A 72089-nucleotide genomic window follows, 5' to 3' on the forward strand; every position below is an offset into this window, starting at 1 on the left:
CCTACGGGAGCCGGACTTCACCTTTGATTTTAATTGCAGGAAGACTCCGCCCGGATCCCTACGGGAGTCGGGCTCCGTCCTCGACTCCAACGGCTGCAGACAGACTTCGTCCGGACTCCTACGGGAGCCGGACTCCACCCACGACTTTGACCGCAAGTAGACTCCGCCCGGACTCCTACGGGAGCGAGGCTCCGTCGCCAACTTCAACTGCCGGTAAGCCTTGTCCGGACTCCTACGGGAGCCAGACTTCGCCTTTGATTTTAATTGCAGGAAGACTCCGCCCGGAATCCTACGGGAGTCAGGCTCCGTCTTCGACTCCAACGGCTGCAGACAGACTTCGTCCGGACTCCTACGGGAGCCAGACTCCGTCCACGACTCCGACCGCAAGTAGACTCCACCCGGACTCCTACGGGAGCCGGGCTCCGTCCTCAACTTCAACTGCTAGTAAGCCTTGTCCGGACTCCTACAGGAGCCGGACTTCGCCTTTGTTTTTAAGGAAGACTCCGTCCAGACTCCTACGGGAGCCGGACTCCGCCCACGACCCCAACTGCAAGTAGACTTCGTCTGGACTCCTACGGAAGCCAGACTCCGTCTTCTATTCCGACTGCGGGAAGACCTCGCCCAAACTCCTACGGGTACCGGACCTCGCTACCGACTCCAACCGAACTTCAGCCGACAAGTCTGGACCCCCTGGCGGGCCACAGTAACGGCCACAACACTGCTCCACTCCCTGCGGCGGACCCTACGCAGCTCCATCACTCTCTGACAGGCCGTATTAACGGCCATGATTTTACTCCACTCCCTGTGGCAGATCCTGTGCGATTCCACCACTCCCTGACGAGTCACGACTGCGGATGCCGCTCCACTCCCCGTAACTAATTCCACGTGGCGAGCCACGGCGATAGCCACGATCCCACTCCACTACCCTCCGCAATAAATTCCTCCTGACTCTAGGCGGCCCACTACCAGACGGTTACAGGCGTCGCTATCAATTTGTTGCCCCCTCCGTCTATAAAAGGGGAACCCCAGATACATTATTCTATAAGCTCTTGTCTTTACCTAAAAACTCTGCTAAAATTTTCGTTCGAGCACTCCATTCTTGTTGAGGCAGAGAACTGACTTGAGCGTCGGAGGGTCTTGCCGGAGCAACCCCACCTCCGATTTATACTTCTTTTGCAGGTCTCGACGGCGACCGCAACTCCCTCGACTCCAGCTTCTCCGGCGCAAGCGAATTTTTGCACCAATAGGATTGGCGCTAGAGGAAGGGTGCTGTGTCTTCACAGCATCCTTGTTCTTAAAGGAACACTCAACGGAGCCGCCTCTGGTCATCTTCTCTGGCACCCACTCCTCCTTTCCCCCACTGGATCCTTGCCTGATCCCTTCTCGCGAAGCATCCGCGCAGCTACCCATGGCCTCTGCAGCCATATCTCGGACCCCGGTCTCGCCTCTGGTTTCCCAGGCCTCGCGCCCTCTGACTATGGTCGCCGGCATGGAGTGGCCGGGCGATCGGCCTCCGACGGATTCCGCCAACACCATCTTGGGAGGATCCCGACAGAAAATGACCAACATACCGGCTGTATCCCCCAAGCGGCAAAAGACTGAAGAGCCCATAACCTTTACCGAAGAAGACACTCAGGGAGTCCAATTCCCTCATAACGATGCGGTCGTAGTTTCCTTGAATATAGCAAATTACGACGTCCGTCGCATTCTCGTCGACAATGAAAGTTCGGCCGACATCTTGTTCTACGACGCCTTTTCAAGAATGTCCATCCTTGACAGCCATCTGAGGCCGATTAGCTCCCCTTTGGTAGGATTTACCGGCGACGCCGTTCCGACGGAAGGAATAATAACTTTGACCGTGGTCGCAGGTCAATACCCAAGACAATCCAGGGCCCTGGTGAATTTCTTGATGGTGAAGGCGTCATCAGCCTACAATGAAATTCTCGGCCGACTTGGCCTCAACGCTCTCCGAGCCGTCGTATCGACCTACCATTTGAAGTTGAAGTTCCCCACCAACCAGGGGATCGGAGAGGTCCGGGGAGACCTAGCCCTGGCCAGACACTGCTACAATATAGCCTTCCAAAGAAGCGATCAATCCGACCCCTGTCCCGTCGATGGACTGGATGCTCGCGATGATCTCGCCGAAGAAAGGGGCGCCCCAATCGAAGATCTGGTACCAATCCCTTTGAATGACGGAAACGCGGAGCATGTAGCGATGATCGGCTCCAACCTAGGGGAGGAGGTGCAGACGCGTCTCATTGATTTTCTACGAAGGAATGCTGACATTTTCGCTTGGGTTCCAGCAGACATACCAGGGATTGACACGGAGGTCATGAAGCATCATCTAGCCGTCGATCCAAAGCATCGACCGATGAAAGAAAAAATCCGGAGTCACCCTCCGGAGAGGCAGAAGGCGATAGCCGAGGAAGTGGATAAGCTCCTTAAAGCCGGATTCATTAAGGAAGTCAATTATCCTGATTGGATTTCCAACGTTGTCTTGGTCAAAAAAGCAAACGGCAAGTGGAGGATGTGCATAGACTTCAAAAAGCTGAATAAGGCCTATCCGAAGGACAGCTACCCCCTTCTCAGAATCGATCAACTGGTGGACGCGACCTCGGGCCACGAGCTCCTCACCTTCATGGATGCGTTCTCCGGCTATAATCAAATTAGAATGGTGCCGGAAGACGAAGAAAAGACAGCCTTCATCACTAATCGTGGCCTTTACTGTTACAGGGTCATGCCTTTCGGCCTCAAGAATGCGGGCGCAACCTACCAACGGTTGGTGAACAAAATCTTCAAGGAGCAGATCGGCCGCAACATGGAGGTCTACGTGGACGATATGCTCGTAAAAAGCAAGTCTTCCAGAGATCATGTCGCCGACCTCGAGGAGACCTTCGACGCTCTTCGAAAATATAGAATGAAGCTGAACCCAACTAAATGCGCTTTCGGAGTAACCTCAGAAAAGTTCCTAGGTTTCATGGTATCAAGCCGCGTGATCGAGGCCAATCTAGAAAAAATTTGCGCCATCCAGGAGATGGCCGCCCCAAAGTCGATAAAAGAGGTTCAGCGCCTCACGGGGAGGATAGCGGCCCTTAATCACTTCGTCGCAAGGTCGGCCGAACGGTGCTTGCCCTTCTTTCAAACCCTCAAGCAGCCGAAGAACTTCTATTGGACCTCCGAGTGCCAACAGGCATTCGAAGAATTGAGGAGCTACCTTGGCTCACCCCCGCTGTTAGCAAAGCCTGAGCCTGGGGAGCAGCTATTTTTATACCTGGCGGTCTCTCCCATGGCCCTCGCAGCCGTTCTTATCAAAGAGGAAGCGAAAGTCCAGCGGCCAATCTACTACGTTAGCCGCGCGTTGAGGGACGCCGAGATCAGGTACACCAAATTAGAAAAACTGACTTACGCCTTATTGATTGCAGCCCGGAGGCTCTGACCCTACTTTCAAGGGCATACCGTGACGCTACTCACCAATCAACCAATCAAGGCAGTTTTGCACCAGGCAGACACCTCCGGGAGGATGGCAAAATGGACGATCGAGCTCACGGAATTTGACATCAACTATCGACCCAGGCCAGCGGTGAAGGCCCAAATACTGACAGATTTCATAGTAGAGTGTACCATCCCAGAGGAAGCTGAACCTGAACAAAGCAAAGTTGACGACCTGAAGTCCCAACCGAACTCCCCCGAAGAAGAGGCCGATCCCTCTGATCGCTTTTGGGCCCTCTATGTGGATGGATCTTCCAACATGTCGGGCGCAGGTGCAGGCATGATCTTGGTCAGTCTGGAGGGAGTCATCGCAGAATACGCTCTGCGTTTCGAGTTTCCCGCAACAAACAATGGAGCGGAGTACGAAACTCTGATCGCAGGACTAAGGATCGCCAAAGAGCTGGGAATAGGTCAGCTCTGGGTGCACAACGACTCTCAACTAGTGGTGGGACAAGTCAGCGGGAGTTACGAAGCGCGGGAGGACAATATGGCCAAATACCTTGAGAAGGTAAAGGAGCTCACTCCCGCCTTTAGCAGCTTCAACATTAGACAGATTTCAAGGTTGAAAAATACCAAGGCTGACCTTCTCTCCAAGCTGGCGACGTCGGCTCCGGCCGAATTGCCCCAAGGCGTTCTCTTTGAAGTTCTAAAGCATCCGAGTACAGAAGAATCACGGCCCGTGATGGAGATTGACCACGAGCCCAGCTGGGTCGACCCACTGATAATCTATCTCAGAGATGGAGTTCTCCCCCAGGATGCGAAAGAAGCTCGGAAGCTCCGAAATCAGGCCTCCCGGTACATCCTTTATGAGGACAAGTTGTATAAGAGATCATACTCCTTGCCCCTCTTAAAATGTCTCCGGGCCTCGAAAGCTGACTACGCCTTGTGGGAAGTACATGAAAGAATTTGCGGAAACTATTTGGGGGCTAGATCTTTATCCCACAAGTTGCTCCGCCAGGGATATTACTGGCCAACAATGCATCATGATTCAATTGAATATGTCAAAAAGTGTGATCGATGCCAGAGATACGCCAACGTCCAGAGACAGCCCGCCACCGAGCTCACACCCTTGAGTGCCCCATGGCCTTTTGCACAATGGGGGATGGACATTCTCGGCCCCTTTCTCCTGACGTCTGGGCAAAAGAAGTTCCTCCTTGTAGCGATCGACTACTTCACCAAATGGATTGAAGCCGAACTACTAGCGAAAATCACAGAAGCAAAAGTGCAAGATTTCGTCTGGAAGTCGATCGTGTGTAGGTTCGGTCTGCCAAGAACCCTAATCACTGATAATGGACGGCAATTCGCGGGAGCAAAATTCATCGAATTCTGTGAAGATCTGAACATCTCCCACAACTTCATATCAGTAGCCCATCTCCAGGCGAATGGCGAAGCTGAGGTGACTAATCGAACCCTTTTGCAGGGGATTAAGACAAGGCTCAAAAAAGCGAAGGGAACTTGGGCGGATGAACTTTATCATGTGTTGTGGGCGTATCGAACTACCCAGAGGCTACCTACGGGGGAGACTCCCTTTGCTTTAGCCTTCGGTACGGAAGCCGTCATCCCAATCGAGCTTAAACTCCCGTCGGCACGAGTCGTGGCATTCGACGAACATCAAAACTCGCAAAGCCTTAGAGCCAATCTCGACCTGCTGGAAGAAAGACGGGAGATAGCTCAGGTTCGAATGGCAGCCTACAGACAGAAAGTCGCTCGATATTACAATACCCGGGTCAAGAACAAAACCTTTAGAGCAGGAGATCTAGTGCTTCGACGAGCCACCGTCTCGCAACCTCAGGATCGGGGGAAACTCGCCCCAAATTGGGAAGGACCGTATGAAGTCAAAGAAGTAGTCCGTCCCGGAGCTTATTATCTTAAGGAACTCAGAGGAGCCGACCTCCCGCGACCATGGAGCTCGAAAAACTTACGAATGTACTACCAATAATTTCATTTTAATCGAAAGTTGCATACCTGTATGTCTTTGGACAATTCAAACAAACTGTATCAGAAACTAAAGGGAAACCTCGTCCCGACAAAGTCGAAGGTCTGGTTCCATTTAGATCGGATGGGGGGAGAGGCCCTACAACGTCCATATGCGCCCCCACAGCCCTGTTAGGGACAGGAGGAAAACCTCGTCCTAACTTGAGCAAAGTCGAAGGTCCGGTTCCATTTAGACCAGATGGGGGGAGAGGCCCTGCAACGCCCATATGCGCCCCCACAGCCCTGTTAGGGACAGGAGGAAAACCTCGCCCTAACTTGAGCAAAGTCGAAGGTCCGGTTCCATTTAGACCGGATGGGGGGAGAGGCCCTGCAACGCACACATGCGCCCCAACAGCCCTGCTAAGGACGGGAGAAAAACCTCGCCCTAGCTTGAGCAAAATCGAAGGCCCGGACTCCTATGGGAGCCGGGCTCCGTCCGCGACTTCTACCGCAAGGAGGACTCCGCCCGGACTCCCACGGGAGCCGGGCTCCATCACTAACTTCAATCGATGGTAAGTTCCGCCTGGACTCCTACGAGAGCCGAGCTCCGTCACCAACTTCAACTGCCGGTAAGCCCCGTCCGGACTCCTATGGGAGCCAGACTTCGCACCTAACTTTAATTGCAGGAAGACTCCGCCTGGACTCCTACGGGAGCCGGGCTCCGTTCACGACGCCAAGGAAGACTCCGTCCGGACTCCTACGGGAGCCGGGCTCCATCCACGACGCCAAGGAAGACTCCGCCCGGACTCCTACGGGAGCCGGGCTCCATCCACGACTCCAAAGGGGGACTCCGCCCGAACTCCTACGGGAGCCGAGCTCCACCCACGACTTCAACCACAAGGAGGACTCTGCCCGGACTCCTACGGGAGCCGAGCTCCATCGCCAACTTCGACTAATGATAAACCCCATCCGGACTCCTACGGGAGCCAGACTTCGCACCTTACTTTAATTGCAGGAAGACGCCGCCCAGACTCCTACGGGAGCCGGGCTCCGTTCGCAACTCCAATCACAGGGAGGACTCCACTCTGCCCAGACCCCTACGGGAGCCGGGCTCCGTCACCAACTTCAACGGCTGGTAATCTTCGTCCGGACTCCCATGGGAGCCGAACTTCGCCCCGACTTCGCCTACGGGAACCGAACTCCTGTAGCCTCGCTGAGAGCGGAGGAAAAATTCCAGGCGAAAAAGAAAAAGGAAGGCGATGGGCCACATCAGCGACGATTGGAAAACAAACAGCGTCTAAGGTGCGGAGAACCCTGTCGCGGCAAGGATTGGGGCCCTCATCGGGAATCCCAGCTTTCAAGAAAGCTTTCTACGCAAAGCCAAGGTAGGACAACTTCCTCAGAGTGACAGAAGCTCAGACCTCCGAGCTCAAGCCCTGAGGGGGGACACCAAGCCCGAGTGGCCCCCAGGCGAGTCTGCGGCCACTGGCGGAAAGGATGGGTCGATATGATGGCAACCGAGTATCTTCGAGCGACGCAAAAACCGAAAAAGAGCTCGGCAAACGACAATTCAACACAAATAAAAGAGCCACCGATGACCTAAGGACGACGTCAAAAAAAAAAAAAAGAAAGAAAAGAGAAGAAAAGGAGAGAAGAAAGAAGAAGAAAGGATGAGAAAGGGAAGGAAGTTCGGCAGACAACAATTCACGAGGTAACAAAATCTCCTTCTCATTTTTTAACTAACAAGATGTACGTTACAAGACTTGGAGGGCTAGAAAAGAATACATTATTACAAGGCTCGAAACACGGCTTGGAAAGGATACACCGGAGGCCGCTTCAAGCTACAAACTTCTCTTCCCGTTCCTATCCTTCCCAGCTGCGTTTTCCAGCACGTGTGGCAGACCTATCGGCTCTCGCCCCGCCTTGTTTCGCTCCACCTCCGAAATCGCAACCCCAGGGGGAAAAGGATGGGATAGATTCTGGAGGGCAGTCAGGGCAACGGCAGCGGCAACGAAGACCTGTTTCAAGAAGAATCGGAGTCACTCCGGAGGCAGCGGCGGCGCCAGAGATATGCGCTATCACCAAACGCTCTGCGACAACCACCGTCCAAAGTATTCCGGCAAGGTCGGCATGCGCTACTTCCACCATCCCCGCAATAAGTTTTACTGCCCCATCGTCGACGCCGACCGCTTCTGGTCCCTCGGCTCCGACGACATCAAGGATCCCGTCGCAGCTTGCGACGACGGCTCTGCCCTCCTGACCGGTGTCACCCCGTCTTGCTACTCCAAAATTCTCAGGCAGAACGCCTTCACCGGCGGTCTCCGTCATTAAACCCCTGTTGTTGAAGGAATTCTTCCTCAAACCCCCTTTGAAGCGACGGAGACCTTCAGCGACCGCTCGATGACCGGAGAACTCGCAGACCGCTGTTCTCCTTCTTGCCTTCCTCCAAGCCCTTGGCATCCTCTTGAGGATGGCCTCTGGGCGGGGAAGCCCCTTAAAGAGGAATCGGGGGGCTGAGGATGGCAGAGAGACGGCAAAGACCGGCGCGGAGGACGCTCGGAGTTGGCAGGGGCACCGAGGGAGTGGCTGAGTAGCTAGGCTCTCGGACGAAAGAAAGGTGCCGTCTTTTAGGCGGAGTAAAGCCCCGAAGGAAGGGTAGGGGGTTTAAATAGGTAGCGGATCTTAGCGCAATTATGGTGGCGGGTATCCCTAGACCAACCGGTGCTTCCCACATGTCCCGCGTGTCCCACTCGCCGCTATCGAGGATTGACTGTTCGCAAATTTTCACGATGCGATGCTTGAGATCGCATCTCGGTGGGAGTTCCGAAAAGACTCTTCGAATCACCCTAATCGGAAAAAGGGCTCTAGCATACGCGCATTAAATGCCGACATATCCGAGGGCGGTTGCGCTGGGACGTCAGGGAGGGAACTTCGGCTGCGACAACCTCTATGTACTTCCTTCATTCGAAATTCAAACTCGAAAGTAGGGGGACTGATGTTGGGTATAAAATACCCACGGCCGAAGTTCTCAGCGGGATTGACCCTTGCGGGCTCTGTCCACGGCGTCAAGGAAGACTTCGTCCGGACTCCTACGGGAGCCGGACTCCGCCCACGACTTCGACCGCAAGTAGACTCCACCCGGACTCCTACGGGAGCGGGGCTCCGTCGCCAACTTCAACTGCCTGTAAGCCTTGTCCGGACTCCTACGGAAGCCGGACTTCGCCTTTGATTTTAATTGTAGGAAGACTCCGCCCGGATCCCTACGGGAGCCGGGCTCCGTCCTCGACTCCAACAGCTGCAGACAGACTTCGTTCGGACTCCTACGGGAGCCGGACTCCGCCCACGACTTCGACCGCAAGTAGACTCCGCCCGAACTCCTACGGGAGCGGGGCTCCGTCGCCAACTTCAACTGCCGGTAAGCCTTGTCCGGACTCCTACGGGAGCCGGACTTCGCCTTTGATTTTAATTACAGGAAGACTTCGCCCGGATCCCTACGGGAGCCGGGCTCCGTCCTCGACTCCAACGGCTGCAGACAAACTTCGTCCGGACTCCTACGGGAGCCAGACTCCGCCCACGACTTCGACCGCAAGTAGACTCCGCCCGGACTCCTACGGAAGCGGGGCTCCGTCGCCAACTTCAACTGCCGGTAAGCCTTGTCCGGACTCCTATGGGAGCCGGACTTCGCCTTTGATTTTAATTGCAGGAAGACTCCGCCCGGATCCCTACGGGAGCCGGGCTCCGTCCTCGACTCCAACGGCTGCAGACAGACTTCGTCCGGACTCCTACGGGAGCCGGACTCCGTCCACGACTCCGACCGCAAGTAGACTCCGCCCGGACTCCTACGGGAGCCGGGCTCCGTCCTCAACTTCAACTGCTAGTAAGCCTTGTCCGGACTTCTACGGGAGCCGGACTTCGCCTTTGTTTTTAAGGAAGACTCCGTCTGGACTCCTACGGAAGCCGGACTCCGCCCACGACCCCAACTGCAAGTAGACTTCGTCCGGACTCCTACGGAAGCCAGACTCCGTTTTCTATTCCGACTGCGGGAAGACCTCGCCCAAACTCCTACGGGTACCGGACCTCGCTACCGACTCCAACCGAACTTCGGCCGACAAGTCTGGACCCCCTGGCGGGCCACAGTAACGGCCACAACACTGCTCCACTCCCTGCGGCGGACCCTACGCAGCTCCATCACTCCCTGACAGGCCGTATTAACGGCCACGATTTTACTCCACTCCCTGCGGCGGATCCTGTGCGATTCCACCACTCCCTGACGAGTCACGACAGCGGACGCCGCTCCACTCCTCATAACTGATTCCACGTGGCGAGCCACGGCGATAGCCACAATCCCACTCCACTACCCTCCGCAATAAATTCCTCCTGACTCTGGGCGGCCCACTACCAGACGGTTACAGGCGTCGCTATCAATTTGTTGCCCCCTCCGTCTATAAAAGGGGAACCCCAGATACGTTATTCTATAAGCTCTCGTCTTTACCTAAAAACTCTGCTAAAATTTTCGTTCGGGCACTCCATTCTTGTTGAGGCAGAGAACTGACTTGAGCGTCAGAGGGTCTTGCCGGAGCAACTCCACCTCCGGTTTAGACTTCTTTTGCAGGTCCCGACGGCGACCGCAACTCCCTCGACTCCAGCTTCTCCGACGCAAGCGGATTTTTGCACCAACAATATATATATATATATATATATATATATATATATATATATATATATATATATATATATATATATATATTTATATATATATATATTTATTTATTTATTTATATATATTTACGTATGCTTATGTATAAATATATACATACATACATACGGTCATAAACAAACGGACGGACAGAGCATTTTCTATCATCTGCTCATCGAAAGTAGTTTATAATCGAAAGGCGCATGGCACTCCATCGGTCAGCTCGAACCCTAGTTGGCGACGGCTCAGAATGCCTCACACTTAAAGTGAGCCAAGCCCTCCCTCCTCTCATCCGTTCCGCATTCTCGTCTCTTATTGTAAAACGCTTCGACCCGGTTGGAGGAAATTCCCGGATCCTTCTCTTGTTTCATCCTTTCCACACACCATGCTTCTTCGCCTTGTCCGCACTAAACTAGCCTGCCACGTTACTACCATTAGAATCCCAACCACAGCCGCAGCCGCAGCCGCCAGCCCTCCCAGTCTCCTCCATCTCCCATTCCACCGCCCCATCTCCTCCATCAACCCAAACGATTCATCATCCCTAACGGTCCATTTCCTGCAGAAGTCATGCGGCCTCTCCTCCGAAGCCGCCCTCTCCGCCGCCAACAAAATCCATCTAAAAACCACCAAAAACCCCCGCTCTGTTCTCACCCTCCTCGAACGCTTCGGCTTCTCCAAACCCGACATCACCCGCATCGTCTCCAGGCGTCCCCAGCTCCTCGTCGCCAGCCCCGACCGCACCCTCCAGCCCAAACTGGACTTCTACGAGGGCATCGGCCTCTCGGGCGCCAACCTCGCAAGGCTTCTATCAAGAGTTCCCGGACTGCTGCTTTGGAGCTTGGAGAAACGGCTGCTCCCAAACTTCAGTCTCCTCAAGGCCATACTCCACACCAATGAGAACGTCATCTTAGCTTGCAAGAAATGCCCTCGTCTGCTTACCTCCGACCTCTCCAACGTGTTGCTTCCCAAGTTAGAAAGCTTGCGAGACTACGGCGTGCCGGCGTCCGTAATCTTCACCCTGCTCATCACCCACCCGAAACCTCTGATCGAAACAGCGGATCAGTTCGAGAAGACTTTTAACGCGATCAAGGGGATGGGCATCAGTCCTTCGACTTCCATGTTCGCCCATGCACTAGGGGTGTTCGCTCAATTGCACAAAACAACAATAGAAAGGAAGTTGGAGAATTACCTGAGCTTGGGCTGGACGCAGGAGCAAGTCCTCGAGGCATTTGCGAAGCATCCCTACTGCATGACGGCGTCCGATGAGAAGGTGAGGAGAAACATGGAGTTCTTCGTGGAGAAGCTCAAGTGGGAGCCGGCCTACGTGTCGGCGAATCCAGTGGTTCTGTCGCTTAGCTTCGAGAAGAGGATTGTTCCGAGGTGTTCGGTTTTGGAAATGCTAGCGTCCAAGGACTTGGTAAAGGGCGATGTGAAAGCGCGGCACCTGATGATGGGGGAGAAGAATTTCATTAAGAATTATGTGATCAAGTACAAGGGTGAAGTTCCGGAAGTAGTTGATGCTATGGGAGGTAACAAGTTGGGACTTGTAGTTTGAAGCCTGGGAGATGATGGGAATGAGCAATTGGATTGAGCTTAATGGCAATGGCTGATACTCTTGTCCTTCATTAATGTCTTTTGAATGGACTGCAACAGCACAAAGAGATTGTTTCCTGCTTTGCTTCACCCAAAGCTTGCTTTGTGATTCTTGGACTTGCTTTATTTTCAGTCAACTTGGACTGGATAAAAAGTCAGATTTAATTGTTTTGTTTCTTCATTAAAATGTTTGGGCAGGGGAATAGAAAGTTGGGAGTTGGCATGCCTTCTCAAATTCAGAGACAACTTCACTTTTATTACCCAAGTGAAAACGGTGTCATGCTCTTCGGTATTCTTTTTGATGGAATTGTGCCATATTCTTTATAGCTGCTTTGGATTCTTGTCCTCCATCCAATTAAATTACATGGACATCAGAATCTCTACTCAAATTCTCTATACAGGTGCTTGGCCATGGGAGGTAATGTTCTACTTGAGCTAATTTAAATTTGGATTTTCTTTTTTTTTTTTTTTTTCAATGTGATTGAGCTTAGCTCAAAATAAGCTCAAATCAAGCTTGATTTGAACTTAATTTGAATCAAGCTTGAACATGGTTTATAAGCATGAAATAAGTTTCAAGGCAAGCCTGAAAACAACCCAGCTTGATCCAGCTTGGCTGCATAAGGCTCAAAATACCTAAAGTATATATCAGTATATGCTAATTAGCATGTAATCATATATTAGGATTTAATCTAATGGCTAACCTTTGGTTCACACTACTCATATGGGCCACTGTATCAAGCATGAGTTAAGCTTGAACAAAGCTTCTTGAATAGAGCTCAATTCAAGTTCATTCAAGCTTGATATAAATTTGCATTGACTTGAACTTGATAAATATTATCAAGCCACTGAAAATGTACTCAAGTTCAACTAGTTCGAAATTACACTCAAATTGAATAATAAATAAACCAACCCTGATCTTGATTTACAAATCTGAAATTGTTATTTTTTTAAAGCTATATGTTGTTAGTGTCCCAAAACCAACATTTGAATCTAGGCCTTGCTCAAGGGTAAATGCAAACCTTTAAAGGGAGAGAGAGGTGCCAATTAGCTGACCAAAACCTATTGTCAAGCCAAGATTGATTAAGTCTAAGTTTGATCAGCTTGACTGCAAACCTATGCTCCATCAAGAAATGGTGCCTTAGTCAAGCCATAAATATGGGTCAATAAACATGTTCTGGAATTCCCTAGAGCCATCTTAAAGGAATGTAATACAAAATCTCCACTACTGAATGCTGACAACAGACCAGCTTACTTAGGAATGACTGTGACTGGTTTCGCGAAGCATTAATGTCTTCCAAATCCACTTTGAGTGTGCTAATTGCTAGCTGAAAATCACCTTCTAGATAGATTGCCTTTTTTTTTTTTTTTTTTTTTTTTGCGAGAGTGAAGTTATTTCTCAAACTCTTACATTTTATGTCCAAATCATTTCTCTTTAAGACACTGTCTCGAGTGCCATATTTCAGGCTTCTTGGTAACTTCACTGCATACCAGTTCAGCCTAAAAGACCTTGATTTCTTGACTTGAGAAATCTTGTATCAGAAATCGAATAACCCTTAGCAGGCTGTCCATGCAACAGACTTCCTCACAAACACTTAACAACAACGACGACAACAATAATAGTGATAGTAATAATAGCACAATCAGATAGATACGGACAGTGTGAGAAATTCCAGTTTTCTAGAGAGAACTTTCAGACCTCAATGAAAGATTTGATGGAAGAAGTTTTGGAGGAAGTCCGTCCAGTTAGTTTCACCATTCTTTTTGTAGATGTCAGGATAGGGAGTTTGATGGATGGATTAAGGTCCGAAATAAAAGGGAGAAGAAGTGGGATGGAAAGATCTTGACGCCATCCGATGGGTGGTAATCAAATCCCTTGTTCCTCGAGGAGCGAGAAGGGTTCCCTTTCCTCTTCTTCCTCCTCTAAGACAGACCTCTCTGCTTCAGAAAGCTAGTTTGAAGGTGAAGTGTGGAGAGAAGGGACATAATAACTGCAGAGATGCAATGGAGGAGAGGAAATGGAAGCTAGGATCAAATCTGCTGAGGTATGTATTCCTATTTGTAAGCATATCAACAATAGGATTCTTAAAGCTTGTAATTTAATTACCGCTTTAGCCTTCTAAGAAAACAGCTGAGAAGTAAATAGCTACACTCTTTCTTTGTTAAAGCTGTAGATGATGTGGGGACATGTGGTCCATTTTTCTTCCAGAAATAAGTTATGGAAGAGCCATAAGATGAAACGGATCTGTTTATCTAGCCTTGGAAGCAAGGCTAATAGAACCAGCATGTTCTGCTTCATACCAAGTATACTATATCATATCAAAATCAAGCCAATATTCAATGCAGGAGGTGTATTGCATATCATAATACCGAAACAATCTTGTTCTGGGTATACAAATGCTATACCAACTTGATACCCAGACAGACCCGATGCCAGGATGGTAAATCGCTCTTGGAAGATTGAGGTAAGAGAAATTGCTCATGAAAATAACTGTAGATTTTGGATATAGTAATATCTTTTGTTGCTAATTGTAGTTTTTGAAGAAATCCGTGTTTCAAAGAGGAATATAAAATCCTTTAGGGCCTGTTTGGATGGTTGCACCTAAAATCCTATGAGATTCGTAGTCCAACCGTAAAAAATATTGGATTGTAAGTCAGGTCCTATATTTATAAGTATTTAGGATCATTTTTGAGTGAACTGGTCTGGATCCTATAGGAAGAAAAATGATTGTAGATACTTGCAAACAAATGGTCTGATCTGTTTATGGTCCATTATTTTTTATGCTTAAGCAGCAGGTCATTTTTTTCTCCTTATGAAATTCGGAGCAGCTCATTCAAAAAATGATTGTAGATACTTATAAACAAATGGCCTGATCTGCTTATATTCCATTATTTTTTATGCTTGGGCCACGAATCCCATAAAATTTTGAGTTCAATCATTCAAAGAGACTCTTGTACCATTCCTTATTACGATTTGCAAAGCATTACTGAGATTTTGAAGCTAAAGTTGGCTACCATACATATTCTGCGGTGGTGGAGACTGAAGGTTCGTTTGAGTACGAGATCACATTTATCTCAAACCTCCAACCGATTCAGATGAAGATTGGAATAGGCGGTATGAGAAGGAATACGAAGCATACAAGAAAAGAAGTAATATTTGTTCTATTAATTCTTCGGGGAACATTTTTGGTAACTGCTTAAATTCCTAGACCATAGAGGTTCCCTGTTAAATCGATTGGGTGGCTTGGAAAATATCTTATTTTCTAAGATTGCAGTGAATATTTATGACAATCTTAGTAATTGGACTCTGTAAACCAGGATCGAGGCAAGGAGACCTTCTCATCCCCTGGTTCTTCGTTCTTGCTGTTAAGGCAATAAGCAAAATGCAAGGCTTCTTTGTTCAAGATTTTTAAAGACATGAGTAAACCCGGGATCTACAATGGCACTAAGATTTTTCCATTTGTAGATGATATGATGTTTTCACCTATCCCATGATAGATTACGTTACTATTCAGAAGTTAATCTTTGCAATTTTGAATTGATTACCGAGCTAGCCAAAAAACTACGAAGAGTTTGGTTGCAATAATTGGAAATTCCTCCATTGAGATGAGAAAAAGTGCCACCATCAAAATGAAAAGACGTGCCATTAAGACCATAAATAGGTTGAGTTGGCCGATTATCCGATCCGACCCAATTCATTTAGATATGATCCAATTCATTGTTATAGCCCAAAACCCAATTCAGTCCACCAAAACCCAAAAAAAAAAAAAGAAAAAAAAAAACTGGGAAGAAGACTCCCATCTCCGGTGAGACCCAAGCGAGATCGGAGTCCTAGGACCCCTCGGAGTCCTAGGATCCCCTATAAGAAGACCTCCTCCTTCCTAGAAACCCAACATCGGCTCTTTTCTCCTCTTTTCCTCTCCGATTTTTCCGAAGTAGAGCCACGATCCCTTGCCTTGTTCTCGCCGTGACTGCTCTCCGACGAGGCCACCGGAAGTCAAGGTAAGTTTTCCTCTTTTTCCTCTCTTCCTTCCCCTTCCTTCCGTACTCTTGTGCGCGGCTGCCGGCGACGAGAGTCGCCGATTTTCAGTCAGAGAAAAGGACCTCTGTTTTGGTCTCTTTTCCGTGAATTTTTCGGCACCGGCGATCGCAACTGATCGCCGGCCATGCTCCTCCGTGATCGGGGGAGTGGCCCCCCTCTGCCGCTGGCCTCCGCCGCGGCGGTCGTGGCCCGAACGGTTGGTCAAGGCCGGAGGACCGCCGTCCCCTGTTCGGCCTGGAAGGAACCAAGAAAAAGAAGAAAAAGAAAAAGAAGAAAAAGAAAAGAGAAAGAAGAAAAAAGAAAAGGAAAGAAAAAGAAGAAAAAGAGAAAAAGAAAAAGAAAAGAAAAGAAAAGAAAATAATAATAATAATAATAATAATAATAATAATAATAATAATAATAAATATATATATATATATATATTTATTTATTTATATATATATAAGTAAATAAATAAATAAATAAATAAATAAATAAAAATAAAATAAAAAAATGATGAGAGAGAGAGTTTCTCTCTCTTCTTTCAGTCTGAACCTTGACTTTCTCTCTCTGGAATTGGACTTTTTCTCTCTACTTTCTCTCTCTAGAATTTTCTCTCTCTAGGTTGTTTCTCTCTCTTGATGGATTTCTCCCTCTCTAAAGTTATTCTTCTAGGAATAGCATAGTGGAAGGCTTCATCTGATGATTTTGATCGAGTTTAGGGAAGAGTCTGATTTTAAGTGAGATTTTGATTTTGGGATTTGTTAAATTTAATTTTGAATTAAAATTAATATAAAAATATAATTTTGGATAATAGGCACGGAAGAATCTCCTAGAAGTTAGTCGATCTATTCATTCAGTGCTCCGTGAAAGGTAAGTAATGAATCATCTTCTCGAGATATTCCATATTTATTCTGAAAATAAATAATTATTCTCTGAAATTATGCATGATTTATGAAATTATGTTTTGAAAGAAAAGTACTTTTGAAATGTTATGGTATATCGATTTATGCACAAGTTCAGTGAAAAATTATGATATATTATGATACAAAGTGTTTTGATACAAATCGGATTTATGCTCTCAGCCTAACTATGTTTCAGTGGGTCCCGCCAATGGGGATTATACGTTGGTACTCAGTGGACCCTGCCAGTGGGGGTTGTGCGCTGGTGTTTGTGGACCCTGCCAGTGGGAGTTGTGCGCTGGTATTTGTGGACCCTGTCAGTGGGGGTTGTGCGTTGGTATTCTGTGGACCCCGCCAATGGGGGTTAAACGTTGGTCATAGTCAAGACTGTTGAGTTACGAGTGTTTTTGAATCGAATCGGATTTATGATTATATTATATGTGAATATTTAAAAATATTTGATTTGTATTAAATCAGCATGAAATATACTCTTATGTTTATTTGCAGTATTATTCTTGAAAATTATATAATATCTGAATTATCTAGTTGAGATATTTGTTACTTACTGGGCTGTCTAGCTCATTACCTTTCTTTCTATTTTTCAGATTCAGATAATTAATTTCGAGTGTGGGACGAAATATTGGGACAGAGCTTTTAGAAGCGAGATTAGCATTGTCAACTTCATTGAACTTAGATCTATTGTTTTTATTTTTTTAGCAAAAATTTTATTGGATGTAAGACATTTGATTTAATTACTTGAATTACAGTTGAATAATAATTATTTGAATTTATTCCGCTGTGATGCATTGATATCGTGATGAGATGCCTTGCATGCTTATGGAGAGAGTTCTTCATGAGTATGCGGCGGTTGCCGCGACCCTCAATTCACAATCTCGAGTCAGGGGCATGACAATTAATATGGTATCAGAGCATAAGTGGATAAATTATGACACATAGAATTTGACATAGTATGAGTGTAGGTGGGTAAACATTAGGAATATTGGGATATTAGAATATGAGCATCATAATAAACCCATCATAACAAATAGATAAATGAATCTAATAAGGTTTTACTACTACAAGGTTATCATGCCTCCCCGTAGAATGACAAGAATTACTCAAGGAATTGCAAGAGAGACATCACAACCATGGGATGGTAACACTCCCCATCCGACCAGTGGCACCCCTCAGGAGGAGGGAGTCGTAGATCCTAATGGGAGTACTTCGAGAGCACGTCAAGAACCAGATATGGCTCAGTTAATGCAGACCCTAATCAGGATGGTACAAGCGCAACAACAAATATAGCAGCAAATGTTTGAACAACAACAGATACAATGAGATACACAACAACATCAACATCCACCACCACAACATGGAGAGCAACCAGTACAACGGAACAACATTTCAGAATTTAAAAAGCTTACTCCTCCAGCTTTCAAGGGAACTACTGAACCTTTGGAGGCTGATAACTGGATAATGGAGATGGAGAAGGCCTTCACTGTCCAAGAGTGTCTTGATGAAGAAAAGATTCGATATGCAGCTTATTTACTACAAGGAGAAGCATACAACTGGTGTCAGCGACTACAGCGCAAGCATGAACAAGACGGTGAAATACTTACCTGGAAAAGATTTCGGATTGCATTCTACGATCAGTATTTTCCTCGGAGTATAAGGATCCAGAAAGAGTAAGAGTTTATTTATTTGAAGCAAAAGGGTATGAGTGTGACTGAATATGAAGCAAAATTTACATAGTTAGCAAAATTTGCTCCGAGATTAGTGGATGGTGAGCAAGAACGTGTTCACAAGTTCGAGATGGGACTGAGAACTGAAATTCGAAAACAAGTGGTTCCATATGAATTGACAACTTATGCTGATGTGGTAAATAAAGCACTGATAATTGATAGAGAAGTCAATGAAGAACGCATGGAAAGAGAAAGAAAGCAAAGAAAGAGAGCAAAATCAAATGACACACAAGGGCAGAATAATAAAAATATTAAAAGATCAGCTAAGGGAGCAATAGATAATAAGACTCAACAGATTGATGGTGAGCAGTGCTCCAGATGTGGCAAAAATCATGCAGACAAGAATTGCTATTGGAATACAGGTGCTTGTTTCAAATGTGGTCAGATAGATCATAAAATTGCTAGCTGCCTGCTAAATACTGAAAATCAAGTTGGCCAAAAAACTTATGAAGGACAACATAAGGGTGATGGACAGATTTCTAAAACCCAGGGAAGAGTTTATGCGCTTACTCAACAGAATGCACAGGCTTCCAATACAATGGTGGCAGGTATGAAAAATTTCGAGGACGAAATTTCTTTTTAGGGGTGAAGAATGTTATAGCCCAAAACCCAATTCAGCCAACCAAAGCCCAAAAAAAAAAAAAAAGAAAAAATCGGGAAGAAGACTCCCGATAGGAGTCTTCTTCTCCGGCGAGACCCAGGCGAGATCGGAGTCCTAGGACCCCTCAGAGTCCTAGGATCCCCTATAAGAAGACCTCCTCCTTCCTAGAAACCCAACATCGGCTCTTTTCTCCTCTTTTCCTCTCCGATTTTTCCGAAGTAGAGCCGCGATCCCTTGCCTTGTTCTCACCGTGACTGCTCTCCGACGAGGCCACCGGAAGTCAAGGTAAGTTTTCCTCCTTTTCCTCTCTTCCTTCCCCTTCCTTCCGTGCTCTTGTGCGCGACTGCCGGTGACGAGAGTCGCCGATTTCCGGTCGGAGAAAGGGACCTCTGTTTTGGTCTCTTTCCCGTGAATTTTTTGGCACCGGCGATCGCAACTGATCGCCGGCCATGCTCCTCCATGATCGGGGGAGTGGCCCCCCTCTGCCGCTGGCCTCCACCGTGGCGGCCGTGGCCCGAACGGCCGATCAAGGCCGGAGGACCGCCGTCCCCTGTTTGGCCCGGAAGGAACCAAGAAAAAGAAGAAAAAGAAAAAGAAGAAAAAGAAAAGAGAAAGAAGAAAAAAAGAAAAGGAAAGAAAAAGAAGAAAAAGAAGAAAAAGAGAAAAAAAAAAGAAAAGAAAAGAAAATAATAATAATAATAATAATAAATATATATATATATATATTTATTTATATATAAATAAATAAATAAATAAATAAATAAATAAAAATAAAAAAAATGATCAGAGAGAGTTTCTCTCTCTTCTTTCAGTCTGAATCCTGACTTTCTCTCTCTGGAATTGGACTTTCTCTCTCTACTTTCTCTCTCTAGAATTTTCTCTCTCTAGATTGTTTCTCTCTCTTGATGGATTTCTCCCTCTCTAAAGTTATTCTTCTAGGAATAGCGTAGTGGAAGGCTTCATCTGATGATTTTGATCGAGTTTAGGGAAGAGTCTGATTTTAAGTGAGATTTTGATTTTGGGATTTATTAAATTTAATTTTGAATTAAAATTAATATAAAAATATAATTTTAGATAATAGGCACGGAAGAATCTTCTAGAAGTTAGTCGATCTATTTATTCAGTGCTCCGTGAAAGGTAAGTAATGAATCATCTTCTCGAGATATTCCATATTTATTCTGAAAATAAATAATTATTCTCTGAAATTATGCATGATTTATGAAATTATGTTTTGAAAGAAAAGTGCTTTTGAAATGTTATGGTATATCGATTTATGCATAAGTTCAGTGAAAAATTATGATATATTATGATACAAAGTATTTTGATACAAATCGGATTTATGCTCTCAGCCTAACTATGTTTCAGTGGGCCCCGCCAATGGGGATTATACGTTGGTACTCAGTGGATCCTGCCAGTGGGGGTTGTGCGCTGGTGTTTGTGGACCCTGCCAGTGGGGGTTGTGCACTGGTATTTGTAGACCCTGCCAGTGGGGGTTGTGCACTGGTATTCTGTGGATCCCGCCAGTGGGGATTAAACATTGGTCATAGTAAAGGCTGTTGAGTTACGAGTGTTTTTGAATCGAATCGGATTTATGATTATATTATATGTGAATATTTGAAAATATTTGATGTATATTAAATCAGCATGAAATATACTCTTATGTTTATTTGCAGCATTATTCTTGAAAATTATATAATATCTGAATTATCTAGTTGAGATATTTGTTACTTACTGGGCTGTCTAGCTCATTACCTTTCTTTCTATTTTTCAGATTCAGATAATTAATTTCGAGTGTGGGATGAAATATTGGGACAGAGCTTTTAGAAGCGAGATTAGCATTGTCAACTTCATTGAACTTAGATCTATTATTTTTATTTTTTTAGCAAAAATTTTATTGGATGTAAGACATTTGATTTAATTACTTGAATTATAGTTGAATAATAATTATTTGAATTTATTCCACTGTGATGCATTGATATCGTGATGAGATGCCTTGAATGCTTATGGAGAGAATTCTTCATGAGTATGCGGCGGTTGCCGCGACCCTCGATTCACAATCTCGGGTCGGGGGCGTGACATTCATATTAAAGAATCAATGGAGCTTGATCAGGTCCTATAAAATTAAATTTTTTTTATTTTTCGAGTCAGAATTGAATTTATTGAATTCGGATCAAATTTAATCCACTTACTTTTATGAATTGTTTTGGATCTTATATTCAATGACCCGACCCATTGGATCCGAACTCAATATCTTGCATATTCCTATATTGATAAAAATCAAGTTTCTTTATCCCTGCTTTGTCAAGCAATAGATTCATTTTCTTGGATGCTATTTGAGCTTCTCCATGGGGAACACAAAGCAGAGAGCCATCCATTTTCAGTTGTTTTTTACTCAGCTGTTGTTGACATAGTTTCTATATATTCCTATGTTTTGTTTCTGTCACGCCTCATGTAATAGTCTCCTGTACCCATATATATATATATATATATATATATAATGGACCTTTTTGTTTTGCACTCCTCCAGCTTTTATATAGCGTTTGGATTTGTTGTCTTTTTTTTTTTTTTATCTTTTATCCTCTCTTCATATATACAGACTCTTTTCTTTAATATAGCGTCCGACTCCCTTACAAAAAAAAAAAAAAAATCAAAACTTATAAGCTCTGTAGAAGAGGCCTCTAGAGCATGTTTTGGAATTATAGATTCAGATCCGAACCAAATCCAAATAAAAAAATCTTTGTGCATCGCATACAGTGCAATAAAACTAATGTGGAGCGCATCATCAATCACATTGGAGCACGTAACCATACTTTCCAACATATATTTAATAGTATATTTAATGCATGCAGTTCTACTTTTTCGTTTAAAATTTTGAATGACAAAAATATCTCTTCTGTTTTGAAAAAATTATGACATCCTGTGGCTACATTATGACACCTTTTTTTTCAGAAGTCATAAAGAGCAAAAGATATTTTCGTCATTAAAAATTTATGAAATTTTAAAATGACAAAAATATTCCTCCCTTTTTTATGACATCTTATAGCCAAATTATGAATAAGAAGTCATAATTAGGCCGCAGAATATCATAATATGGTCACAGAATGTTATAATTTTTCAGAAGAGAAGATATTTTTTTTTATCATTCAAAATTTCAAACGAAAAAGCAGAACTACAGATATTAAATGTATATTGGAAAGCAATGGCTACGTGGTCCAATCAGATAGGATGGTGTATTTTTTCTATACAGCATGCGGTGTACAAAGAATTACTCAATCTAAATTTTTTGGATTGGGGCCATCTTATATATGGATCCAACCTAATTCGAATAACCCATTGGAGCAAATTTTTTGCCTATAGACCCAACCCAACCTGATCTATTGGATTAAGTCTAGATTCAATATTAAAATCCAGCCAAGTAATTGGGTTAGGTCAGGGTCATTCATGATCAAGTCGAGGTCATTCATAATCCGGTTCGACTTGACCCATTTGCATCCCTATGCCACTTGACTAAAATGTAAATTAACCTCTTTTCTTTTTACTTATGTAGGCCGGCCAATCTTTGAAGGTAGGTAATCTATCTAGATTGGATTGGATGCCTGTGATCCAAGGAGTTGAATCAAGGCAGTCTTTTTGGAAGACTAAATTTCTCTCTTTTGAAGTAGGTGTTAGATATGTGCCCTAGATGCCAGATTGGCTGACATATTTCTGTACAAATCTAAGGATAAATTTATAATTTTGATTATGAATTAATAAATGGGTTATTCTTCTATCACATAATGTACATTGTGTCTATGATACATCCTTTGAATTAGTAAGAATGTCAATTCATATTTTCAAGAGTTGAAAATTTAAGACATGAATTTACATAACTAACTCATAAACAGCTCCTGACCATAGGATCATCATGAGGATGGTGATCGATCCGGAAGGTTGGTGTACGATCACTTCCTTAGGATAGATGTGTCTTGAGTCTACGGTATGGAGACACCGGAGCGAGAGTACAGGTATTCATTGAAAATGAGAGTACTGAGCGTGATCATATCGAGCAGTCATAAGGAAGTCTACCTTCTCATCGATGACAAAGCTCGATGCTGCAGTTGTGTGTCTAGTTCTTTGACTTGAGGTGCATCGACAGTTCACCTTGAGTATGTTATAGTTTGACTACACCATAACTCGGTCTCCTAGCCATTCGAAACCCTAAGGTATATGTTGGCTGTAATATTTCATTGTAGAAACTGGGTCGCATCAAGATGGGATCTATCAACCTCGATAGATGAGAGGAGTAGTCCTATGATAATCGAAAGATCGAGTCCTTAAGCCCATGGCCATGGCAGAGTGAAATAATGGAAAAGGAGTTTTCCATTGGGGTTTCATATTGGACTCGGATCGATCGATTAATTCATATGACCAATATTGGGTTTGACGAGTTCACCTTAACCCTAATTCAGTCGGGACTCATGATAGAGGAACTCAATCACACAGGTAGCTGCACCGAGAGGTTCGTCTTCAGTTCTGATGGATTGCCACCACATACTGCTAGGTGTCACTGGTAGATTTTAAGAGTAATTAGAATGATATTGATAATCGATCATTTTAATTGTCTGAATCATAAGAGTTCTGGTCTATCGAAAGAAGTTTTGATGATGTCGATGATGAGATCACGACATGTCTCATTACTATACAGAATTGAACCTAACTGGGTCACACAAATAAGGGTTAGGATCTGGATATCATCAATTGGGCTAATCCAATTGATTTGGATAAGATCCAATTAGGTTCAAAAAAATCGTGCTAGCACATGATTGAGCCTAACTTTCTCCTCGTGTAATCTTTTCTGTCTCTACTGAGCCAAATGTGATTTGACTCATCCAGAGAATCTTAAAAAAGTTTCTCTCAGTCTAAATGAAGCTTGTCCAGCTCAGAAAAAGCTTGTCTTAATTCATGAGATAAATTTAATACAAGCACCTGCTAATTCCTGTCACCTGCCAATTTTATTTTAGGACATCTATCAAATATTGACATATGGGTCTTAAACTGAAGAGAGCTCATTGGAGAATTTTTGTGGAGTGTCCACATGCTAAAACTACATTGAATTAGGCACCATAATTAGATTATGGTGTGAGCCCAATTGGATTAAAGTGGGTACCCCAAATGGATAAGGATGAAAGAGTCCTGATAAACATGGACTCTTTGGCGCCACCTTACTTGTGCTTATCCAAAGTTGGTGCCAACATAGGAGAGAGGGTGGGGGTTCTTATCTGATGTGATCAGATGACATCACTCCATCAATCAAAATTTTTTCAAAATTTATTAAAATTTTTTGATTGGTCGAATGATGTGGCACTGCGCAGCATACAGGGTCTATAAAATCTCTGTCTGTGCCTAGGGTTTAAAAAGTTTCTACTCAATACCCAGCCAAAACGAGAATCCTCTCCTCTTCTCCACATCCTCCCTGCTCTCCTCTCTCCCCTCTTCACGTCCAAGGAGTTGGACATCCATCTGGCAAAGGTCCAAGGCGTGGTGATGCCTGGAACAGGAAGGCTGTAGGACATCTTCGACAGGCTGCTGCTCCAACTTCAGAAGGAGTTCTGAAGCACTTCCAAATCAAATAGAGATCTAATTTTTGGAGCGTAGATTCATGAGGAGAAGATGTTCCAGGTCCTACCCGAGTGGATACCAGTAGAGGCCAGGTGCTTGCGTGGCTACATCAGAACCTCGGGCTGTGCTGAAATCATCTACAAGGTAATCAAATTACCCTTAAGGTATGTCTATATTTTTCATACTTTTAGATTTAATTTTAGATTTTAAATATCAGATAATAAAATTAGATCTAACAGATATTAGATCTGAAATAGCATAGGATAAAATTTTTAAATTATTCCATCCCAGATTTGATGAAATCTGGAAGATTCTACAAAGAAAAAAGATGATTTTTCCTTCAACTAGTATCAGAGCCAGGTTGATGGCTCAATTTCAGATCTAATTTATATCTGATTTTAATTTTAATTTATTTGATATTAAAAGATTTCAAATATCATATCAGATGTGACAGGATCTAAAATTAAAATATTTAAAATTAAATCTAAGAAGATCTAACATGCATGAGATGCATGACTAGACTAGGATTAGTGGAATCCATGAACAGTCTTAAGTTTTATGTTTTAATGAGATTAAAATATAAATTAAATCTAATTTATTCTCTATTTTTTTGATGTTATAAATATTATAATTAGATCAAAAAATAGAAAATAAAATTTTAATTTTTTCATAAAATTGATCTGTTGCATGCCTAGACTAGTTGTAGAATTGTTCCAGTAATTTGTCTAGAATAGATTTAATTTTGAATAGTTCAATTTAAATCTTATTTTTAGATATTACATGTGATGTATCAGATCTGAAAGTATGTTAATTAGATCGATTTTTGATACATGAGATGTATGCAAAGCATATATTAGTTAGATCTTAAATTGTATATGAGATATGTAAATTTAGATCTAACTAGTTTTGTAGTGAAATTTATATTTCTGATTAAGGTATTCCTCATGGCCGTCCGGTCATAAGAATAAAGTAGGGTTTAAAGGCCCTCTCCTCCCATTCAATGGGGTGTTCTTATAATGTGTAGGGGTGCTGCGCGTTCATCTTTAATCAGAAATCAAAACTTACTTTTCTGCGAAACTTTAGATCCTTAAATCCTAAGATTTATTTTACATATTTTATTTATGAACCCAAGACTTAATTAATGAATTAAGCTTATGAAATTAAGTTAGATCTAAAATTGAGAATTTCAGATCTAAGATATTTTCATAAAATTGGGTTTGGACTTGGGTAGCTCAATTAGGTCTAGCGGTTGATCAAACCGAATCAATAGTTGGTTAGGTGGGATCATGAAAGCTAATAATTGACCAGCCTAATAGGATTAAGTCTGGATCAAGGTCGAATCACATTTAGATATGACTCAATCAAGTTAAGACCTAATTTGGCTTAATGGTTAGAGCCTGGATTGTAGGCTAACCCAATTAGTTCTGGTTCGACAATTTGGTGTCTAAGGTAAGTTGGGCAGATGCGACCGACTGATTTTTAATTGAGAGCTACTCGACTCGAATACGTTCTTATCGAGTTAATGGCATATCCCTCCCACCGGTCTCACTTATCTGGCCATATGTGTCGACTCAGTTCTGATTAGAGGTGGCTAACAATTCGAGCTAACCCATGCCACTAGGTTAGTCATAATTGTTATGACTATGTCAAGTCAAGTTTAATGAGACCTAAATCAAATCTCTCTAAGAAAATATTAAGTCTAGATCTTCCACCATTGTGGATGTGCGGGTCCTTCTCGGGGTGATTGTTCTTGGTTGGTTACAGTGGCTCAGTTGCATCGGAAAGACGCAACCATATCCATTAGGCATTGGATGCTACGGATTAGAAGATGGGTTGGGCTCAATATTCTGGATACGGTGAGGGACCCAATCAGAAATCTAGTTCGTGCAAATGGTGGGTTTGGCTTAACTAAGGATTGGAGCAATATTCCGGATACGGTGAGCTTCATGAATTAGAGATCAAGTTTTGGGTGCACCATGATTAGAGAATCATTGGACAAGAGTTGTCCACTCATTGGTTGACCCATCACTAATAACTGTTAAGTGAGGTGATGAGCTAGTCGGTGAGACCGCACCATTCACTAAAAATCACTGATTACAGAGATTTTCACATCTCTATCAAGGGAGTGTAGGGATCTGAGAAAATAGTGAGAGCCTAATTTGTTTAAAAATAAAATCCCTAAATAAATTGGTTAAGTCTGATTACAAAATCTAACTAGAAACTTTCGACTCTCTACAGGAAACATATCTGCCTCCAACTCTCTGATCAAAATACTAAACACCCACAGATTGACTGGATCCAATTTCAAGGACTGATTGAGGAACTACAGAATTATTCTGAATTTTAAAAAATTGACTCATGTCTTGGATCAGGACCCACCTGTCATGCCAGCACGTCCGACTGCTGAACAGAGAGCGTCTCTGAAAAAGTGGACGGATGATGATAACAAAGCAAGGTACTACATGTTGGGTGCAATGTCGATGACTTGCAGTGCTAACATGAGAACATTTTAACTACCCATCAAATGTTGGCTCACCTACAAGAGTTGTTTGGTGAACAGAGTCGCGCGGCCAGGTATCAAGTCTGTCAAAGACTTTTTAAGGCCAAGATGCGTGATGGGCAGTCAGTCCAAGATCATTGTTTGATAATGATCAAGGACCTTGAGGAGTTTGAGAAGCTCGGTATCATCTTAGACAAGGATTTTCAGATTGATGTGATCCTTCAATCTTTGTCCGATGCATATGGTCAGTTCATCATGAACTTCCATATGCATAAGATGCAGTGTATCTTGGTCGAGTTAATGAACATGCTGGTTACGGCTGAGCTCTCTATGAAGGGTTCAAAAGGCTCAGTTCTTACTGTGGAGTGAATTTCTTCCAAGAGAAAGTCTTTTGAAAAGAAAAAGAAGTCTGCGAAGAAGCAGAAGGTGGATGACAAGAAGAAGAAGAAAGAACCGAAGAAGAAGGCTGCTGATAAGGAAAAATATTTCCACTGTCAATCAGACAGCCATTGGAAGCGAAACTATCCTCAGTACCTAGCCACCATAAAGAACAAGAAGGATGGTTCTTCTGGAGATATGTTCATTTTAGAATCTAACCTTACGATTTCTTCTGCATCCAGTTGGGTGCTTGACTCTGGTTCTAGTGCTCATTTGTGCACTTCTATGCAGGATCTTGAGGAGAGCAAGAGACTGAGGGATGGGGAGATGATCCTACACGTCGGGAACGGAGCAAGAGTTGCTGCTGTGGCCATGGAAACCTACCCTCTACGATTACCATTAGGATTAGATTTAGTTTTAAGAGACTGTTATTATGTGCCTGCAGCAAGCAGGAATTTGATTTCTGTTTCATGTTTAGCACAAAAAGGCTATGTGATTAGCTTTCATAAGGACTATTATAATATTTTTTATGAAAATAATAAAATTATAAATGATTTTATCATTAACGGTCTCTATCAGTTACATGTTGATGTATCTGTATTTAATATCGAGCAAAATGTGAATGCCATAGGAATTAAAAGGCCTAGAGATAGTCTAAATGATAGGTATCTGTGGCACCTAAGGCTAGGTCATATAGCGGAAGATAGGGTTAACAAATTAGAGAAATCTGGGCTGTTGAGTCCGTTGACTTTCGAGTCATATCCAGTTTGTGAATCATGCTTTCAAGGCAAAATGACCAAGCTTCTTTTTGTGGGACATGGGGAAAGGGCCACAGACCTACTTGCCCTAGTACATACGGATGTGTGCGGCCCATTTGATGTGCCAGCTAGAGGCAACTACGTTTACTTTATTACCTTTACCGATGATATGTCTAGGTATAGATATATGTTTCTAATGAAACACAAGTCTGAAGCTTTTGAAAGGTTCAAAGAATTCAGACATGAGGTAGAAAAATAAACAGAAAAGCCCATTAAGATTCTTCAATCAAATCGAGGAGGTGAATAACTTAGTCGAGAGTTCCTAGACTATCTTAAGGATAATGTTATAGTCTCTCAATGGACTCCACCTGGAACACCTCAACTCAACGGAGTTTCAGAACGGAGAAATCAAACCCTAGTAGATATGGTCCGTTCCATGATGAGCTTTACAGACCTCCCTGAATTTTTTTGGAGACATTGTCTCATGATAGCAATTGATGTATTGAATATGGTTCCCTCTAAAATCGTTCCTACCACACCGTATGAGATATGGCATGGTAAGAAGCCAAGTCTGAATCATCTCAGAATTTGGGGTTGTTCGGCTCATGTCAAGAGACAACAGGCGGACAAGTTAGAGTTCAGATCTTTTAGAGCTCGGTTCATAAGATATCCTAAAGAGTCATTAGGATACTATTTTTATATTTCGGAAGACCACAATGTGATTGTGAGTCGAAATGCTATTTTTCATGAAAAATAGTTTATTCAAGATGATGGCATCGGAAGAATAATTAAGCTCAAGGAGAATGTCTCCTAAGAGCAACGAGCTAAAGAATCTAAGGAACCAAATCAATCAGAACCAGTCCTAACACAATCTCTTCCACCTCGTAGATCGATTAAGATTTTCCATCCTCCTGAAAGGTACTTAGGTACCATACAAGAGGATGTAGAGGAAATGTTCCTCACAAAACATGGAATTCATGGTGATGATCCCAAGACCTATGACGAGGCGATATCAGATATTGACTCTGAGAAATGGTTAGAGGCAATGAGATCAAAAATTGACTCGATGCACTCAAACCAAGTCTGGACCTTGGTAGATCCACCTGAAGGTATTGTACCTATTGGGTGTAAATGGATCTTCAAGAGAAAGATAGGTGCAGATGAGAATGTGGAGACATTCAAGGCTAGGCTCGTAGCGAAAGGTTATAGTCAGCGCGAAGGCATTGACTATCAGGATACCTTTTCGTCCGTAGCCATGCTAAAATCCATCTGCACATTGCTTGCTGTTGCAGCCTATTTCGATTATGAAATATGGCAGATGGACGTGAAAACGGCATTCTTAAATGGATATCTTGAGGAAGATATCTATATGGAACAGCCGCTTGATTTCACATCCAGTGATGATGATCACAGGATCTGCAAGCTGCAAAAGTCCATTGATGGACTTAAGCAAGCATCTCGGAGTTGGAATACTCGTTTCAATGATGTGATCAAAACGTTTGGTTTTATCAAGAATGAGGAAGAACCATGTGTGTTCAAAAAGGTCAGTGGGAGTGTAGTTATCTTCCTCGTATTGTACGTAGATGACATCCTCCTAATTGGAAATGATATTTCCATGTTGACCTCAGTCAAAGTATGGTTATTTAAGGAGTTCTCTATGAAAGATCTAGGAGAGGCATCCTTTATACTGGATATTAAGGTCTATAGAGATAGACCAAATAGGATGCTCGGACTTTCACAGAAGATGTACATAGAGGAGGTGCTAAAAAGGTTTAGCATGAAAAACTCCAAAAGAGGTTTAGTACCTTTTAGATATGGCATTCATCTCTCCAAGAAGATATGCCCTAGCACACTTAAGGAGATTGAACGCATGAGCAAGATCCCTTATGCTTCGACAATAGGGAGCCTCATGTATGCCATGCTATGTACACGATCTGATATAGCCCATACTGTGAGTGTCACAAGCAAATATCAGTCGAATCCAGGCAAAGAGCACTGGACTTCTGTGAAATGTATCCTTAAATACTTGAGAAGGACTAAGGATATGTTTCTAGTCTTTGGGAATGGAGAACTCCAGATTTAGGGATATATAGACTCAGACTTTATGTATGATATAGATGATCGAAAATCGACATCTGGTAGTCTGTTCATTTGTAATTGTGGTGCAGTCAGCTGGAAGAGTTCCAAGCAGACGGTGATTGCTGATTCCACTATGGAGGCAGAGTACATTGCTGCATTGAAAACTGCGAAAAAGGCATTCTGGTACAAAAAGTTTGTCGCAGAGCTTGGAGTGATGTCATCAGATGCCATACCTCTTTACTGCGACAATAATGGCGTCATAGCCCTAGCTAAGGAGCCAAGAACTCACCAGAAGTCCAAGCACATCGAGCGACGATTTCATCTGATCCGTGATTATCTCGAAAAAGATTATGTCGAGGTTAAGAGAGTCGACTCCACAAACAATGTGGCAGACCCGCTGACAAAGCCATTAGACCAGTAAAAGATCGAAGCCCACCTTGAGAAGATGGGACTTAGATATGTAGCCAATTGGCATTAGGTCAAGTGGGAGTTTGTTAGATGTGTGCCCTAGATGCCAAATTAGCTGACACATTCCTGTACAAATCTAAGGGCAAATTTATAATTTTGATTATAAATTAATAAATAGGTTATTCTTCTATCACATTGTATACATTATGTCTGTGATACATCCTTTGAGTTAGTAAGAATGTCAATTCATATTTTTAAGAGTTAAAAATTTAAGGCATGAATTTACATAACTAACTCATAAACAGCTCCTGACCATAGGATCATCACAAGGATGGTGATCGATCCAGAAGGTTGGTGTATGATCGCTTCCTTAGGGTAGATGTGTCTTGAGTCTATGGTGTGGAGACATCGAAGTGAAAGTACAGGTATTCGTTGAGAATGAAAGTACTGAGCGTGACCATATCGAGTAGTCATAAGAAAATCTACCTTCTCGTCGATGACAAAGCTCGATGCTGCAGTTGTGTGTCTAGTTCTTTGACCTGAGGTGCATCGACAGTTCACCTTGAGTGTGTTATAGTTTAACTATACCATAACTCGGTCTCCTAGCCATTCGGAATCCTGAGGTGTATGTTGGTTGTAGCATATTCATTGTAGGAACTAGGTCGCACCAAGATGGGATCTATCAACCTCGGTAGATGAGAGGAGTAGTCCTATGATAATCGAAAGATCGAGTCCTTAATCCCATGGCCATGGCAGAGTGAAATAATGGAAAAAGAATTTTTTATTGGGGTTTCACATCGGACTCGGATCGATCGATTAATTCATATGACTGATGTTGGGTTTGACGAGTTCACCTTAACCCTAATTCAGTTGGGACTCATGATAGAGGAACTCAATCACATAGGTAACTGCACCGAGAGGTTCGTCTTCAGTTCTGATGGGTTGCCACCACATACTGCTAGGTGTCACTAGTAGATTTTGGGAGCAATTAGAATGATATTGATGATCGATCATTCTAATTATCTGAATCAGAAGAGTTCTGGTCCATCGAAAGGAGTTTCGATGATGTCGATGATGAGATCACGACATGTCTCATTACTATACGGAATTGAACCTAACTAGGTCACACAAACAAGGGTTAGGGTCTGGATGTCATCAATTGGGCTAACACAATTGATTTGGATAAGATCTAATTAGGTTCAAGAAAATCATGCTAACACACGATTGAGCCTAACTTTCTCCTCGTGTAATCTTTTCTGTCTCTACCGAGCCAAATGTGATTTGACTCATCCAGAGAACCTTGAGAAGATTTCTCTCAGTCTAAATGAAGCTTGTCCAGCTCAAAAAAGGCTTGTCTTAATTCATGAGATGAATTTAAGACAAGCACCTGCTAATTCCTGTCACCTGCCAATTTTATTTTAGGACATCTGTCAAATATTGACATATGGGTCTTAAACTGAAGAGAGCTCATTGGAGGATTTTTGTAGAGTGTCCACATGCCAAAACCACATTGAATTGGGCGCCATAATCAGATTATGGCATGAGCCCAATTGGATTAAAGTGGGCGCCCCAAATGGATAAGGATGAAAGAGTCCTGATAAACATGGACTCTTTGGCACCACCTTGCTTGTGCTTATCCAAAGTTGGCGCCAACATAGGAGAGAGGGTGGAGGTTCTTATCTGATGTGATCAGATGACATCACTCCACCAATCAGAATTTTTTCAGAATTTATTGAAATTTTCTGATTGGTCGAATGATGTGGCACTGTGCAGCATACAGGATCTATAAAATCCCTGTCTGCGCCTAGGGTTTAAAAAGTTTCTTCTCAATACCCAGCCAAAACGAGAATCCTCTCCTCTTCTCCATGTCCTCCCTGCTCTCCTCTCTCCCCTCTTCACGTCCAAAAAATTGGACATCCATCTGGCAAAGGTCCAAGGCATGGTGACGCCTGGAACAGGAAGGCTACAGAACATCTTCGACAGACTGCTGCTCCAACTTCAGAAGTTCTGAAGCACTTCCAAATCAGATAGAGATCTGATTTTTGGAGCGTAGATTCGCAAGGAAAAGACATTCCAGGTCCTGTCCAAGTGGATACCGATAGAGTCCGAATGCTTGTATGGCTACATCAGAACTTCAGACTGTACTGAGATCATCTACAGGGTAATCAGATTACCCTTGAGGTATGTCTATATTTCTCATATTTTTAGATTTAATTTTAAATTTTAAATATCAAATAATAAAATTAGATCTAACAGACATTAAATCTGAAATAGCGTAGGATAAAATTTTTAAATTATTTCATCCCAGATTTGATGAAATCTGAAAGATCCTACAAAGAAAAAAGATAATTTTTCCTTCAATAGATTTATGCTGGCCAATACTGTGCCATCTGCACTTCATATATTTTTGTCTCTTTACGAGTTACCTACTTAAGTGATCAAGAAATTAAATAAGCATAAAAGATCTTTTCTGTACAATGGTTCAGACTCTGCTCTTGAGATCTCATGCAAAGTAAACTACAAGGACGAGGGGACAAAAGCACCATCAAAATTCGGTTTGAAGGTAAATCCTGCCAAGGTTGTTCGTAAGAGAAAAATAGAAGTCAAAGAAGGCTTGAAGCCGATAACACCCTAGAAGTTCCAACCTCGCCAGTCCTATGAGTTTCGCAAAGGAGCCAAAAAGAGACAGAGCAGAACGGCACAGCTAGTTGAGAGGCATCTGTCGCCGGCCCTTCACAAAGGCCAAACAGCCAACGAAACAAGGGTTCTCAGAAATTTAGCAGCGTGAAGAACCACAGGTCTGATCAGTGAGGACTTGTAAAGAGCTTGAAGGGGATATGATATAGCAAGTTTGATGCAGCCTCGCCCAGCAAGGAATGGACCAAGAATGTGATGCAAATACATGCAATGGATGAACACCCACCATGCACCTCGCTGCATACATAAAAATGTCCTTTGAAGAAGTCAAAGGCAAAGGTATATATGGCTTAGTAAAATCCAAAATGGACTGTTTCTGCAAAACAAAACAATAAATAATCTATTTCTGGAAAAAAGAAAATATAGTGGGTGTGTTGAAAAATCTCGAAATGATCAAAGACTGGTTGGTTCATACCAAATTTCGTTTTTATGTCAACAAAATCAAGAAACTCATTCAACAACATAAGCTCATGTAGAATCTCATGATATCTACCAGAAAAATGAAAAACCTAATGATGCAAGTTATATGTACAAAAACTTTGTATTTGACACGTTCACTCTCATAATAGCTAAAAGATGCACCAGTTTGACCACAAACTTTCTTCTTACTTCCCTGACATCATGATGCGCATAATAATTTTTACCTATCAGTATATTATGCACTAAAACTATACAAAGTACCAGGAAAATTAATACATTCTTCAGTATGACTGGACCTCCAAATCACTCAGCCACTGATGATGGTAAACGTAATTAGGGAATTCCTTGTTTTCTGTACTGGAGCTTCAACGAACAGAATATTTATCTGTATCCCATAATCCAGCTTCCACATCTCTGCATAGACATCAGAAATTATTCAAAAAAGAAAATCAAGCCACCATCATAACTCGCTCACTAAACTCTAATCATCAGATGGTTAACAGTGCAGAAAGTATTTCCCACTTAATTCACTGCAAAGACTAGAAATTGGAGCCAAAGGCAATGCACTGTCAAATTTAACAGAGACCATCAGATGAGTGGCAGAAGTTCATGCATTTTGGTTGAAGTTTTAGCAGTTATAATATGAAGCAAGTGTGCTAAAAATGACTAACCCCTCAAGATACATTTATGTCAGAGAAATACAAATCCATAGAAATGACTTGAACAGCTAACAATATTTAAAAGCAAAAGAAAGCAATAAAAGACAAGGTCAATGTTATAACAGAAGAATCACTTGTTACCTGAGATAATGAGATTCAGAAAGAAAAATTCTGCATTTATGCTGAAGCCATAGCAACATATGCCAACAGAGGACTCAACTCTGGTTCCAACTGAACTATATCAAAATATCTATGCTTTTGGAAACATAATTGAATTTCTGGGTGCTAAGAAACATGCCATAACTCAGGTTATTATGTATTTCACATATCATGTTGATTTTCCTTTTTGTGAATTCATTACAAAAAAATGGTGCACAAGGGGAATTAGTTGCATCAAAAGCAAAGTAATCAAACACATAATCTTGTAAATGCGGAAAGCATATCAATGTTTGTTCTTGTCTTGCACCTATGCGTTAATTTGCAAATGGTAGAATACTAACAGATACAAAAAAATATTTAACAACTTAAAGCATTATTCCATGAGAAAAATATATAACACTTGCCAATGTCAACATCATGCATGTAATTCATCAAGGAATTTGTGGACGTAATTGGACCGCCAGCATCAGTTTTGGCTGTCTTAATAATGCACACTTATGGATTTTAGCTTCTTCAGACATGCAACATGACAGAGAAGGTGCAAAGACATTATATATCTCATTGCTTAAAACAACATCTACTAGCTAGCCACTCAAACAACTAATGGTTTGTGTTTTACTAGGTTGCATTGATGAGCACTCTAATATGTTAAGGAAAGAAATAAGTAAGCTCAGCCTTTAGAATGCTGAAAAAACCAAGGTTAAGAACTTCTAAATGGAGAATTCTCCCTCTTCCTCTTTACCAAGAATACCTGCCAGATCATTATTATCCCAAGCTTATAAGAAAAGAAGAAACAAAATTGTCCATATCAACAACCTCGTTAGAAGAAGCAGTATCCTGTAGATTTTGTCCCATTTTCAAGATATCTTGGAATACTGAAACAGACTTTAACTCTTAATAATCCATATGTCAGATATTATGATACTGAAAGTCCATCATGTTTCCAGATTTTAAGCTAGCCAATTAGAAAAGAGAAAACGATCTTGTTGGGCAACCAAACTGAGTTAGCCATACATTTTTCATCAAAATTGGGGTTTCAGTTCAGTGCATTTGCTTGGCTCTATCTTAAATGTTTAAACGTCATGAAGTAGTCAACAACAGCTAGAAAATATGTGAATAACATTATAGTTAGAAGATAAGAGGCAAGATGTGGCAAATTAGAAAATCAATCTTAGATGTATAAAGAGGACGTCGATACCCCCAAGCACCTATTTTTCAATGATCAAAACCACACTCAAGACCTCCAGACAAAACTCAGCAACATATACAGACGTCCAAAACAGAGCATGTAAAGTAGTTCTTCAAATCATATAAACTTTCAAGAACTAACTACTTTGTGGAGGAAAGAGAAAATACACAGATACATTCATGCAGGACAGAATGGAAACATCATCCTCTTCTATCTGAAACATTTGAATATCAGTTTTTGCCAGCCAAAACAACAAGAAGCTGATGATGAAACACATGAGACAATTTGCAAACTACCGATTGAGAAACCCCTTTACACCTGTGCATCTCAAATTAGCCCAAATATACTCGATGAATGTAGCTAATTCAGTCTCATCTTGGCAAGTTAATTGCTTTTAGTATGGCGCAGCTAGTCCTGGTAGTTGCAGCAACAACAAGTTTTACAATGACAACTAGCCCAAAATGATATGCAGGAAGTTAGAACAAGAGAAATGCATCTCCCAAGTATTGGAAGTAGCATCCTGACAGGGCCTAAAACTTTGTAGAACTCTCAAGAGTGCTATAAAATGGCATACCTACAGGAAGTCAAGAATGAAACTCTTTCACAACTGCCAATTTCCATATGTTTCTTTGATCCCCAGCCTCCCTTTTTTTGTTTACATTGATTCCCTGCCTCGATCCCTACAAATTCCAATTTTCCCTGGTAAGCCTCAAGCACCTCAGGGATCTGCTTCCCATACTTGATCACATACTTTGCCAAGAAGTCCTTCTCAGTTATCATCAAGGTGTGCACACCAAATTTGCTCCTCACCAATCCCTTCGACAACAAAACGCCCAAAACCGAGCACCTTGGAATGATCCTCTTCTCAAGACTGAAAGACAGCAGCTTCGGCCGCGCTGCTAGAAACGTCGGCTCCCAATTCAGCTTATTCACAAAGAACTCCATCGATTTCCTGATGTTCTGGTCTGATGCCAGCATACAGAACGGGTGCTTCATGAAGGCCAAGAGAGTCTCCTTCTCAGACCATCCTAAACTCCTATAAACCGCCAGCTTCCTCTCCCATGTCGCCGGAGTCAACCCCAGCATTGCATTGATAGCGAGAATGAACATCGTCGACTTCGGTTTCATCCCCATTCCTTTGAGCAATTCTACAGTCTCTGTGAACCGATCGCGCTTCTTCATCAGCACCCGTGGATACGTTGCAGCTAGCTGGATAACCTTTGGCCCAGGGACTCCATGATCTCGCAACGTCTCCATATTAGGCAGCATCATGGCATTGAGGTCGTACCGGAGAAGACGGGAGGTACCGGCGACCGCGGAGACGACGGCCTCCGACGAGCCGAGGAGGGTCTTGAGCAGGTCGAAGTTGCGAACGAGCTTTTTCTCGAGGCTGGCCAGGAGGAGATTGGGGTCGGCGGAGATGAGCTTGCCGAGATCGGCGCCGGAGTAGCCGATGCCCACGAAGAAATCGAGCTTGGGTTTGATGGTTTTTTGCGGGCGGAAGGCGAGGAGGGACGGGTGCTTGGAGACAAGGTTGGCGATCTGGGGCTTGGTGAAGCCATGGTCTTTGAGGAGGGCGAGCACTGCGTCGGGGTTGGCGGTGGATTTGAACTGGACCTTTTTAGCGGCGGAGAGGGCGGCGGAGAGGGAGAGGCCGCAGGAGTTGATGAGGTAGGAGACGGTGGCGGTGGCGGTGGCAGGTTCTTTGGGAGATTTGAGGATTGGGTGGTGGAGGAAACGGAGGAGGCTTGGAATGGAGCGGAGGGGGTGCCATCGGATGAGCGAGCGAAGCATCGGAAAGATTTCGAAGGGATGTGAGATAATGGAGATCAGGATCCGAACTCATACATAAAACCCTACGTAGCTCAACGGGTTTTTGCATTGACCGAATGACCCGGGAAGTACTACTTCTCGGATGCTTAGACAAACAACGTTCAGCCAGACTTGTGGGCAAGTCTGGCTCGGGCCTCTTACAACAAAGCAGGTTGCAATTGTGGATGCTTATAATTGTAATTGTGGGCTACATTTGAATTCAAAAATATCAAAATTTTGCAATTCGAACTGCAAGCAAAATTAGCTCTAACTCTAGATATAATTTAGATATGCAATGGGACTTAGCCCCGTGGACTTTTTATTGGGTAGGATAAATGGTTCACATGGGACAATCTGAACCTATAAAGAAGCTTAACATCTATTGACATGAGGAGTAGCTAATAGAAATTAGAGAATTATAGTAAAAATTGACTTACCTCTTATAGGTCCAAATTGTCACGTTCCAAATTCAGGATATAACACAGTCATGCTATCGACAGGTGCTGCCCCTAATAACATGAAGCCTATTATGGATGAAAAATATCTTTGGTCTGAACCGAAAATACTGGCACTTCTAGGTCCCGACCAATCCAAAGGTTAATCGTCAACCCATGCACCAGCTTTCAACTTGTTATCAATATGCTCCCATACATTAGCCATCAATCTGTGCTTCAGTCGTTGGCCCTAGCATCGACAGCCAACCCCTATCTCCATGCATACCAAGTCACTAATCTATGCATCAGCCATCGATTCTCATCATCAAAATAACCTCTATACATCAAATACTGATCCAAGCTTTAGACACCGACCCCCACGTCAGCTCCTGACCTATGCATATGTTGTCGACCCCTATTTTTGACAGTATGTGTGACAAGCCGTCGATCTACTCCCACTCTGACTCCTGTTTTGATCACCATGTCCGGAAAGGTTGACAGCAACTCCCACACAATCGCTTCAAATTATGAACTGCTAGGAGTAGCTAGCCTCAAACTAGATAAGACAACCATAACCATCCAATCTCAAAAAATTAGATCGAAGATCTCAGAACGACGCATCCAAAGGAGTCTGAGCAACCTCCAACTCTTTTCTCTCATGGTTCTTATCTCTACAAATAGAGAGAATTAGGGAATCCCTAAGGTATGCAATTCTTTCATGCGCTCCTTCTCTTCTATCCTACTAATTTCTAACTTAAGTGTCAAAGGATCCCTACTGCAACCAACTCCGATCAAAAACTTATTTTGCAGGTCTGGTCACCATCATCTTACCAAGCATCGCCTCCCTCCAACCAAGCCAGCCCAAGCCAGGGATCTACAGCAATAGATTGATGCTAGAGAAAGTGTTTAGACCTATTTTTTGGGAAGGAGCCCGAGATTTATTGCAATGTCATCATAAAGAACATCTTCCAGACATTCCAACTCCATGATGGTCTGATTGACAGAAAATTCGATCAAAAATCATACCTCGACCTAGCAGCCAGAGGTGCCTCCACGGTCCTCCCAACTAACTGTGGGGATAAACGAAGAGTATTTTAATACTCTAGTCATCCAAGTGCAGGCATTGGTTGCGATGGTCAACACCATGCAACAACTAGGTCCAGCATAGGAAGCGTTCCAGCAACAACCACCTCAGTCTCTCCCACGAAGTCCAAATTAGGGGAGACAGATGTGGCTGAGTCGACCCCAAGTCTCGACCAGAGGAGATGCTCTCCTACACCTCACTCTAACAAGGGATCTATTTCAGGCCGATTCCCATCCCACCATATGGAGGTTTACACAGCTCATAAAGCCGACATTGATGCAAACTTCAGGAGATGAACCGGCAGATCGAAGCAATGCAGCATCAAGCTGTGGACCAAAACAACCAGGGCAGCTTCCACATCGAGCCATCCTTCAATGATAGGATTATGCAGGAGCCACTACCCGCCAATTTCGAGATGCTATAGTTAAAAAGATACAGTAGATCGTGAAGCGAAAATTCAGTGCAGGGGCAAAATAATAATTTTAAAACTTTTTTAAAATTACTATTTTACAGTGAAATTATTAATTAATCTCATTAATTAATACTAATTAACTCTACACTAGGATCTAAATATGATACAACAGCATACATTTAAATTTGAAATTCAAATTTGAAATAGTAAACTTTTTACTGTATTGTGTTCAGAACACATCACCTTTTGCGGGTAGTCGATCACCGCAATCTGATCACCGTCGGGTAGCTCTGATCGTCACGTCGCAGTCACACTAGTGTCTGACCTCTGTGGATCATCCACATGAAGCTTCCATCTGATCGGCTCCTCACGAATGCTAGTTCATGATTTCATCCTTTTGATGGCTGATGTTGATCGAACTCCTTCGATCGATGTGTACCGACTCCTCGGATGCTCCAGATCGTCTGTACGATTGGTTGAGAGGCTGATGGATCTCTCTCTAAAATTTGATGGACTCACGACACTCGTGGCACACCAATCTCACTTCCCAAACCCTAGGTAGAAATCCTAGGGTACACACCAAAAACTCTGCGCCCACTTCTCTCTCCTTTTTCTCTCCTCTCGATAAATTTTGAACCCTTCAAAATTTTTTCAGAACCTCCCCATGCCCCTTATCTATTCTTTCATTTATTGCCCATGTCCTCTCCCTTTCTCATTTTATAAAGCATCGCAAGAGATGTTGAAAGCGTATGAGTGGATAAGAAGAGGTGGTTGCTCACTTAAATTCAAATCAAATTTGAATTTAAGTGTCAACCAATCTTATCCTCATCCATTTGTGCAAGAAAGAAGAGATGGCGTGGCCTTTTTTTGTGCATGGAGACTTTCACGAGAAACCATTTCTCATGTGGAATATGGGGCGCACAAAAGAGGATAAGCTGGCGCATGGTTATTTGGTTATCCATTCAAATTCAAAACCCCTTTGAATTTGGATGGATAACAAACCAAGTTAATCCAAATAATTGGCACACAGAAATATGGGCATGAGAGAGCTTTGCGTGGGAGAAAATTCACAAGAAAATTTTTTCTCGCAAATTCAAATGGGCGCAAGGAAGTTAGGTGGTGCAGAGAATTTAAAACAAGGTGGTTTGATTCAAATTGAGCCAACCTAATTAAAATAGGTTAAGCACAATTAGACCAGATTAAACCCAACACAATTAGGCTTAATTAGGCTCAATAAAATCCTAATCAAATCAGAAATTAACTAAACCTAACCCCTGATCAAATCAGGGACTAAGCCACCTTAGCGATTAGATCAACACTTAACCTAATCGGGTCAATCCAAACTGAATCCAATTCAATTGGACTTGATCTAAAAATAATTACTCAATCAAATTGAGTTAATTAGATATCAAATCACTAATTAAATCTCTCATAAATATTGAATCCAAATCTGATGGGCAATTAGGCATCAGAGACCATCGATATGAAACCCTGATCAAAGAGTTCAAATTTCAAATTAAAAATTTGAAATTCAAAATTTTGACCCCGGTACCCAAAATGTGTGGAACTCATGATCAGAAAATTTTAATTCTCAATCATAGAGTCCCAGACACATAAGACTTATAATCAGCCATCAGATCAGAAAGGAACCTTTAATGTGTGTGACCCCGCAGGTTCGAACCTAAGCCGGTAGCACAGGAACCAATTTCTGTACTAATCAAAGTGACCATCTAGCAATGGTACCTGACGATCGGATACATCGAATAGTCACAATCGCAACATTCAGAACCTACGTAAATATGGTTACCGTATAATTCATCCCTTTTGACCCTTGTGTTTAGGATGACTCAGGGTTAAACTATCAATCCTGATGAGATCATCCGAATCATGCTCAACTCAATTAGTCCTGTGACTCCTCACTAGGACTACCCTGGCCAAAGTTTTGCTAAATTGAAACACGACTGTACACAGCTCCTAAACTAGAGTGGTCAATCCTATCTTGACACACGCACCGACAAGTCAAGTACTTGACTACACCCAGCAGCCTTCCATCACTGAATTAGAAATTCAGGTAGTCCAGTGCCTAAGTGCAGTGAGTTGCTTGCAAGTCACCGTGGCGGTCTCAAGTCGGAGGGACATTTATACCCATATCCCATCGGAGCAAATCTTGACAGCAGAAATAGCTCTGGAGTCGGTCACGTTCAGTGCAGATGTACCATTACATCTCACCTGTATGCCATACCAGTGTCTCCACACTCCTTGGTTATGAGGACAACCAACCCATACGGCACACAACGACCTATGCTCGATAAATATTGTCGTCCTTGGTAACAACGTATCATTTGATCGCGAACAGGTTTAAGGACTAAGCGACAAATCCTCCTTTGTCGAGTCTAAATAGTCCTAAGGACTTCACCACAACACAGGAGTTCATTAGAAGATGAAACATTAGTGATGAAAAAATATCAAAATAATTTTTATTTATTTATAATTCATGTACTAATACAAAAGGAGCACAACCGTCAACAGGCTGACGATTGACTTTGGGATACTATTTCCAACAGATCGACCAACCTAGTAGATTATCTGGAGAGCTTCAAGTCTCTCATACTCCTTTATAGAGCAAACGATAGAATCCTATGCCAAGCCTTTCCTTCGACTCTCAAAAAGATAGCTCGGTATTGGTATTCAAACTTAAAGTTGGACTCTATCCATTTGTTCAACTAGCTAAGTTGGTCATTCGTAGCCCACTATGTAAGCAGCAAGAGGCAGCATTGGGAGTCTAGTTCTCTGATGAATATTAAGCAGAGGGAAGGAGAGTCCCTCTAAGCCTACATGAACTATTTTAACTTGACCATCCTAGAAGTACGCAATCTAGACTAGTCAATCACTATGACTGTCCTAAAAGATGGACTTCAAAAGAATTCTCTTCTCTACTCTTTAGAGAAGAAATATCTTAAGAATTTTGCAGAGATGTTGGATCGAGCTGAGAAGTACGTGCTAGTTGATGAAGCTTTAAAGAAACATGGAACCTCGATTGATGCTATGATCAAGAAAAAAAAAATCCCAAGCTATCCCTGATCCGAGAGGATTCTCCTAGGGGATGGCCGCGATCTAGGACTCCACCTCGATGCTGATAATCTAGAACATCTCCTCACGATCGATGATCTAGAAGTCCATGGAGACAACGTTGATTGCCACAATCAACCATCACTGAGGCACTAGTCTCCATCGAGAAGGTTCACTAACTATACTCCTCTGAATATCTCCAAAACCCAACTACTTATAAAAATTATGGAGCAATTGCTCAGAGCAGAAAAAATGCAATCTTGGCTAGAAAATTGTCACTAAAAAAAATACTACCTCTACCATCAAGACCATGGCCACAATATCGAGTACTGCATTTAGCTCCAAGATGAGATCGAGGAGTTCATTCGATAAGATCGGCTGGACCAATTTATTCACCGCATAAGGGTAGAGCGTGAAGATCTGCCAAAGGTGCCTCGTCAGATAAAGTAACCTCGGCAGGAAGCACCAGTAGAAAACTGACCTACGACTAGCATGATCAATGCCATCATTAAGGGGCACAGTGGATTAAAGCCCAAAGAATCAACCAAAAGGTGAAGGTCAGATGAAGCAATTATTTTCTCCGAGGAGGATGCAGAGGGGATCTAGTTTTTATATAATGATGTGGTAGTTATATCTTTAAATATTACAAACTATGATATACACCGCATCTCAGTAGATAATAAAAACTCAGCTGATGTATTGTTTTATGATGCATTCTCTAAAATAAAAATTTCTATAGATCAGCTAGATGGGCTAGATTACCCCCTCGTAGGTTTCACTGAGATGCCATATCAGTCGAAGGGATCATTATCTTGTCAGTCACGACTGGACGGGAGCTCCAACAGTCCACTATCAATATTGATTTTTTGGTCGTCGAATCACCCTTGGCATATAATGCTATCTTAGGGCAACTGAGGCTGAATAACCTAAGAATCATGATATCGACCTATCATTTGTTGATGAATGAAAGGGTCATTACCCTGCCAATCATGACTGGACAGGAGCTCCAACAGTCTACTATCAATATCAATTTTTTGATCATCAGAGAACCCTCGGCATATAATGCTATCTTGGGGTGACTGAGGCCCAAGTAGATTTAGGACCGTGGTATCGATCTATCATTTGTTGATGAAGTTTCTGACTAGGCACGGGATCAAAGAGGTCCATGGAGATCAGGCACTAGCTCGGCATTATAAAACCGCCCTCCAAGAAGCAAAATCACCTACCACTCTTCCTATTGAGGGGCTAGACACCCACGATGAGCTCACTGAAGAGTAAGGGGAGCTAATGGAGGATCTCGTGATGATTCTACTGAATGATGGAAACGAGGGGCACATGATTTGGATAGCATGAACCTAAATAAGGTAATCCGAAATCAATTAACTTTTTTTTTATGGAAAAACACAAATATCTTTGTCTGATCGACTGCAAACATGTCTGAGATCGATCTAAAAGTTATAGTGCATTGGCTAAGCATGGACCCTCTGCACCGACCCATCAAGCAGAAGAACTAGAGCTTCACTCTGGAGTGATAAAAAACTATTACCGAAGAGGCAGACAAGCTGATCTGTGCTAGTTTCATCAAGAAAGTGACTTATCCAGATTGGCTCATAAATATCATCTTTGTAAAGAAGGCGAACAGGACATGGTAGATCTGCATAGACTCTACTAACCTAAACAAAGTCTATCCAAAGGACAACTGCCCCCTACCTCATATAGATCAATTGGTGGATCCGACATCGGACCATGAGCTCCTCACCTTTATCGATGCTTTCTTCAGCTATAATCAAATATGGATAGCATCCGAAGATAAGGAAAAAACTATTTTATAACTGATCGAGATCTTTTCTATCAGACAGTCATGCCCTTTGATCTGAAAAATATAGGTTCCACCTACCAACGATAGGTAAATAAAATTTTCAAGGAACAGATCAGTTGAAATATGATGTATGTGGATGACATGCTGGTCAAGAGCCAGACATCAGGGAACTACACCGTCAACCTCAGAAAAACTTTCACCACTCTCCACAATTACCAAATGAAGTTGAATCAATGAAAATGTGCCTTTAAAGTCACCTCCAGAAAAATTTTTGGCTTCATAGTCTCACACAGAGGTATTAAGGCCAACCCAGAAAAGATCAAGGCCATACAAAAAATGAGTCCTCTGAGATTTATAAAAGAGATCCAGTGCTTGACAAAAAAGGTAGCCACTCTCAATCGATTTGTCTCCAGATTGATAGAGCATTACCTCCCCTTCTTCAAGATCTTGAAACAACCAATGGACTTCAAATGAACAGAAGAAAGCCAATAAGCATTCAAAGAACTAAGGAGTTACCTCAATTCGCCACCACTTCTTGGCAAGCCAGAGCCAGATGAGGAATTGTACCTCTACTTGGCATTCTCCTCAACTGCAATAAGCTCGGTGCTTATCCGTGAAGAAGGAAAGATTCAATGACAAATCTACTATATCAATAAGACCCTTCACGATGCGGAGATTAGGTATATGAGGCTCGAAAAGCTGATCTATGCCCTCATCAACTCAGTCCAAAAGCTCCGACCCTATTTTCAAGCCCACACCATAGTGCTTTTGATTGACCAGCCTTTGAAGCTAGACTTGCATCAGCCAGACACGATTGATCAGATGGCAAAGTGGGCAATTGAGGTAATTGAGTTTGATGAGAAATTCGGACCTTACCCCTCTATCAAGACATAAGTGTTAGCAAATTTTATTTTGGAATGTACAATTTCAAAAGAAATCACTAAGGAAGACGAGCAAGTAAAAGAAATCTACCCGAAGAAGAACCCAAGGAGTTATGGGTCATGCATGTAGATGGGTCATCAAACTCCATTGAGTCAGGAGCAAGTTTGATCCTTACTGGACTAGAAGGAACTATCACAGAATATGTTTTGCCCTTTGAGTTTCCAACCACCAATAATAAGATCGAGTATAAAGCTCTTACCATCGGGCTGAAAATTACAAAATAACTTGGGGTACATGAGCTAAAAATCTACAGTGACTTCCAACTCGTGATCGAACAAGTTAGAGGGGACTATGAGGCTTGAGATAAAAACATGAAGAGATACTTGTAGAAGGTAAAGGATCTAATCTCTATATTCATCAGTTTTGATATTTGGCAGGTACCAAGGTCGGAGAACTCCAAAGCAGACCTGCTATCTAAGTTGGCAACTTCGGCACTAGGAGACCTACCCAAGTGATCCTTCTTTGAAGTTGTGAAAGAGCCCAGCATCAGAGAGCCCATTTCGGTCTTGCAAGTTGATAGCAAGCCAAGCTAGATAGACCCATTGGTCCATTTCTTCAAGGATGGGATGTGTTGCCCAGCTATGCAACCCAAGAGAGAGGAGGGGTGAATTGGATTTTTAAAAATTTAACGTTAATTTAGAACTATGAGGATTAAATAACAATGAGCAGGATATATGTAGAGAGTGATTTAAGCAAGGTGTAGAAATTAGATACAAGAGTACCAGAAGAAAAAGAAAATAAGATAGAGAACAAGTAAGCACACCATAAACAATCAAGATTTATAGTGGTTCGGTGCCAACCTTGCACCTACATCCACTCTCTAAGCTCCTACTTGAAAATTTAAATCCACTAAACCGTATTCAATAAGAATACAATGTCAGTACCTCCAACTCTAGCTATCTCAAGCTAGAACACTTATTTTTCAGATACAAGCCAATCCAATACAATCTGATTCAAGGTTTGGATCAACTTTTCTACGTTTTAGAATCTTTTCAAAACTAAAGATCAACTCAAAAACAGAGTATAACAGTTAATCACACGAAAATATAAATGTAGCTCCTTTAATGAGCAAATAAAGCTTTAAATACACTTTACACAATAATGAAGAAGCTTTTCTGATTCTCCTCAAGGTTGTTGAAGACTTGAATGAGCTTTTGAGGGATTAGTGAACTTGAAATGAAAGCTTCTTTAACTTCAAGAAGGCTCTTTGCTTAGGGCTGAAATGAATGCTTAAAAAACCTTCTTTATTCCCTCCTTTAAGTGCCTTTTATAGCTTCAAATGATGGTGGAGAGTGATCTAGATAGTTTTAGAGCCATTGGAGATCATTAAATGAGCATTAAATACGCCAAATGAGCTGAAAAACTAGCCGTTATGGAGTTTTTTCATCGCAGGGGTCGACTCATACACATGAGTCGACTCATGGGGTCGACTTCTGTGGTACAGAATAAAAAATGATTATTCTATAATTTTGACGTACACAGTAACAGAGATTGACTCATAGAGTCGATTCATGGACAGGAGTCGACTCATGGGGTTGACTCAATTGGATGTGCCAGCCAAAAAATAGCATGCCGTTCAGCCCCATTTGACATGAGTCGACTCATGGGATCGACTCAATTTTATAAATATTATTTTCTTTCAAAATATACATCTAAAAAGTATAAAAAATTTTTCAATAGATCATAAATCTTCTGTTCTTACTCTTAAGGCTTTCGAGTTAGGACTTGATGAAATTATGATTTTATCTCTGAAAAATAATAAATCTTTTTTCAAATCAAAATCATTAGTAACCCCCTCAAATACTTTGTAATCATCAAAATCAATTCAAGGAGCAACAATCTCTCCCTTTTTGATGATGACAAAATACTTGAGCAAAAGCAGAGTATAACATATATAAGACATTGAACATGAATTTCAAATTTATGAAAATACATTACTTAAACATCATAGCCAGTTATTTGAATGAAATGCATCATGAGTAGTTTGAAGATCAATTTAAAATTTGCTTATTAGATTATTTGCTTGAAAAATTACTGACAATTTTGGTTCTTTGACATATTTGCTTTAACAATTTTGCTTATTGCTCTCGATTCTATTTCTCTATTGCTTATTGCTCGATCTCGATTTTTGATTCTCTACTCTTCCTTTTTGATAGCATCAATTAAGATCTTAAAAAATTTTGAAGAGAGAAAAAAAAGAATAACATAAAGGACATATTTTCTTTACTCCTCCTTTTTGATAGCATATTTTATTTCTCTACTCCCCCTCTTTCATTGTTTATTTCTCTACTCTCCCTTACTATAGCAATTATAAAAGATATATCAATTTGCTCATTTAGAAGATATTGCTATTCATGATATTTCATCACACATATATGAGTCATTTTTCATATCTTATAATTAAAATATTTTAATTGATCCCATTCATAAATATTAATCCAAAGACATTCATTGAAATTCAAAGCATAAAAAATGTAAATATCAAAATGTGACTGAATACATTAAGTCAAAATACATGGATCATACAAAAATCATAGATAACAACTATCCAAGAGTCAATCAGCCAACAAAATACAAAAGCCATAAAATAGATCCTAGATAAAAATAAAAAAAAAGATTAACTATTCTAGATCTAATAGATATCATGGCTAGAGGGATTAGAATCTGAAGAGTTAGAGATATGATGAGGAGATGTAGGATCAAATCCACGGGCACGACCTCGACCACGTCTGTCTCGGCCACAAGTAGAAGTACCGATACGAGTAGAGGAACGAGAGGATCCTGGAGCCTGAGAAGCTACAGACTGTGCTAGAAGAGAAAGTCTGATGGTGTCCAAAAAATCCAAGGCCCTCGACACAGACTGCATCAGGGTACTAAACTGAGTAGAGGTAGTCTCACTGGAGCCCCTGATCTCTCTTCTCAAAAAGTCAAATCTACTTTCTAAAACTCCTCAAAGTCTAGCCGCCTTTGCAGATAGATTGGAGACCTCTGTGATGTCCTCATGCAGCTGGAGATGGGCTAAAACTAATACTTGCCTCTGCAAATCTAGAACTCTATCCGTCAGTCTTAGAACACATCCCTCAAGCTCCTCAAGTCATACGAACTGAGCTGTGAGCATCTAAAAAATAGTAGAGATATGAGGGACCAAAGTCTGGTCTGAGTCATCATGAGATGTCGACCTCTGAGCAAAGACTGAGGTGGCAAACTGCTGAGATAAAATGGAGGCAACACGCTGGAACATCAGCTCAATCTGATCATCTACAAGTCTGAACTCTGAAGGATGTACCCTACTCCCTGACTGTAGAACTGAAGCATGCCTCCTCACTGACTCTGAGGGACCAGCCTCATAATCATATATGAACTGAATATCAGAAGATGCTCTGTGATCACGAAGAGGTGAAGACGGTCCTTCTTCCTCTGCTCTCTCCTCAACATCTTTTGACCAACCACCATCAGTCTTTGAAAAATCCATACGGTGCAGTGTGTGGCAGTTGATGGTGTCAGAATGAGACACCCTAGTAACTGCCTCCCTTTCAAAATTGACTCTGAACCTCCTAAAGATCAGGATGAGTGTCATACCATAAGGCAAGTGAGCCTTAGACCTATTCAGGATTTCCCTCGTGGCCTCAAATATTAAAGCAGGAAGGTTCAAGGGGGTCTCAGTGATCACATGGTACATGATGCAAATGTCCCTACCAGATAGGAGGTCATGTCTGCCACTCCTAGGGACAAACAATTTGGTTACCATGTGATGTAACAGCCTCATCTCAATAGAAAAAATTTTTGCTTCTAATTTATTCAAATTTTTAGTAAAAGTTCTTTCTAAAATAACATTAATTCCTTCTTCTTTGATTGGGAGTTCCATATTTGTATAGCCTTCACAAGGCAAGTGCAGAATTTATCCCAAATGCAAATGATCAAGAATAATATCAACACCTTTCACTATAGACTTTACTGTTCTATTGAAGTAACTTAAATTCAAATAAAATTATCTGACCAGATCAACATAAGTATTTTCTTTCAATAGACAGTAAAACTTTCATCCTTGAGTTTTAATCTTTGTTCCAATGGAGAACCCTTCTTTTTCAAAAAATTTGAAATCTATATTTTTTTCGGATTTCACTTTTTGATCAGAGAGGGATACCTTGCTTGGACTGATTGGAGACTATGTAGAAGCTGAAGCAAGATCTGGAGCTGGGATTGGAGCAGGATAGGGCTCGGCTGCCATTCTTTTTATGTGCACACTCTCTTCCAACCCGTGAACAGATTTTCTTCTTTGCAGTAGCTTCATTTTGGGAGCCATTTGGACACAAGAGACTTACTAGGAGCTTAAGAGACTAAATGAGAGGTAGAGAGAAAAGGATTTTAGAAAAAAAAAAATTGGAGAGGTAAATCACCCGTTTGGAGAAGAGGGGTTGAATCTAGGGCAAGCTCGAACCGCCCAAATGAGAAAGAAAAAGGAGTGAAAGTTGGTTCCTTAATAGACGATTTGAAGGGTGAAGATTGGTGGGAAGAGGGATTTTGAGAGAAACCTTCGGTTTAAGAGAAAAGAGAGGAAGAGCTTTCGTTCAATGGGAGAAAGAAGAAGAAGGGTAAGGTCGGCTCAACGAAAAATTTCTCAATAAAAAGAGAGCACCCAAAGAATTTTGTCAAAAATTACAAGTTTACCCTAGGGTCAACCCTGGAGGTCGACTTATGGTATGAAAAAATTCAAAAGAATGATGAAAAAATTTCAAAAAAATTTAAAACTTTGAAAGAAAAGTGTTTACCCAGAGATTAATCATGTGAAGGATAGTTTTGAGCTTTTGAGCTTTAAGAAAAAAAATGAGAATTGAGCTCAACAAATTTGGTTCCATGAATTTTTGGTATTAAGAACTTGAAATCAGAGAGATACTTAAGCTGATGGATCAAGGATTCCTAGTTTTCTTCTAATTTTATAAAATCTATCTTCACTTAAGACCTTGGTAAAGATGTCAGCCAATTATTTTTTAGTACAAACATAATCAAGAATTATATCTTTATTTAGGACATGTTCTCTTATGAAATGATATCTAATTTCAATATGTTTTGATCTAGAATGCTGAATTGAATTTTTAGTTAGATTTATAGCACTAGTGTTATCACATCTTATGGAAGTTTTATTAAGTTTGATGCCAAAATCCTCAAGTTGTTGCTTAATCTATAAGATTTAAGCACAACAACTTCCGACTGTAAGGTATTCGACCTCGACTGTAGACAGTGCCATCGAATTTTGCTTTTTGCTAAACCAAGAGATAAAGTTAACTCTAAAAAATTGGCAAGTTCCACTAGTACTTTTTCTATCTAATCTACATCCAGCAAAATCGGCATCTGAATATCTTGTTAAGTCAATTGATGAGTCCTTAGAATACCATAGTTCTAGAGTTTGTGTACCATTTAAATATCTAAGGATTTTTTTAACTGCATTCAAGTGTGATTCTTTTAAATTTGATTGAAAGTGAGTACAAAGATATACACTAAACATAATATCTGGTCTACTAACAGTTAAATACAATAGAGAACTAATCATGCCTCTATAAAATTTTAAGTCTATATTTTTACCTCCTTCATCCTTGTTAAGCTTACATGATGGGCTCATGGGTGTACCAATTACTTTGGAACCCTCCATTCCAAATCTTTTGAGTAGTTCTCTTGTATATTTGCTTTGAGTAATGGAGATTCCTTCCTTTGTTTGTTTGATTTGGAGTTCGAAGAAGAATGTAAGTTCTTCCATCATACTCATCTCGAACTCCTCCTGCATGAGCTTAGCAAAATCTTGACAAAGAGTTTCATTAGTAGATCCAAAAATAATGTCATCAACGTATATTTGTATAACTAAGATATCATCTTGATTTCTTTTAATGAAAAGAGTTGTGTCTACATTTTCTCTTGAAAAATCATTATTAAGCAGAAATTTACTTAGCCTTTCATACCAAGCCCTAGGTGCTTGTTTCAAATCATATAATGCTTTGTTTAATTTAAAAATATAATTAAAAAAAGTATGATTTTTAAAATCGAAAGGTTGTTCTACATAAACTTCTTCAACAATATATCCATTTAGAAAAGTACTTTTGATATCCATTTGGAATAACTTAAAATTCATAAAGCAAACATATACAAGTAAAAGTCTAATTGCTTCTAATCTAGCAAAAGATGCAAAGGTCTCATCAAAATCAATTTCTTCTTCTTGATTATAACCCTTTACAACCAATCTTGCTTTATTCTTAATTATATTTTTATGTTCATCCAGTTTATTTCTATATACCCATTTTGTGTCAATTACTGAATAATTTTTAGGTCTTGATACTAAAGTCCATACATTATTTCTTTCGAATTGATTAAGTTCTTCTTGCATTGCATTTATCCAATTATAATCTTTTTTAGCTTCATCTATGATTTTAGGTTCAAAATGAGAAACAAATACAAAATGATTGTATGCATCTCTAAGAGAGGAACGAGTTCTTACTCCATATGTAGGATCACCAATGATCAATTCTTTGGGATGATTATGATCATACTTCCATTCTTTAAGTAGATCATTTGAGCCTTAAGGTTGTTCTTGTTGTTCTTCACCTTCATCCTCTTATTTGTTTTCATGTTCTTCTTTATTTTGAATTATTGAGTCTTTTAGGGTGATCTCCTTCATCCCTTCTATAAGAGGATCTGCATCATCAATACCTTCATTCTTCCTTGAAAAAAGATCATTAGTTTCATCAAAAATAATATATATTAACTCCTCTACTACTAAAGTTCTTTTATTGAAAACTCTAAAAGCTTTGCTAGAACATGAGTAATCAAGAAAAATAATTTTATCAAATTTTGCATCAAATTTTTCTAGTCTTTGTTTACCATTATTCAAAACAAAATATCGGCAACCAAAAATATGAAAATATGTAATGTTTGATTTTTTTTCTTTCCAAAGCTCATAGAGAGTATTCTTTAAAATTGGTCTAATTAAAGCATGATTTAATATGTAACATACCATGTTAATTGCTTCCACCCAAAAATATATTGGGAGGTTGCTTTCATATAGTATGGTACGGGCCATTTTTTTGAGGGTTCTATTTTTTTTTCTACTACCCCATTTTGTTGAGGTGTCCTAAGTACTGAAAAGTTATGGTCAATACCTTTTTCATCACAAATTTTTTCAAAATCTTGATTTTTAAATTTGGTTTCATGATCACTTCGAATATTTTGAATTGAAAAATTTTTTTTATTAGTGACTTTTCGATAAAATTTTGAGAACACATGAAAAGTTTCATCCTTATGTGCCAAAAAGAAGATCCATGTAAAACGAGAGAAATCATCAATAATCACAAAGCCATATCATTTTTCACCTAGACTAGTAGTTCTAGTGGGTCCAAATAAATCCATGTGCAATAATTCTAATGGCCTAGAAGTTGAAATAATATTTTTAGATTTGAAAGATACTTTTGTTTGTTTTTCTAATTGACATGCATCACAAATTCTATCCTTTTCAAAATTTAATTTAGGTAAACCGGTAACCAATTCCTTTTTAATAAGTTTTGAAAGTGAATACATGCTAATATGTGCAAGCCTACGGTGCTAAAGTCAACTAGTCTCATTAATTTTGGCATTCAAGGCTACTAGGCATTGCATATTTATCTTGAAAAGATCATTCAAATCTATCATATAAATATTACCATATCTATGCCCAACAAATTTAGTACCTTCTTCATTGGGACTAGTTACTATGCATAATGAAGATTCAAAAATAATTTTGTACCTTTTATCACAAAATTGACTAATGCTCAATAGATTATATTTCAAACCATCTACTAACAAAATATTTTCAATATGCTTGGAGGGAGTGATACCAATATTGCCTATACCGATGATTTTTTCTTTGTTATTATCTCCAAAGATGACTATCCCTCCATCTTTTACATCAAGTGTGATGAATTAGAATTCATTATCGATCATGTGTCTTAAGCACCCACTATCAAGATACTATTTTTAATTTGTTCCTTGGGATGCAAGACACACCTGCATGCAAAAATCAAGTTTTCACTTTAGGTACCCAAGTTTTCTTAGATCCTCTTTGGTTAGTCACAATGGTTCCTTTTGGAACCCATATTTTTTTCACATTAAAATTTTCAGATTTGTTAGAGAAATAAGTATAGGATTTGTGTCCTACTATACCACATTTAAAGTAAGTAGTATTTGAAAACTTGTTGCTTGATGAGTTCGCATAGATATTTTTCAAGAAGTTTCGTTTCTTTAAAGGGTTGTAGCCAAGACCGACTTTATCATAAATAGCCTTTTGATTATCACGTATCATTTGAAGTTTATTTAAACTTAAAGTAAACTTTTCAACCATTGGTTTTAACTTGACAATCTCATTTTTTAAGTTCATATTTTTTTGAGACAAGATTGATTTTTTATTTGAAATAATCTCATTTTTTTTTAGTAAAGATTGATTCTTTGATTTCAATTCTTTGTTCTTTACCTCTAACTTCTTTAGTTCATCGATTAGATCATAAAATACTTCATGAAGTTCTTCAAAGGTAAAGTCATTAGGAGTTTCAGTATTTACCTCATTTTCATGTGTCATAAGGCATAAGTTGGCTTGTTCATTTGAATCCTCTTCTTCAAAGTTTAACTCATCACTTTCGCTCCATGTAGCCATCATAGCCTTTTTCTTATACTTCTTGGAACCCTTCTTAAGTTATGGATATTCAGACTTAAAGTGTCTCAGCTTCTTACATTCATAACAAATAAGGGGTTGCTCCTTATCCTTCTCTTTGCTATGTTCTCCTTTTGTAGGTGGTCTCTTCCTCATTCTTTGTCTTTTTTTCTTCAAAAACTTCTTAAAGTTTCTAGTAATGAGGGCCATTTCTTCATCCTGCTTTTCATTTTTTGTATCATCAGATTTCTCATCAAGTTGAGTAGTAAATTTGAAGGTGATTATCCTCTTCTTTTTGACATCTTCTTCTTGATATTGTTTCATGCTTAGCTCATGTGTCATTAGCGATCCTAGAAGCTCCTCCAAGGGTAAGATATTCAGATCTTTGACTTCTCGGATCGCGGTCACTTTGGCCTTCCAAGTCCTTGGTAAAGACCTAAGAATCTTTCTCACGAGATCACTGTTAGAATAAGACTTATCAAGACTTTTTAGACCATTAATAATATCAGTAAAATGAGTAAATATTTCAGTTATTGATTTATCATGCTCCATTTTAAAGAGTTTATATTTATGCACAAGCATGTTAATTTTTGATTCCTTCACTTGATTAGTTCCTTCATGAGTTACTTCTAATGTATCCCATATTTTTTTAGCTGACATGTATGTTGAAATATGATTAAATTCATTAGCATCTAGAGCATAATATAAAATATTCATAGCTTTTGCATTAAGTTGAGCCATTTTTTTATCAACCTCGTCCCATTCTTTTTCGAGTTTGGTTAATTCTACACCATCAATTATTTTAGTGGGTGTATGTAGTCCCTTTACTATGATACTCTATATATCATAGTCAAGTACTTGAATAAAAATTTTTATCCGAGCTTTTCAATAGGTATAATTTGATCCATTGAAAAGTAAAGGTCGGTTTGTGGACTATCCCTTGGCTAGTGAAGCACCAACTTGAGTTGCCATAGATCTTTAGCTCTTTGATGGTTAAATCAAAGTAGGACTAGAGCACCAGACTCTGATACCACTTGTTGCCCAGCTATGCAACCTAAGAGGGAGGGGTGAATTGGATTTTTAAAAATTTAACGTTAATTTAGAACTATGAGGATTAAATAACAATGAGCAGGATATATGTAGAGAGTGATTTAAGTAAGATGTAAAAATTAGATGCAAGAGTGCAAGAAAAAAAAGAAAATAAGATAGAGAACAAGTAAGCACACCACAAACAACCAAGATTTATAGTGGTTCAGTGCCAACCTTGCACCTACATCCACTCCCTAAGCTCCTACTTGAAAATTCAAATCCACTAAATCATATTTAACAAGAATACCACGTCGGTACCTCCGACTCTAGCTATTTCAAGCTAGAACACTTATTTTCTAGATACAAGTCAACTTAATACAATCCAATTCAAGGTTCATATCAATCTTTCCATATTTTGAAACCCTTTCAAAACTAAAGATCAACTCAAAAATAGAGTATAACAGTTAATCACATGAAAATATAAATATAGCTCCTTTAATGAGCAAATAAAGCTTTAAATATACTTTACACAATAATGAAGAAGCTTTTCTGATTCTCCTCAAAGTTGTTGAAGACTTGAATGAGCTCTTGAGGGATTGGTGAACTTGAAATGAAAGCTTCTTTAACTTCAAGAAGGCTCTTTGCTTAGGGCTGAAATGAATGCTTGAAAAATCTTCTTTATTCCCTCCTTTAAGTGCCTTTTAGAGCTTCAAATAATGATGGAGAGTGATATGGATAGTTTTAGAGCTGTTGGAGATCATTAAATGAGCATTAAATGTATCAAAACGAGCTGAAAAACTAGCCGTTATGGAGTTTTTCCATCGCAGGGGTCGACTCACAGGGTCGACTCATCACATGAGTCGACTCATGGGGTCGACTTCTGTGGCACAGAATAAAAAATGATTATTCTGTAATTTTGGTGTGCACAGCAATAGAGGTCAACTCATAGGGTCAACTCATGCACAGGAGTCGACTCATGGGGTCGACTCAATTGGATGTGCCAGTCAAAAAACAGCATGCCGTTCAGTCTCATTTGACATAAGGTCGACTCAATTTTATAAATATTATTTTTTTTCAAAATATAAATCCAAAAAGTATAAAATTTCTTTCAATAGATCACAAATCTTCTATTCTTGCTCTTGAGGCTTTCGAGTTAAGACTTAATGAAATTATGATTTTATCCCTGAAAAATAATAAACTTTTTTCTAAGCCAAAATCATTAGTAACCCCCTTAAATACTTTGTAATCATCAAAATCAATTTAAGAAGCAACAGGATGTTATTATTAGATCTAAAGGAGGCTCGAAAACTTAGAAACCAGGCATCCTGCTATGTCTTTTTCAAAGACAAGTTGTATAGAAGGTACTTTTCTTCTTTGCTTCTCAAATATTTGTGCCCCTCCGAAGTTGATTATGTCTTATGAGAGGTGCACGAAGGGATATGCGAGAATCATCTGGGGGGCAGATCACTGGCCTATAAAGTGCTCTAACAGAGATATTACTTATTGGATATTGACATCACATGACGACAGGTATGCATTTAAAAATTTTAAAAATTTTATACAAAGTCAAATACAGTGAAAATAAAAATTTTTATATTACTTCAATATCGTTCTAAGACAACCGTTCAACATAACATTCTACCATTATGTCAAGATAATCTTATATCAGAATGATATTAAAATAATTTTTAATTAGATCTAATCTAATCTAACATATGTAAAGAGATCATATCTCAAAATAAAATCGAGGCATCATCATTAAATCAAGATTAAAGATCTAAAGAAAATCTAAATTTTATACCTTTGCATGGATAGATCTTCACCATGATTTGATGGTCCATGGATATCTTCGAGATTCTATCATAGTTGCACAAGTGTCCGACCTCTATAAGTATCCATTGAGACTGATCTGAATCGGAGGACTCGATCTCACCGGGATGCTAGCTTTTTTATAGAGATTGCTCTCTGGATTGTCGAATCGATTTGAGTTTTTAATTCACTTCTCAAAAAAATCAAACAGATCTATAGGAGAAAAATAAAATTAGATCACATCTAATTTTTTATTTCATTTTTTCTCTTTTTAAGAGAAAAATCAAAGATCTATTAAAGAATATAAGAGATCTAATATCTTTCCCTTCTTTTCTTGTCCAACTCTTGGACTAGATTTAGGAAAGGGAGAGAAAAATTTTATGTCCATCGTATGGACCAAGAAGGACTAAAAAAAATCAGATCAAATTTGATTTTATGTCCAACCTTTGGACATCTATGAAGTAGAGGATGATGGAGATATATCCAACTCTTGGACACAAGAGAGAGGGAGAGAGGTTATCTTCAACAACTAACCATTGGTTGTAAGAAAGAAGAGATAGGGAGAAGCGGGCGTCAACCACCTTGAAGACCCTTGATTTCCTTACACCAAACAAACTTGGGTGTCCCTCCTCTTTCACGTATTTTTCCTCTCATATAGAGCATCAAAGATAGATCTTATCTCATAACGGAGGCGCCCCATATTATCCTTTATTTAAACATAACCACCTAGGGTTAGTTAAGAATAGAGTTAGAAGGAAATAGGACTGTCCCTTTATGTGGCTGCCCCACCTAACTCTTCCCAATATTTCTCCATGCCTAAACTAAGAAAAGGCACCATAAAATAAAGGAAGAGTTTTTCTTAGGCATGTTCTTCTCTTTTGACTTGGATCCCGTCCTAGTCCAAGCCAAACACTTGGATATATTAGGTCAAACTTAATCTAAATAGGTTTGGATCAAATATTTATTAAATCTAATCCTATTAGAATTATTAAAACTGATTTGAGTCAAACTCAAATTAAATCTAATTAAATTAAATCTGATTTAATTTGATTAGGACCCAATCCAAATCTTGGTTGGAGTCCAATTTAGCTTGGGTTTCATCATAGATCAAGTCCAATCTCATTAGACTAATAAAATCCAATCCAAATCAAATTAAATTTAATTTAATTTGACTAGAACCCAATCTCATTATTTGATTAAATCAAATAATATGCAATAATTATAATTTGACAGAGTCCCAGTCCAATGAGACTCTTTTCGATCCTCCTATAATGTACTAACTCTTAGTAAGTCTCAGTCCTTTTGTGATTTGAAATCATGATTCATCAATTCGATCAATTAGATCTCTTGTTGCTCCTTGGATTAATTTTGATGATTACAAAGCATTTGAAGGGGTACTAATGATTTTCGCTTGAAAAAGACTTATTGCTCTTCAGGGGCAAAATCGTAATTTTACCAAATCCTGATTTGAAAGCATCAAGTGATAGAACAAAAGATTTGTGATCCATGGATGAAAATTTTATTATTTTTGAACTTGTATTTTGAAAGATATGCATGTTTGAAAAATATGAGTCGACCCATGAGTCGACTCATGGCACATGAGATGATTGGCACGCTGAATTCTTGGCCGACACAAACTTGGCACACCTTGTGAGTCGACCCATGAGTCGACCCCCAAGGCATGAGTCGACCCATGAGTCGACCTCTGCGGGTTTTAGGCCAATTTTACAGAACCTTGCTTCCCGTTTGATTTTCTGATGTTCTTCCACAGAGGTCGACTCAGTCGACCCATGAGTCGACCCCCAGGCATGAGTCGATCTATGAGTCGACCCCTGTGACGGGATTATTCCGTAACGGCTAGTTTTTAACCCATTTTAAGTACTTTTAATGCTCATTTAATGAGGTCTAACGGCTCTATTTCAGCCCAAAATATTTTTCACTATTTCTTGAAGCTATAAAAGGGACAAATAGGTGGGAATCATTAAGAAGAGAGATTTTGAAAAAGAGATTTCAAGCAAACTTTTCAGTCCTAAACAAAAGCTCACTCAAATCATTCAAGAAGCCTTTAATCCAAGCTCATCAACTCCTCAAGTGCACATTCAAGTCTCCAACCACCTTGAGAAAATCAAAAAGAGTCTTCTTCCCTTTGAGTAAAGTGTATTTAAAGCATCATACGCTCATTAAAGGAGCTTTCTTTGTACTTACTTGTGCTATTCATTGTTATACTTTGTTTGAGTTATTGTTTTTATTTTGGAAGGATTCCAAAATAAGGGAAGGTTGATCTGAATCTTGAATCGGAGTGTATTGGATTGGCTTGTACCTGAAAAACAAGTGGACTAGCTTGGAATAGCTAGAGTCAGAGTTTCTGACGTTTGTATTCGGGTTGAATACAAGATTAGTGGATTGGAATTCTCAAGTAGGAGCTTGGGGAGTGGATGTAGGTGCAAGGTTGGCACCAAACCACTATAAATCCTTTTGTTTGTGTTGTGCCTAATTGTTCTTCTTTAACTCTCCATTATTCTCATGAATTCTTGCTTTTAGCCATTAGTCTTGAATTAACTTTACTCTCTCTAGTTATTTAGCTATTGTCAAATATTTTTCATAAGACATAAGTTAAGCTTAAAATTTTTAGAAACCCAATTCACCCCCCCTCTTGGGTTGCATAGCTGGGCAACAAGTGGTATCAGAGCCCGATGCTCTAACCCTACTTTGATCTAATCAATCAAAGAGCCAAAGATCTATGACAACTCAAGTCGGTACTTCTCTAGCTGAGGGGCAATCCACTAACCGACCTCCACTTTTCAATGGGTCTAATTACACCTATTGGAAAGCTCGGATAAAAATATTCATTCAAGCACACGACTATGATATGTGGAGTATCATAGTGAACGGTCCTCACACACCCACTAAAATTATAGATGGTGTGGAATCAACCAAACCCGAGAAAGAATGGGATGAGGTTGATAAGAAAATGGCCCAATTAAATGCTAAAGCTATGAATGTTCTTTATTGTGCTCTTGATGCTAACGAATTTAATTACATTTCTACTTGTTCGTCTGCTAAAAAAATATGGGATAGGTTAGAAGTAACCCATGAAGGAACCAATCAAGTAAAGGATCCAAAATCAACATGCTTGTGCATAAATATGAATTGTTTAAAATGGAGCATGATGAGTCCATAACTGAAATATTTACTCGCTTTACTGATATTATAAATGATTTAAAGAGTCTTGATAAGTCCTATACTAACAGTGAGCTTGTAAGAAAGATTCTCAGGTCCTTACCAAGAACTTGGAAAGCCAAAGTGACCGCCATCCAAGAAGCCAAGGACTTGAATATTCTACCCTTGGAAGAGCTTCTTGGATCATTGATGACTCATGAGCTGAGCATGAAGCAACATCAAGAGGAAGAAGTCAAAAAGAAGAGAACAATTGCCCTCAAATCCACAGCTCCACCAGATGAAGAAACTGATGACACCGAAAATGAAGAGCAGGATGAAGAGTTGGCACTCATTATCCGAAGATTTAAGAAATTTTTGAGAAAAAGGAAACAAGGGATGAGGAAGAGGCCATTCACAAAAGGAGAACAGAGCAAAGAAAAGGATAAAGACCAACCCCTTATCTGCTATGAATGCAAGAAACCGGGACACTTCAAGTCCGAATGCCCACAACTGAAGAAGGGTCCCAAGAAGTACAAGAAGAAGGCCATGATGGTCACTTGGAGTGCGAGTGATGACTCAAGCTCCGAAGAGGAAGACTCGACTGAACAAGCCAACCTGTGCCTTATGGCACACGAAAATGAGGTAATTTTCGAAACTCCTAGTGACTTTACATTTGAAGAACTGCATGAAGCTTTTTGTGATTTAGTTGATGAACTAAAGAAACTAGGGATAAAGAACAAAGATCTAAAATTGAAAAATCAATCTTTATTGAAACAAAATGAAAGCATTTCAATTGAAAAATCCACCCTGCTTCAAGAAAATCAAAGTTTAAAGAATGAAATTACCAAGTTAAAACCATTAGTTGAAAAATTCATCTTGAGTTCAAATAAACTTAATATGATTCTTGAAAATCAAAAGGCCGTGTATGATAAGGCTGGACTTGGCTATAACCCCTTGAAGAAACAAAAGTATCTAAAAAATATTTATGTAAACTCTTTAAGTAACAAGTCTTCTAATATTACTTGCTTCAAATGTGGTAGAGTAGGATATAAGTCATACACTTGCTTCTCTAACAAGTCTGCAAACTCAAATATAAAGAAAATATGGGTTCCAAAAGGAACCATTATGACTAACCAAAAAGGACCCAAGAAAGCTTGGGTACCTAAAACAAAAACTTGACTTTTGCTTGCAGGTGTGTCTAGCATCCCAAGGAGGAAACAGGAAATGATATCTTTGTTGGAAAATGTGTCCAAAAAAGCCAATCGTCAAGCTGTTGACGGTTGAGCAACCAAGTATTGTAATTGATTTGTTAATAAATAAAATATATTTGATATTTTCATCATAAGCTTTCATCTTCTAATGAACTCCGTTGTTATGATGAAGTCCTTAGGACTATTTAAGTTCGATAAAGAGAGGATTTATCGATTAGTCCTTAAAACTGTTCACGACCAAATGATAAGCTGTTAATAAGGACGACAGCTTCTATCGAGTATAGGTCGCTGTAGGCCATATGGGTTGGTTGTCTTCTTAACCAAGGAGTGTGGAGACACTGGTATGGCATGCAGGTGAGATGTAAGGATACATCATCATTGAACGTGACCAACTTCAGAGTATTCTGCTGTCGAGAATATCTCTGATGGGATATAGGTATAAGTGTCCCTTAAACCTGAGATCGCCTCAGTGACTTGCAAGCAACTCACTGTGCTTTGATACTGGACTAACTGAATTTCTAATTCAGAGACGGAAGGCTTCTGGGCACAGTCAAGTACTTGCGAAGTCAGAGTATGATCGAGATGGGATTGACCACTCCAAGAGTTAGAGAAAAATGAGTCGCTGTATTTCAATTTAGCAAAACCTTGGCCAGGATAATCCATCAGATAGATTTGATATTTTGAAATACAATGTGGACAACCTGATCAGAGTTGACAGTTAAACTCTGGGGTGTCCTATGATCATTTTGGTCAAGGGGATGAATTATATGAAAACTATATCCGCATGGGTTCTAAGGATGTTGTTCTACACATTCGACCTATCCGGTCGTCGGGTACCATTGCTAGATGGTCACTTCGATTGGTATAAAAATTTATTCCTATGCTACCACCTTAGGTTCAGATCTATGAGGTCACACACATTAGAGTTCATGATCCGATCAGATGGTTGATCAACGATTAAGAATCGTTCTAAGGTTAAATGATCAATACGATTAACATTTAACCCAGTGCAAGTGTTGCAGGAGGATCTATTAGCAATTCGATTGCTGATTGGCTTAATTTGATTAAGCCAATGGGCTGAGATTAAGTCTAATTAAATATGATTTAATTAGATTTAGTTTGGACTTGATTGGATCATGTCCAATTGATTTATTGGATAAGCCAAGTGCAAGGAAAAACTAGTCCTAGTTCAACTAGGACTTGGGTCAATCTAATTTCTAATTTGATTAGAAAATTAAATCAGATTTAAATCTAATTTAATTTGATTAAATTAGGTTTTTAATTGGGTTAAGATCTATTTTAATTATATTGATCTAATTTTGATTTGATTTGGTTTGGAAAATCAAATTAAAACAAGTCATAAGACAGAATCCTAGTAAGACTAGGATTCCACCTTGCGCCACATAAGCCTTCTCCACGCCCTCTCTCTTATTCAATGCCCATCTCCACTTATTTTGTGTGATAAAAGCCCTCTCCCAGATCTCTCCCACATTCACAAAAGGTCTCCTCTCTTCTTTCTTACATGGAAGGTGGTTTGGATCAAATCTAAAAGGAATAAGTTTGGATTTCGAATTCTATGAGATAGAGTTTTAGAAATCCAAAACTCTTTCAATTTTGCACCGAATTTATCCAAATTTTTTTTGAAATTTTTGTGGATTTTAGGGTATATATTGTGCACCATTTTCTAGTAATCTATGTATAAAAATATGAAGGAGGTGCTCAAGAGTTGGGCGTCCCTTAACTTGCCATGTTTGGATAAGCCTTGACTAGGTGTTTGACCTAGACAAGGACTCTATCATATCTCTCTATATAAGATGAGTTTTTTTATGAAATTTTAGGTGAAGTCAGAGATTTGATATACCTTTGTTCCATCCAAAAATTAGAGAGAAATACCTTTGGGTCGTGGAGATATAAAAGACACAAGTTTGGGTGTCTAGAGAGAAAAATGTGAAGAAGAAGAGGGTCTTCTTCTAGGATTTTTGTTTTCATATCTTTCCTCCCTCCATCTTGAGTTTCTTGAGAGCGTCTCAGATCTAAAACTCCTCCTTCTAATTTCTATCTTTGGAAGAGTCCAAATCAAGAAGAAGGAGGCACCTGATCAACCATCAAAGAAGAATCAGCGCAGTACTAGCATACTGTGCTGATTTTCTGAAGCAGGACTTCTGATCGAGATTCGTGGGCTCGTGTGGACGACTCCTAGAGGCCGGACATGTGTACGGCTTGCAACATCATCCTTAAGCCCGAATCAGCGATGTTAGAGCATCTAACTTGCAAGGTAATAGATCTGATCTATTGTTTAATACATACATTAGATGTGGTATAAAAACATGTTGATATGATCAACATGTAGTTCATGCTATATTTATATATTTTAATTTATGATTTAATGCTATGTAATAATCATGTAATAGGATCTTAGATCTAGAGATTCTCTGATTTTAAAAAATAAATTTTGATTTATTTTAGTCTTCCGCTGTATGATCTTGAAAGAGTTTCAAGATCTAACCCTGAAATCCTAGATCTGATTTCTATAATTGGTATCAGAGCCCAGGTTCTTTATTACATGATTATTTATACATGCTTAGATTATTTCTTAGATTAGATCTAATTTATAATCTAATTTTTAAATCTGAAATTAAAATTTTAGATCAATCACGAACTGCAAGGTTGTCCTGCTGTAAGGTTTACCCCTTACAGTGCAAAGGTTGTCCTAGTTCGTGTAGATCTATCTTTAATCATAAATTTATGAGATATGATCTAGATTAAATTTATGATTTATTAGATTTAAAAGGTGTTTAAATCTGAAATAAAATCTCTTTGTTAATAATTTTTGTGCAAAGAAATTGTTTAAAGTTGAAACTGTTTCAATTACATGAACCTGTTTAGATTAGATCTAAAGTAGTTTCATGTTTATTTCACTTGTATCTTGATTATGAATCAAATATGCAATATGGTTGGTAGAATAATATTGTAAAATTATTTTACAAATATGAAAATTATTTTTTGAAAAGCCAAACCCAACCCTCAGCCCAAAACTTAATTAAGAATTAAGAAGTTGTTTGATTAGGTTCTAGGATTGTGAATTGAAGAACCTAAGACACAAACCATAACACATTGGGTTAATGGGTTAGTAGGAATTAGGTCCATTAATTGGGTTAGACCTATGGTTAGATTGAAGATGGACTTAATTAGAGAATTGACTAAATCTAATCAATTGTTGTCTTAGATTAGGTCAAGGATTCTCTAGATCAATTACAATAGTTGTAGTTGGTCAAGTCCATGTCTTTAACGAGAACCAAATGGATTTGATTTTTGGCTAAGCGGTCTAGCACGAACTGTTAGGTTGATCTAATCGAAACTAATTAAACCAGTTGGTGTCTAAGGTAAACCAGACCGGTGGTTTTTAATTGGGAGCCCGCTTACCTGGCCATTTCTGATGGTGTCTAAGGCAAGCTTTGGCAGACCCTCCCACTGATCGAACTTACCTGGCCTCTTGGTGAAATTATATTTTGATCGGATCACTTGACTATTCGAGCTGACCCATGTCAGCTAGGTAAATCAGTGTGACTGATTTAGGTGCTCCTAGACCAGCCCTTTTAATGGTCTCCCTTAAGCTGACTTGGTGAAGCCAGTGGGAGGATCATGATAAGCTGGTTCATCTGACCTCATCCTCTATATTATTTAAATCCTCTAAAATTATTAGGTCCTTAAAATGATAAAGTTATGGAGATAACTGAGTCATAGCCTCCCATTAAGGTGTTTGATAATGAGTCCATTAACTCAATAATCATTGCAGACCCAAAGGCCTGGTGCTTGTTGACTAATGGAATTATCACTCATCATATGACGACTTGGAAGTGTCTCTTTAATGGTGGTTAGGTGAGCCAACCAAAGTTGGGCTTAATCATTCGTTGGTTAGATACACCAAGTATGATCATGTTAATGGTTGGACCTAACTGGATCCTTACAGTGGAGGCCAAAGCCTACTGATTAGGTTTCTGGGGCAAAATTAAAATTACTAAAAATTATTTAGAGAAATAATTGGTTATGAACCTACCCTTAGATGTACATGGGTTGGCCAACCAAAGTTGGGCTTGTGTGCAGTCTAAGTGGATTCTAGTACCCGCTAAGAAATTAGGGTAATTCCTCGAATTGGAAGTAGAGGCTACCAATTCGAATAAAATAGTGGGAGAAACCTTTTGATTAAAGTCCAAATCTTTAGGTTTAATGAATCAATTACTAATTAGGTTATGGTTCTCCTTTGTGCAAATATGGCCACTTCCCTATCGCTCCGATCATTGTTGGACAATGATAAGTTGGTGGGACCCAACTTCGATAGCTGGTACCGAAAGTTGAAGATAGTCCTGGAGCATGAACGGATCCTATATGTGATAATGGATCTTGCACCTGAGGAGCCAGCTGTCAATGCATATGGAACAGTCAGAGACACTTACCAGAAGTGGCTCAGTGACCGGACCACAGTGTGCTGTATCGTGCTAGCTGCCATGAGCGACGAGTTCAGTCGTAGATTCGAGACAGCTCAACCAAAGGACATGCTTCAAGTATTGGAGGATGCCTTTGGCACACCCGATGACGTAGAGAGGCACAAGACTAGTTGTGCCATCTTCAACGCCAAAATGCGGGATGATGCCTCTATCACTGATCATGTATTATACATGATCGAGTTGATGGAACGATTGAGCAAGCTTGACTTTCTCTTGCATGAGTAGCTTAGGAAAGATGCAATACTGAACTCGCTGCCCAAGTCTTATCTCCCATTCCTCACTCATTATAGAATGACAAAGCCTGAAGAGAACTACCACGGGTTACTGGGGTTGCTTCAGAACTTTGAGAAGGATCACCAACTCCTCAAGGAGTCGGTGAACTCAGTGGGAGGTTCATCTTTTGGTTCTCGACCTTTTGAGAAAGGAAAGAAGAACAAGAAGAAGAAAGTGAAGAAGGTGCATGTTCTAGCTGGGACATCAGTGCAGGGCCAGACCAAAAAGATCAAGCCTGATAAGAGTCTATTCTACTGGCAAGTACCCTAGATTAGATAGTGTGTCAGATATCTACTTATGGTACTGTAAGCTAGGTCATATAAATAAGAACAGAATAAACAGGTTGACTCAAGAGAGAATCCTCGAAGTCAGTGATTGTGAATCACTTCCAACCTGTGAGTTCTGTCTTCTTGATAAAATGACCAAGTCACCTTTTACTGAAAAAGGTGAGAGAGCTACTGAGCTCTTGGGCCTAGTACATACTGATGTATGCGGGCTCATGAGTACCAGTGCTAGAGGTGGATATTTGTACTTCATAACTTTCATGGATGACCTATCCCGATATGGATATGTCTATCTGATGAAACATAAGTCGGATTCATTTGAAATGTTCAAACGATTCCGAAGTGAAGTAGAAAAATAAATTGGGAAGAGTATTAAAACTCTTCAATCTGATCGAGGAGGAGAATACCTTTCTAGTGAGTTTCTCACATATCTAGGAGAATGAGATTCTCTCCCAATGGAGTCCTCCAGGAACACCACAGCATAATGGTGTGTTTGAAAGGAGGAATTGGACTTTGTTAGACATGGTCCGATCCATGATGGGTTTTGCTAGCTTGCCGATATCCTTCTGGGGATATGCACTCGAATCGGCCTGTTATCTGTTAAATAGGATTCCAAGTAAGTCTGTAATTAAGACTCCATATGAGATATGAACAGGACGTAAGCCAGCACTTTCACACCTTAGGGTCTGGGGGTGCCCGACCTATGTCAAACGATTAGTCACAGATAAACTTAGACCTAGGTCTGACAAATGCTCATTCATAGGGTACCCCAAAGAGACAAAAAGATATTTTTTCTACCATGCTGATGAACAAAAGGTGTTCGTTAGCCTTAAGGCAATCTTTTTAGAAAAAGAGTTCCTTGGTGAAGGAACCGTTGCCTCTAAGGTTGAACTTGATGAAGTTCAATAGGTAGAAGGACCGACACCAATAGCTGAACCTGAGTTGGATATGATTAGATCAGATTCGAAGCCCAATATACCTGCACCATTAAGGCAATCCGGTAGAGTACCGCGTCAGCCGGACAGATACTATGGTTTCTTGATCCGGGACGGTGATCCCATCGAACTTGATGAGAATAATGAGGATCCGATCACCTATATGGATGCAATGCAGAGACCTGATTTTGAGAAATAGCTTGAAGCCATGAAATCCGAAATGGAGTCCATGAAGGTCAACGATGTATGGACATTGGTTGACCCACCTGAAGGGGTTAAACCCATTGGGTGTAAATGGGTCTTCAAAAGGAAGAGGGGCGCAGACGGAAAGGTGGAGACCTATAAAGCCCGTCTAGTCGCCAAGGGGTATCGTCAACGTTATGGTATTGACTATGACGAGACGTTTTCCCCTATAGTAATGCTCAAATCCATTCAGATAATGCTTGCAATAGCTGCCCATCTGGATTATGAGATCTGGCAGATGGATGTAAAGACAGCCTTCCTGAATGGAGAGCTGACTGAAGAGGTGTATATGATACAACCTGAGGGGTTTACATCCACAGATGAGTCCAAGGTGTGCAAGCTTCAGAGATCCATTTATGGATTGAAGCAAGCTTCTCGGAGTTGGAACATGTGTTTTGATAAGGTGATCAAAACGTATGGCTTCATTAAGAATGGAGAAGAGCCCTGCATCTATAAATGGGCAAATGGTCTAGTTGTGGTATTCCTTATCTTGTACGTGGATGACATTCTCTTAATCGGGAATGACATCCCCGCACTACAGGGAATAAAAGTTTGGTTGTCATCACAGTTCTCCATGAAGGACTTGGGTGAAGCATCCTACATCCTAAGGATGAAGATCTATAGGGATAGATCTAAAAGGATGCTTGGGTTATCCCAGTCCATGTACATAGACACTATACTGAAGAGGTTCAGCATGGAGAATTTCAAGAAGGGCTATCTACCGATAGGCCAAGAAATTTCTCTCTCTAAGAAGGATTGTCCGACAACTCCTGAAGAGAGAGAGCGTATGAGTAGAGTCCCATATGCTTTAGCCGTGGGATCTATCATGTACGCCATGACATGTACAAGACCAGATGTGGCATACTCACTAGGAGTAGTGAGTAGATACCAATCTGATCCTGGAGAAAACCACTGGAAAGTGGTTAAAGCCATCCTTAAGTATTTGAGAAATACTAAGGACCAATGGTTGGTTTATGGCGAGTCAGATCTGAAACTTGTGGGATTCACAGACTCTAGCTTTCAATCTGACCATGATGACAGCAGGAGCGTGTCAGGTTATGTCTTTACTCTGAATGGTGGAGCCATCTGCTGGAAGAGTTCCAAGCAGCATACTGTGGCAGACTCTGTTTGTGAAGCGGAGTACATCGCAGCATCAAATGCCGCGAAGAAAACTGTGTGGCTAAGGAAATTCATCACCAAGCTCGGAGTAGCACCCTCCCTCGATGGTCCAGTCCTGCTCTACTACGACAGCACTGGTGCCATAGCTCAGGTGAAGGAATCCAAAGCACATCAGCGGACGAAGCACATCTTGCGTCGCTTCCACCTGGTCTGAGAGATCGTGGATCGAGGTGACGTCGACCTTCAGAAGATCGATGGAAAGGAGAACCTAACCGACCCCTTCACTAAAGCCCTGGCAATAAAGGAGTTCGACAACCACAAGTCGAAGATGGGTATTAGATACTGTGCCGAGTGGCTTTAGGACAAGTGGGAGTTGTTGGAAAATGTGTCCAAAAAAGCCAATCGTCAAGCTGTTGACGGTTGAGCAACCAAGTATTGTAATTGATTTATTAATAAATAAAATATATTTGGCATTTTCATCATAAGCTTTCATCTTCTAATGAACTCCATTGTTATGATGAAGTCCTTAGGACTATTTAAGTTCGATAAAGAGAGGATTTATCGATTAGTCCTTAAAACTGTTCACGACCAAATGATAAGCTGTTAATAAGGACGACAGCTTCTATCGAGTATAGGTCGCTGTAGGCCATATGGGTTGGTTGTCCTCTTAACCAAGGAGTGTGGAGACACTGGTATGGCATACAGGTGAGATGTAAGGGTACATCATCATTGAACGTGACCAACTTCAGAGTATTCTGCTGTCGAGAATATCTCTGATGGGATATAGGTATAAGTATCCCTTAAACCTGAGATCGCCTCAGTGACTTGCAAGCAACTCACTGTGCTTTGGTACTGGACTAACTGAATTTCTAATTCAGGGATGGAAGGCTTCTGGGCATAGTCAAGTACTTGCGAAGTCAGAGTGTGATCGAGATGGGATTGACCACTCCAAGAGTTGGAGAAGAATGAGTCGCTGTATTTCAATTTAGCAAAACCTTGGCCAGGATAATCCATCAGATGGATTTGATATTTTGAAATACAATGTGGACAACCTGATCAGAGTTGACAGTTAAACTCTGGGGTGTCCTATGATTATTTTGGTCAAGGGGATGAATTATATGAAAACTATATCCGCATGGGTTCTAAGGATGTTGTTCTACACATTCGACCTATCCGATCGTCGGGTACCATTACTAGATGGTCACTTCGATTGGTATAGGAATTTATTCCTATGCTACCGACTTAGGTTTGAACCTATGAGGTCACACACATTAGAGTTCATGATCCGATCAGATGGTTGATCAATGATTAAGAATCGTTCTAGGGTTAAATGATCAATACGATTGACATTTAACCCAGTGCAAGTGTTACAGGAGGATCTATTAGCAATTCGATTACTGATTGGCTTAATTTGATTAAGCCAATGGGCTGAGATTAAGTCTAATTAAATATGATTTAATTAGATTTGGTTTGGGCTTGATTGGATCAAGTCCAATTGGTTTATTGGATAAGCCAAATGCAAGGAAAAACTAGTCCTAGTTCAACTAGGACTTGGGTCAATCTAATTTCTAATTTGATTAGAAAATTAAATTAGATTTAAATCTAATTTAATCTGATTAAATTAGGTTTTTAATTGGGTTAAGACCTATTTTAATTGGATTGATCTAATTTTGATTTGATTTAGTTTGAAAAACCAAATTAAAACAAGTCATAAGACAGAATCCTAGTAAGACTAGGATTCCACCTTGCGCCACATAAGCCTTCTCCACGCCCTCTCTCTTATTCAACGCCCATCTCCACTTATTTTGTGCGACAAAAGCCCTCTCCCAGATCTCTCCCACGTTCACAAAAGGTCTCCTCTCTTCTTTCTTACATGGAAGGTGGTTTGGATCAAATCTAAAAGGAATAAGTTTGGATTTCGAATTCTATGAGATAGAGTTTTAGAAATCCAAAACTCTATCAATTTTGCACCGAATTTATCCAAATTTTTTTTGGAATTTTCATGGATTTTAGGGTATACATTGTACACCCTTTTTTGATAATCCATGTATGAAAATATGAAGGAGGTGCTCAAGAGTTGGGCGTCCCTTAACTTGCCATGTTTGGATAAGCCTTGACTAGGTGTTTGACCTAGATAAGGACTCTATCATATCTCTCTATATAAGATGAGTTTCTTCATAAAATTTTAGATGAAGTCAGAGATTTGAGAGACCTTTGTGTCATACAAAAATTAGAGAGAAATACTTTTAGGTCATGGAGATATAAAAGATACAAGTTTGGGTGTCTAGAGAGAAAAATGTGAAGAAGAAGAGGGTCTTCTTCTAGGGTTTTTGTTTTCATATCTTTCCTCCCTCCATCTTGAGTTTCCTGAGAGCATCTCAGATCTGAAACTCCTCCTTCTACTTTTCATCTTTGGAAGAATCCAAATCAAGAAGAAGGAGGCACCTGATCAACCATCAAAGAAGAATCAGCGCAGTACTAGCATACTGTGCTGATTTCCTGAAGTAGGACTTCTGATCGAGATTCGTGGGCTCGTGTGGACGACTCCTAGAGGCCGGATGCGTGTGCAGCTTACAACATCATTCTTAAGCCTGGATCAGTGAGGTTAGAGCGTCTAACTTGTAAGGTAATAGATCTGATCTATTGTTTAATACATACATTAGATGTGGTATAAAAATATGTTGATATGATCAACATGTAGTTCATGCTATATTTATATATTTTAATTTATGATTTAATGCTATGTAATAATCATATAATAGGATCTTAGATCTAGGGATTCTCTGGTTTTAAAAAATAAATTTTGATTTATTTTAGTCTTTCGCTGTATGATCTTGAAAAGGTTTCAAGATCTAACCTTGAAATCCTAGATCTGGTTCCTACAATCTTGACAGCAGATGCTCGAGACACATGACTGGTGATGAATCCCAATTCATCACTCTTGATGCTAAGAATGGAGGGATGGTTACCTTTGAAGACAATGGCAAAGAAAAGATCATCAGTATAGGTAACATTGGTATCACTCTCTCCAAATACATTGAAAATATTTTGTTAGTAGATGGTTTAAAGCATAATTTACTAAGCATTAGTCAATTTTGTGATAAAGGATATAAAGTTATTTTTGAATCTTCTGTTTGCATTGTAACTAGTCCTATTAATGATGGCATTAAATTTATTGGACATAGACATGGTAATATTTATATGGTAGATTTAAATGATCTATCCAAAATAAACATGCAATGCCTAGTATCCTTGAATGCTAAAATTAATGAGACCAGTTGACTTTGGCATCGTAGGCTTGCACATATTAGCATGCATTCACTTTCAAAATTAATTAAGAAAGAATTGGTTCTTGGTTTGCCAAAATTGAATTTTGAAAAGGATAGAATTTGTGATGCATGCCAACTAGGTAAACAAACAAGAGTTTCATTTAAATCCAAAAATATTATTTCAACCTCTAGACCTTTAGAGCTTTTGCACATGGA

The 72089-nt window shown here is 40.4% G+C and overlaps 2 protein-coding genes across 3 annotated transcripts; one reads left to right on the plus strand and one right to left on the minus strand.

The window, feature by feature from the left end:
- Positions 1–10379: 10379 nt before the first annotated feature.
- On the plus strand, positions 10380–11987 carry LOC105032264 (uncharacterized). The gene has a single exon (XM_010906662.4). It carries the CDS (start codon positions 10485–10487, stop codon positions 11652–11654), a length of 1170 nt encoding a protein of 389 aa, XP_010904964.1. The 5' UTR covers positions 10380–10484; the 3' UTR covers positions 11655–11987.
- A 21876-nt stretch (positions 11988–33863) lies between these two features.
- LOC105032265 (transcription termination factor MTERF8, chloroplastic) lies at positions 33864–37642 on the minus strand. 2 transcript variants are annotated; one of them, XM_010906663.3, is made up of 2 exons: positions 36375–37638; positions 33864–34207 (listed from the first exon to the last, which is right to left on the minus strand). In XM_010906663.3, exons 1-2 carry the CDS (start codon positions 37592–37594, stop codon positions 34159–34161), a joined length of 1269 nt encoding a protein of 422 aa, XP_010904965.1. In that variant the 5' UTR covers positions 37595–37638; the 3' UTR covers positions 33864–34158. The 2 variants fall into 2 exon arrangements, with proteins under 2 accessions (XP_010904965.1, XP_019701790.1); XM_019846231.3 differs by lacking the exon at positions 33864–34207 and adding an exon at positions 34215–34359 and having other exon boundaries at positions 36375–37642.
- Between the last annotated feature and the right edge of the window lie 34447 nt (positions 37643–72089).

Source organism: Elaeis guineensis, chromosome 1 (genome assembly GCF_000442705.2).
Source record: "Elaeis guineensis isolate ETL-2024a chromosome 1, EG11, whole genome shotgun sequence".
Taxonomy (NCBI): domain Eukaryota; kingdom Viridiplantae; phylum Streptophyta; class Magnoliopsida; order Arecales; family Arecaceae; genus Elaeis; species Elaeis guineensis.

Coding starts and splice junctions, on each gene's coding strand:
- LOC105032264 (XM_010906662.4), top strand. CDS start 10,485: ATGCTTCTTCGCCTTGTCCGCACTAAACTAGCCTGCCACGTTACTACC.
- LOC105032265 (XM_019846231.3), bottom strand. CDS start 37,594: ATGCTTCGCTCGCTCATCCGATGGCACCCCCTCCGCTCCATTCCAAGC. Junction 34,360..36,374: donor TCATTCTTGACTTCCTGTAG/GTATGCCATTTT, acceptor TAAATTTGACAG/TGCATTGCCTTTGGCTCCAA.